Source organism: Plecotus auritus, assembly GCF_963455305.1.
Source record: "Plecotus auritus genome assembly, chromosome: 6".
Classification (NCBI taxonomy): domain Eukaryota; kingdom Metazoa; phylum Chordata; class Mammalia; order Chiroptera; family Vespertilionidae; genus Plecotus; species Plecotus auritus.
The window spans coordinates 82301788-82370429 of record NC_137773.1 but is presented as its reverse complement, the minus strand read 5'-3'; the positions used below and the strand labels follow the sequence as shown (position 1 = coordinate 82370429).

Here is a 68642-nt window from a genome sequence, read left to right as displayed (position 1 = left end):
AGGACAGATACCATCGCAGGGCAGGAAGCAGGGGAGCATGCCGGAAGCTAGGCTGGCGCAGAGAGGTTCTGTGAAGGGAGGAACGGCCAGGGAAGGAGCGAGGAAGCCTGCAATCTGGGCTGGATTCAGCCCAGGGGCTTGAGTGCTTAAACTCACATACTTTTTGTGTGAATTTTTGAACAAAATATTTATGGAGGTGAAATTCACATAACATAGAATTCACCAATTGAAAGTAAACAATTCAGTGCCGTTTAGGACATTCACTATATTGTGCAACCACCACCTCTATCTAATCCTAGAACATTCCATCACCCCTCTCCCTCTACCCCCCTCCACAGCCTCTGGCAAGCCACTAATCCACTTTTTGTGTCTGTGGATTTGCCTGTTCTTGACAGTTTCCATGGAACCACATATTATGTGGCCTTTGTGTCTGGCTTCTCTCACTGAGCACTGTGTGTTCAAGGTCCATCCATGTTGTAGCGAGTGTCAGCACCTCACTCCTTTTCACGGCCGAGTAGTATTCCACCGTGCGGGTAGGGGCATGCCGTGTTCATCTGTGCATCAGCTGACAGACACTCGGTTAGTTTCTAACTTTTGGCTCTTGTGACTCGTGCTGCAGTGAACACATGTGTGCAATTTCACCTATTTTAACATCCTTTGAGTTTTGGACAAGAATTGATTCATTATAATAACTTCCATAAGCAAAATGAAACTGCAGTGAAACAAAGCGGAGAAGGTGGCGGGGCTGGTTTTTATCCCCCAGTTCCTATAAAACACCCAAGAGCAACCAGGATGGTAGATGACACCTCCTTGCAGCCTCCAGGGGCAGAAGGTCTGAGGGGTTTTCGTGTTTTTACATCAAGAGCAGGCCGTGCCTCCCCTGCTCAGAAGCCAACCCCGGCTTCCCTTATTGGTCTCAGGAGAAAAATCCAAACTTCTAGCCTGCCAGGCCCAAAGCCATCTGGCTCATTATCTCCAACTCTTTTGTCCCCATGCACACTTTACTCCACTTATACCAGCCTCCTCACTTCTTCCCACGCCCAGTCCTGCCCACCTGGAGTACCCCTCCTCCAACCTTAGCCTCTCTCAGGCCTACAGCTCTGATCCCCCAAACCAGGCCAACCCAACTGTCATGGTCCTGTGACTGTGCATTTATTTTGGGGTGGCTTCTTCTTGTCTTTCTCCTCTTTCTTCCCACCCAGATGAGAGGCCCCAAGGGCACAATTGGGGTCTTTGGGTACTGGGCAAAGACCCTGGTATACAGCAGGAGCCTACTAATGAAGGGAGGATAGAGCACACTTGGGCTCTTGCACCGCCTGGGTCTGTCCTCATCTGATGTCCCCCTCCCAGCAGCTCCCTGCCCGCCCACTGATAAAAACCCCTCCTCACATTATGGGGCACTGGTGAGGCCCTTCACAGCCGCCCAACCAAGATGACTCAGCACGCAGCCGTTGCCAGGGCCCCAGGTGCTGGGAGTAGCGTCCCTGGGGGCCTCTCAGCCTCCCCCATTCACAGAAACGCCCACAGCTGCTGATGGGAGGGGGTTGGTGGGGCAGAATCCCACAGCCTCCTGTGCCTACTCTGGGATCAGGAAAACTGAAGTGGGCAGAGGGCAACCTGCAACCTGGGTAACCAGGTTCACGCCAACCACCTGCTAAGTGCTCGATCCACCCTTTTCAACGTGCATCAGGGCAGGGAGTCCAGGGCCCAGTGTGCACACTCCTCACCCAACCACAGGAGGCCCAGAGACGGCAAAACTGAGCCCTGAGGCCAGGTCTTGCCCCCTCCCACAGAGACCCCAGAGCAGGGACAAATGAATAGAATCGGAATGGGGCTCAGTGAGGCTGGGGAAGAGGTCATTTGGGGCAGAAGAACCTGGAGTCTGAAACCTTCCCTGCACCTCAGCCCTCAGTTGACCTATCATGAGGGAGGTGCTGAGCTACGTGATCAGGAAGCCGTCAAAGCAGCCTCTCAGCTCCAAGGGGTAGCAGGGCGCCGGCCCTCAGAAGGCCGCCCAGGCGGGCACTGGAGGTTTTGAATTTGAAACTCCCAGGACACCGCATAGAGGAGGTGGAGACTGAGTGAGAGCTGTCAGCCCACTGGGTTTTGACCAGGACAGACCAGCAGCCATTACTGAGTGCCTGTAGGTCAGGCCAATGCGGGATGCTGAGGATGCAGCGTGTTTGAGAGATCCAGATGCCCCTTGGGGCCCAGGCCAGCAGGGAGATGACCAGCAGGCGCGAATCCCGTGGGAGCTGGGTCTTCTGAAGGGGGAAGGGCAGAGTTGATCCCCTGTGCACCTGACCCTGAGGGCACCCCCACCAGCCACTTGGCCCTTTCGCTTCCTGTCAGCACTCCAGGCAGGGCCTCCTCCACGCAGATGCTGCAGGGGCCCCGCCCGGCTTGAAGGGAATTGGGGAAGTGATTCTAGGCAGGGCAGAAACATCTGTCTGCTCGGGCACCCCTCCCCAACTGGCCACATGTCCTTTCTCTGAAAAGAAATAGCACCCGTACCCACCACAGATATTAATAAAAAGCTCTAGAAACAAGTCACAGAATCGAACACACCAAGGCGCATCTTTCTGGATTTCCGGAACGCAAGGTTCTGGAGTAGGGCCCTGACCTCCAAACCCTCGTCTTTTCTCCTCGTCAGCCTTGCCTATGACCCGGACCATCTGTGAATTGGGCAGGGCTGCACCTGGGCGTCCAGGTGAAGATGAGGGACTCATGGGAAGCAGGGTATACAGGGAGGAGGGTCTGGCTTTAGGAAGACGGCTGGGGGGAGGGGCAACAGGAGGAAACACCTTGGTGGCAGGACAAGGCTGGGAGCCCACCAGCCCCATGTCACAGTGGGGAAACTAAGGCCCACAGGGGATACCAGCAGGCCTGGCATCGAGGATACACTCAGGACAGGGGGCACCAGACACTTCTAGGAAGTGGAGCAGAGGGTGGTTGTCCCAGGCTGTCATGCAAACGGCATACAAATCCAGGGAGCGCCCTACCCACAGCCCTGGCCCTAGCTGACCACTATCCAATTTGGACCCCACTTTACAGACAGGGAAACAGAGGTACTTAGAGAAAACCAGGAAGATGGATTCAAACCCAGATGGAGCCCAGACAGCCCCTCAGTGCCTCTGGGATGACTGCAGGGTGCACCAGCCTCACCAAGTGGGGAGGAACCCCTGCCACAAACAGCCTCGCACTCAGGGGCTCTGGGCAAATGCTCAGGGTCAGCAAGCCCCAAATCCAGAGTCTGCCTCCTCCCCTTCAGCAATTAATCGGATGTTCCACGCTGACCCTGGGGCATTTCACAGGGGATCCCAGGCCTGCACAACCCAAACATGACAGTCTTGTGATCCTGCCTGACCGCCGGCTTGGAGATGCCTGGGGTCCAAGCCCTGTGCCCAGGGCCTGGCACCGGGGAATTAAAAATCTTGTCCTGGGTTTCCTCATAAAGGAACCAGCCCTATTTCCCTGCAGTTGGGCCCCCAGGCAGTCCCAGAACACATCAGAGGGACTTTCCCGGTGGTTGGAGCCGTTCAGAAAGCTCTACCTGGCCAGGGAGTGAGGTCCCCGTCACTCCCAGCCCAGGTTCTCTGAACAGAAACCCAGCCAGTGCCAGCAGCTTCAGGAGTGGGAGACCAGGGGACAGATGCCACCGTGCCCCAGCCGAGCTGATCTGGTCCCCACTGTAACGGGACAGCAGCAGACATAGCAGGAAGGAACAAGGCTGCTTCCCACCTCCCACCCAGGAGTCAAGAGGAAGGGGCCCCAGTGGGCTCAGGCCCTGGAGTCCCCACAGGGAACACCCAAGGAAGCTCTGCCAGACCCCAGGCTGAGGGCAAGAAACAGGAACTTCGTGACCCATGTTGGTGCCCAGTAGCCTCAGGGTACCGCAGGAGGGGGACCCCCACTCCTAGAACATCCCCACTTCCTTCAGAAAAGTCTCCGGAGTAGAGAGGAGATGCCAGCTAGGCAGCCTGGCAAGCACTTGACTGGCACCCACCATATTCCGCCCTTCCTCCTCCTCCAGGACACTAGGGAAACGGTAGCAGATGACAATGAAATGCCAGTCGCCAGCCACCTGCATCTCCGTTTGGCAAGGCTCTACCTGCATGGTGACGACCAAGAATTGAATAACCCAGAAGTGACTACAGGCCCTACTTCCCTTCCAAGAATCAGGCACCCATTAGTAGTCGCTGAAGGGGACAGGGAAGGGAAGGTAGGCCAATGGCTGAGCAGGGCGGGGAGAGGGTGGCACCCATGCAACACCCATCCACAAGACACTTGCCAGCCGGCTGGCCCTGGGAAAGTGGCAGTTGGGTAGGAATTATGGGGCAACGGGAAGGCGGGGAGCTAGGGGGGATGGGTGGGCGGGATACCGAGAGGGAAAGAGACAGAAAGACATGGGGGAGAGACAGCAAAACCAGGAGGCTCCACTAACAGACAGACTCCAGTCAGGGTCCCAGTCCCCTGGTTGTCCCCTGGCCACCCAGCCCCCATCAGAGAAGCTGACCCAGCCTGCATCCCAGAGAAGAATTCATGGAGCTGATCACACAAGGGGATTAAATAAAAACAGAAGGAAGGGGCGGCCAGCCCCTGCCTGGTCTGCAATGGGGGGCCCGTTAGTGTTGGGGGCTTGGAGCCTGGGCAGGTACCCTCTTGGGTGGGGGCCTCGCAAGTCCAGAAGATCCACATTTGTAGAGATAAGCTCATACCACTATTCGGGGTGGGGGTTTGAGAGCGCAGCCTAACAGGGCAGAGGCTAGGGTGACCATGGGGCAGACCCTTCATGGGGCAGGAAAAGAATATGGCACAGCACTGAGGCACATGGCCACTCCTGGCCATGCCAGCCTGGACAGAGGTGCCAGACAACCCCCCAGGACACTAGCAGAACTCACGCACACCACTTCCAACAATTCCACCCAGACAGAAACCACCAGACCCAGACCCCACCCAGAGCAGCCACACAGCCCCCCAACCCGGACCTCTATGTGGCCATGGACTCACAGACCCTGCTGATGTGCCCACGGCTCTGCCCACCCTAATGTGGTCTCCCAGTACACACATGGACACGCCCGTCCACCCAGACACAGACACACAAACACAGACACACCCTTGTTTTCTGGCTCGAAGATAATGGTCCCAGACAGCCTGCCCTTGGCCACCGCGCCCACCTGGCCCACTGGGTCCCACACCCCCACCACCACCAGGCCGCCCGAAGGACGACAGCAACTCCTGTTTTCTTTACAGATTCGTCCCCAGTGCCCAGAATGGGGGCTGGTACACAGCAGGTGCTCCACACATACTTGTGGAAGGACCAGGCTCAGCCACGTGTACACAGGTGCACAGCCTTTCTGCCTGAACCCAGTCCCACGACCTCAAGGGTGGGACAGTAAGGGTCTCCTCGACTCAAACCAATTCCCAAAGCAGTCAGCAGCTGGTGGGGGTCGGCCGTCCACATCATGTGCCGAGCAGGTCTTGGCTCCCTGAAAGTGCCCATCCAAGCGCCAAGTCAGGGGTCCAAACCTTCTTCAGGTTCTGAATTATTTCCTGGGGTGGCCGGAAGCAAGCAACAGACTGGGCCTTAAACAGTGGTTCATTCTCTCACGGTTCCCGGGCCAGACATCTGAAATCAAGGTGTCCCACTCCCTCCCAAGGCTCCAGGGAAGGTCCCTCCTACCCCTCCCAGTTTCCTGGGGCTCCAGAGTCCCTGGGCTTGTGGCAACATCACCCTGACCTCTGCCTTCTCTTCCCGTGGCTGTCTGTCTGTCTCCCTGCGTGTGTCTCCTCTGCTTATAAGGATACCTGTCCTTAGACTTGGGGCCCACCCTACTCCAGTCTGACCTCATCTTAACTAACTATATCTGCAAAGACCTTTCTCCTTCGTCTGGGAGGACAGAAGTGTGTCCCAGATTCACTTCTGCAGGGGCCCCTGGGGCCGAGGGGCTTGCGAGGGTGGCGAGCAGTACTGACTGCACCTCCCCTGGCCCCCACTCCTCAGCCCCATGAGACCCCTGACAGCCCCAACCACGGTGCAAGGCCAAGTCCTGAGCTGAGGCCTTCAATAGGCAGACTGGTTACCATTTAACCCTGTGACCCCTAATTGTTCTCTGGCCGAAAGCAGCCAGGCAGTCAGAAAAGGGGCGGTCTGCACTCTGCCCCCACGCATGACCACCCACCGGCCAGTACCCCCAGCTGCTTCCCTGACCAGGCATGGAGTGCAACCTGACACAGTGACAATATCTGTGATGGGGGTGCCGGGCTATCACAAAGGGTGAGAGGGACACCCCACCATATCACTATAGGTGGTGCTGGTTCTGGGAATTAGAAAATTTAGGGGGTTGAAGGGCCTTTGTGTCAAGTGTAAAAACTGAGGCACAGAGTGGGCCAAGCCTTGGGTCAGAGAGGGCACAGCCCTGCCTAACATCACACAGCACATGAGGAGAAGGAATCGAGCAGGGTGGTTGGTGGGAGTCTCCATGGCCCCTGGGGCCCTGTCAGCCCTGCAGTCCGGATCCACGGCAGGCAGGCGAGGGCAGCTGACCTGCTCCTGGGCTGCCAATGGGAACCACTGACCAGGGACTTGACTTTCTGGTTAATAGTTAATGGGCGCCACAGAGACCTCATGCCGCACAGGGCAGGGGGAGCCCAGTGGCGGCAGGCATGCAAGGCTCACATACAGGCACCTGTGGGAGCTGGCCGTGTGTACGTGCTCTCACATGTGTGTGCTTGCAGACCCCCACCTACATGGCCGTGTGCAAACAAAGGCACAGGAGACTGTCACCCCATCACATACAGACGCCAGGAGCACTCAAGGCACTGGAGTCAGCAGCACACTCTGCGACACACAAGCCCGGTCACCCCCAAGTGTGTCCAGACCCCGGGACGGACTCAGCAATATGTCCACCTAAGTTGGAGACACACCACATGGTAAGCACATGCAGACATACACACACAGGCCAGATATCAGACTTGAGCATGTGCCCAAGATGACAGATATACATAAAAGATGCGCCCTGGCCAGTGTGACTGAGTTGGTTGGCGCGTCATCCCGTACACCAAAAAGTGGCAGGTTGGATTCCAGGTCAGGGCACATACCCAGGTATCGGGTTCAATCCTCAGTCGGGGTGCAGTGCGGGAGGCAAACAATTGGTGTTTCTCTCTTACATCCATATTTCTCTCCCTCCCCCCGCCCACTTCCTCTCTATAAAGTTAATAAAAATAAGAAAAAGATGCTGCAGATGGGTCTACATGGCCTCAGAACACACACACACACACACACAACAGCCACGCACAAGCACAGGCGTGTGTTACGCACAACAGGAGGGTTCAAATGTCCCCAGGGCCCAGCCCTGGCAAACACAGACTCTGACACACTCAGGGCCCTGGGAAGACGGGCCACCACAGCCCACGAAACCATATCCACCACCACATCCCCACACCCACGTGCACACTCACACCCAGGCCAGCAGGCGGGCCCCACGTGGCTCACCCACGCTCATTCCCTGATGGGGCGCTCAGTGAGGACACTGCCTGCCAGGCACCGCTCCCTCCGTCAGCCGCGTGTGTTATTAGAGAGCGTGAGGCGTGGCTGGGCACTTGGCAGCGCCACCAGGGTGGGGAGCTGGCAGTGGGCGTGGGGCCAGGCCACAGCGGTGGTGACCCCATGGCAGTGACCCTGTGGCTGGGTGACAGCATACGGGCCAGATAAGGTTCTTCCGGCTGAGTCAGTGTGGTTCCCAGGGCTGGCACGGGCAGGGGCATGGTGCCAGGGGCTGGCGGGCAAGCACCCTCCCCGCACCCGCCATGACCCAGCTGGCTCCGAGCCAACAGCCACAGCAGCTTTGAAGAGGCAGGCACTGCCCTAGGCAGGGAGGGCTGGGCTCCCCAGGGGCTTCCCAATACCCCTCCCCACCCCTTTGAACATGGCCCAGAACTCCCAGTGCCTCAGGAAGACACCTGGTGCCAGAGCTGGCTGGCCCCAGGACCCACGGGGCCTGGCCCCTGGCCCACTCTGTCTCAGGCACACCGGATGAACATGCTGGGCTCAGAACCCAGTGTCTGACCTGGCCTTTGCCCAGGCTGTGTCCTTTCCCTGGAATACCCTCCTCCACTGGGAAAATTCTAACTCATCCTCTCTCCCCGGTCCAAAAGTCTCAGCTGTGACGCTGGCCTCTCACTTCTGCCTGGCCCATGGATTCCTGAGGAGTCCTCCCAGCATCTCTCCCACTTCCCACCTAAATCCTGCCAAGACCCCCCTTTGAGCCTACTTCTGGTTTGCCCTAATATTCTTCCCTTCCCCTTTATGTTCTAGCCACACGATTCCAAGAAGCAAACCCTACCCTTCTCTGTCCATCTGGCAAACGTTTACATGTCCTGCAAAGCCCCCACTCCAATGCCCCTTCCTCTCGGCAGCCTTCCTTCCGATCCTCTTCCTCTGGCCCAGCCCGGACCCCCTTAGGACTGGGGATACCTGTGTCCTGATCTACATTCCCCAGCCTGGGGGGCTGCAAGGCAGGATAAAGAAAATGTCTGCCACCTCCTCCCTGAGCCCCAGCAATTCCAGCTCCCCACCCCCACTCCACCCCACCCCACCCCACCCCACCCCACCCAACGATGCCCCAAGCAACTGCCCCAAGCAACTCCGGTGAGGCCAGAGATGTTCACTGCAGTGTTTACAACAAGAAAACGGAGAAGCAGACCAACGCATTGGTGTCAGCCCCACAAGTGAACTCTGCAGGGAGCTAACAAAAACCAGGCAACTTGGGACATTCTCCTACGACAGTCAGATGCTGAGTGATGATGACATGAAAACACCCACAAAAAGCAGTGTCCAGAGACAAATGGCGGGGAGGGGAGGGGTTAGAGAGCAACCAAAGGACTTGTATGCATGCATATTAGCATAACCAATGGACACAGACACTGGGGCGGTAGGGGCTTGCCCGGGGTGGGAATGGCTGGGGGGGAGGGGGGGTCAAGCGGGGGGGGGGGAGGGGGGAGGGGCCGGGAAAGGAGACATATGTAAAACTTTAGACAATAAATAAATAAATGAAAAAACAAAAGCAGTGTTCAGCCGAGCAATGGGTGGACCACCCATACCTCTGAAAGGTCCCGTTTCTGGGCATACGTGGGTAGATATAGGCCCGGAAAAACCATGGCGGACACCGGCCAGTTTGGGGTGGAGGCTGTCAGCCTCGAGCTTCGGTGGAAGCAGTCCACCTTCTCTCCCCACAAGAACGGTGTCTAGTGTTAATTCTGGAACAAAAAATGAACTTAAAAAATGTCCTCTAGCTGAGGACACTTCTGAGATCCATGGCTTCACCTCCCAGTCCCTAAACCCATATCCAGGGCCAGATGTGTTGGAGAGGAGCAGGACACCCCTGGGAAATGGGCCCCCGGAGGCCCGGGGGAGGCCAAATGGGGTCCTTGGTGAGGATGCAGCAGCCTCTTGGGGCTGCTGGTGGCTATTTCTGCCCAAGTGCCCACTGTGTCCAGGCACTGGGTCCTGATGCCTCAGTGTGAAGCCTTGGACCAGTTGCTGCCATTTCAGATGAAGGAAACGGAGGCTCAGTGAAGCTGCCAGGCTCCCCTTAAACCCCGTAGCCAGTGGCCCCCGGCCCCTTGCTGGTCCATCACTCCTACTCCCCCAGGAATGCTCTGGCAGGTGCTGGGCCAGTTTACCCTGGAATCCAATCCCAGCTCTGACACCTCCCCCAGGGCAAGGGCCTCAGTTTCCCCATTTGCACAACAGGGGCAATGGCAATTCCTCCTCCGTGGCATCAAGAGGATACACATGAGACATACGTGAGCCGTGCAATCTGCTGCCCGTGGCACAGTTAAGCGACATATATTAGGCAAAATTGTCATCTCTACATCTCTGATCTCCTTTACAAGTTATGTGGTGAGCAGACATTACTTTGGAAAGCAGGGAAAAATAGCCCAACATTTAATGCAAATCAAAACCACCGTTGAGATACCACGAGACTCCCACCCACACGGCGGGAACCAGTCATTACAGGTGTTGGTGAGAACTGGGAGAAACTGGAGCCGCGTGCACAGCAGGTGGGATGCAAAATGGGGCAGAGCTGTGGCCAGCGCTCAGCAGCTCCTCAACACGTCAAACACAGAGTTACCATCTGAACCAGAAAGCCCACTCCTAGGTGTACACCCAAGAGAAGTGAAAACCTGTGTTCACACAAAAACCTGCACATGCATGTTCACAGTCGCACGATTCACAACTGCCAAAAGGTGGAAGCCACCCAAGTATCCATCCATGGAGAAACGGACTAGCACAATGGGATCCATCTACCCTCTGGAATATTACTCGGCCATGGAAAGGAGCAAAGCACTGACACTCACTACAGTGTGGATGGGCCTTGAACACAAGGTGCTCAGTGAGAGAAGCCAGACACAAAAGGCCACACAGTGTGTGGTTCCATTCATGTGAAATGCCCAGGACAGGCACATCCACAGAAAATGGGTCAAGGGCTGGGGAAGGGGATGAGGGTAACTGCTAAAGGGGATGCAACTCCTTTTGGGGTGATGAACTGTCCAAAAATTGATTGTGGTGATGGGTGCACAACCCTGTGAATATACTAAAAACCAGTGAATTGCACACTTTAAATGGGTGAATTGTGTACTATGCAACTTTTCTATCAATAAAGCTGTTTAAAAAGTCCAACGTTTGCCGAAACCGGTTTGGCTCAGTGGATAGAGTGTCGGCCTGCGGACTGAGGGGTCCCGGGTTCGGTTCCGGTCAAGGGCATGTACATTGGTTGCGGGCACATCCCCAGTGGGGGGTGTGCAGGAGGCAGCTGATCGATGTTTCTCTCTCATCGATGTTTCTAGCTCTCTATCCCTCTCCCTTCCTCTCTGTGAAATATCAATAAAATATGTTTTTTTTTTTAAAAAAAAAAGTCCAACGTTTATTTGAGTTTTTAAGACAAAGGATTCAAATCCTTTAGCGGCTGAAGATCTGTGAGTGAGAGTTTGCCAATTTAAAATCCCACAGTGGCACTTTCTAAAGCCCGGGCATGGCAGTGTTGGTGACAGGAAGCCACCAGGATGTCACCAGATGCCACATCCGATGCCAGGAGGCTGAGATCCTAATCACTGCCTGTTACACACCCTCATCCCCGCCAGAGGCTGCGGGTGAGCTTCATCAGTACATGTCTTGGGGAGGGGGGGCAAAATGGGAGGTTCCAGGTTTTCTAGGAAAGACGTTTGTGGTCACGAGCCCACTGCTCCTGGCCCCTCCCCAGCCTGGCTGCCCCCAGACCTATAGCCGACAGTGAAATTGCAAGGCTGTCGAGGGTTTTAGGGCAGAAGTCAGGCCCTGCCAAGATCAGGGAGGAAGAGGCAGAGATGATGCCAAGTGGATGGCCGGCCGGCTGGCTGCCACGTGCCAGGAAGGGGGTGGGGCAGTGCCAGAGTCAACACGGCCCCCAACATCTGCCAAGCTGGCCGGGCCCCAGCCACTATTGACACTGGCTGCACAGGTGCCTGGCTAGCTGGGTGGACAGGCAGCACCAGCAGCAGGACCTGCCATAAATGGGCAAAAATAAGCTCCCAGCACCACAGGGAAGACCCCCGGTGGCCCCAAACCTCCCTCAGCCCACCTCATCTCAGAAAATTAGCACAGGCCCATCGCCTCTGGGACCCAGACCAGTAATGTCTGGCCTCTATGCACAAGCCAAGCTGGGTCCCACCGTAGGGCCTTTGCGCGGGCTGTTTCCTCTGCCAGGCGCTCCGTTCCTCCATGTGTGTGCCTGGCTCCTTCTCCTACAAGGCTCAGCCCAAAGGTTACATCCTAAGAGGCTCGCTGCTTCCTCTGTAAAAACTCCGACCACATCCCATGTTATTATCCATTTGCTTGTTTACTGACCTTCTCCACCCACAACAGAAAGAAACCATGAGAGTGACTTTGTAACACTGACGCTCCCTGACCGTCTGGCCGCAGAAACTGTGACCTGACCCTGCGTATCCCCAGACATCACCACCACGTCCCGGACAAGTGGGACAATGGCTCCGGAGGCTCTTTGTTCCTGACATGCGAAAAGGTCTTTGGGGTCAGGGCTTCTAACCCGTCCCCACCTGGCCTGACACCAACATCCCCCCCCCCCGCCCCGCCCCAGAGTTAGGGCCGGGGGAGCAGGGGTTCTGTCAACCTCTGATGCCCCGAGGGCTGCACAACTTCGTCCCTCCCACCTGGCTGTGATGCTGTGAGGCAGGGGAGTCTGTCCAGCTGCAACTCCCAGCCTGAGGGCTGTGTTCAGGGCAGACAGCAAATATTCGGTGGATAAATAAATAGGACTTGCCTACAACATGTCCGTCTGTGTTATGTTGAACCCAGAGGATGCCAGGGGCTCAGAGTCTGCAGAACTTGCTTCCAACACCATGTCTGTTTTCTCATCTACAAAATGGGGTGAGCAGCCACCTAGCAAGATTTTTCTTCCCAAAGGGAGGGAAACTGAGGCACGGAGCAGGGTGGGGCCATCAGTCCTACATGCAGGTTCAGGCTGGTGTCCACATCCAGGGGGTGTTTAACTCTCCCTCCATCCTTAAAGCTGGCCTGGCCAACCCTGCAGTACCAACCCTCCCGCCTTCCCACCTCCTCCATCCCTGTCACTCCCAACACAGCCCCCATGGGTCCAATTTCCAGTTCTTTACTTCATCTGTGAGTTTTCTGATGGCCTGTACGCAAGTCTCTAAGGGCTCCTGAGTCCCAGCATCCTTTTCTCCAAGTGAAGCAGAGAGAGAAGCTACTGGCTTTGAGTCACTAGAGACCAGCACAGGGTAGCCAGGCTTCACCTCCCTCTGGGAGGGTCTCCCAGCCAATCCTGGAGCCAGCATCTGGAAGGGAGCTACCCGGAGGCCACTCTCGGGTGCTGTCATGTTCACAGCCCCGTGGAGCCCAGCAAGGCTGGGCTCTGGGCCAGGGAGGCCAGGTCCCCTCCAGCCACTCCTAGAGGTCAGGGCAGGGCCCAGCTGGCTGAGGATGGAATGCAAGCCCCACTGGCCGCTGAGGCCGCCATCTGGTTTCCATCTGCCCAGCCCAGCTCGGCCCAACTTCAAAGGATGCCCCGCCCGGCCACTTCCTCTGCCCTGGCCGCCCTTGGGAAGGCACCAGAATGGCCTGCTTCCTCCCCGCCCCTCCAGAGCCCCAGGGTGCTTGGCCGTCCACACCAACCACACAACGTGGCCACCGCCTGCTCAACCAACCGCCTGGGCCTCAATATACTGAACTCCACTCAAGAGGCCAGACCGACAAGGCCTCCAACCCCACATCACCGGGCCACACCCACAAACCATGCCCAGCTAGGTCACTGCACAGTCTTTGCCTGGGCCATTCTCTCCACTCTGAACCCGTCTCCCTGCTCTGTCTCCCTGCTTGTCCTTCTGGTGCAGACATCAAGAGCCCCACACTTCTCTCTCCTGGCTTGTGTCCCCCATATTAATGCATTTAACAACCAGCCCACCCATGGGATCCCTAACATCCAGTTGGCACTTGTAGGCGGGAGGTAAAAGCCAGCCATCGGGCCAGTTGGAAGAACCCAAGTAACAGCCAGGTGGGCCCCTGCCTCCACTGTCCCCATTATGGCACATGTCACATGACCTACCTGCTTGAACTGCTCCTCATACGTCCAGTCCCCGTGGTCAGGAGGCTGCAGCTGGGGTACCACGTGGGTAGCCCCTCCAGGGTGGGCTGGGCCAGCTCCTGGGCGCTCCTGGCTGCCCATCACCCGGGGCCCACCGTCACCACCGCGGAAGGCCTGGGGCAGCTGGGTCTTGTGGGTGAACAGGGCTGCAGGGCCCAAGCCAGCAGAGCCCGGGGGCCCGAGCCCCTCCTCATCCTCATAGTCTTCCTCCTCGTCCTCCTCGTCCTCATCCCCCAAGTCTTCCTCCAGCTCTTCCTCCTCCTCTTCCTCCTCTTCCCATTTTGGCTTCCTGGGGCAGGCAGAGTGCAGAGGTCAGGGGAGAAGGCACCAGCTCACCCCTGTCCCAGGGCAAAGCCAGCTCCTCATCCTAGACTGGGTTTCCTCTCTCAACACGGGGAGGGTGGGCCTCACCTGCCCCAGCTGCTGCGAGGGCCCGTAAGCAGAACATGGGCCAGACACCTCTCGGTCCCAGTTAGCTCTGAGCAAACTGTAGCTATTCCTTTGACATGAACCCTCGTCCCTGCCTAGTGCCAACTGGCCCCCCCTCGCCTCTCCCTGCTGTACCAGCTGCCTTGCTGAGCCTTGAAAATGTTACACCGGCTCCTTCCTTAAGGCCTTAGCTCAGGCTGTTCCCTCTACTAGGCATGCTGTTCCAGGCTTCCTGGCCCTTCCTAGGGACTGTTACTACTTTGCCCATCATTCAAGAAAGTTAATCCTGGCCCCAGCCACGCCCCTCCCTAGCAACCTGCTTCATTTTCTTGACAGCCCCAATCACAACCTGCAATTGCCCCACTTCTTTGCTTTTTCAAGTCTTCCCGCCCTAGCTGGTTTGGCTCAGTGGATAAAGCATCAGTCCCGGGTTCAATTCCGGTCAAGGGCACATACTTTGGTTGCAGGCTCTGCCCCGGCCCAGGCCCCCTGATCAGGGCTTGTGCAGGAGGCAACCAATTGTTATCTCTCACATCAGTGTCTCTGTCTTTCCCTCCCTCTTCCACTCTCCCTAAAAATCAATGGAAAAATATCCTTGGGTGAGGATTATCTAGAAAATAAAAAGTTTTCCCAGTGCCCAGGCTGATGGGGCTCAGTTGATTCGAGCATCGTCCCAAACACCAAAAGGTGGCGGGTTTGATTCCCAGTCAGGGTACATACCCAAGTTTTGGATTCAATCCCCAGTTGAGGTGCATATAGGAGACAACCGATTGATCGATGTTTCTCTCTCTCTCTCCCCGCCTTCCTCTTTCTCTTAAATCAATTAAAATTTTTTTTAAGTCTTTCCAGAAAGATCCCACTGGGGTCCCACCAGCACCCAGTTCAGGGTCCACATTGGACTCCTGTGAAACACAGACCCCAATGAGCCAACTAATGCCCACCCTGTGCAGGTCCTACCCAGTCCACCAACTTTGTCTGCCCCTGATGTTGGATCTGCTGTAGCGTCGCTGGGTGATGGGGCCCTGGGCGTGTGTGGCTAGTTCTGTTTAAATTAAGATGAAATAAAGCTACAAACACTAATCCTCAACCACATCTTTGACAATGGCCACATTTCACTTTCAGTAGCCACTTATGACTAGACAGTGCATATGGAGAACATGTCCACTGTCATCCAGAAAATTCTAAAGGGTGGCACTTCCTTAGGGAGTTTTGTCCTGCCCTTACAACTCTGTCACCAAGACCTAGACACCATTCAGTGCACAAAGCCCTCAGACCCTCACTCACAGGTCATCATCAGAGCCCATATCCTCGAAGTGCCCATCGCCTTCAGCATGACCTGGCGCCTCCCTGCCTCGACCAGGTGAGCCTGGTTGCCCCTCCTGGGCAGTGTCCTCGTCCTCTGAGCTGGGGGGCCTGTCCTCGGAGCCACTGGGGCTTGGTGCAGATCCGAGGCCAGCGGCAGCAGCCCGCATGGCGGCCAGGGCAGCCATCTGTGCCTGCTGCATTCGGGTGTTCTCGGGGTCTCTGTCCTCATCCGAGGCAGCCTTGGAGAGGGCTGGGGGGCCAGCAGGGGGCTCAGGCAGCAGTGGCTGCCGGGCCTCCAGCTCCTGGCGTGCCCGCTGCTGCCGCTGCAGGAGTGTCTCCATCACAGCCTGCAGCTTCATGGCCCTGCGGGCTGGGCCGCCCCGGGCACCAGGGGTGGGTGGCAGGGGCGGCCCCTTCGGGGAGGGGGCCCGGCCGCACTGCAGTGTGGGGGCCGCGGGGGAGCCGGGGCAGTGCAGGGTGGCGGAGGGTGGGGGCCACTCGGCTCAGACTGAGGACTGGTGGGGCATGCCAACAGGCAGCACCTCCTTCTCACTCCGGGCACGAAGGAGCAGTGGCTGGCATCCAGATCATTCACGTGTTTGCAGAAACCTGAGGGCAGCAAGAGAGACTGTCAAACCACACTGAGTTCCTTAGCCTCATCCTCCCCACTGAGATTGGACTGCAAAGGCCTCTGGGAAAATCCCTCCCATCCACTCCCATCAGGGAGCAAACCTGGAGGGCTCCTTGGAAGTGGAGAAGCACACTCCCCATCTACCCTTTCTCTGTCCACCCTGGGAAGCACTGTTACCCCGCACTGGACTCCTAAGGATCTCAAGGCAGCCCCACAGAGAAATATGCAGTCGCCAACTGCACCTCCCAAGGACCCGTGTGGATTATTGCTTCATAAACAGAGCAGAGGACAAGGCATTCCTGGCCTCTGATTGGCTACAGCTGCCTGCTGGGCACCAGAGTCCAAATGAGTTCTGGGTTCTGATTCCAGGTTCTAGGTGCTGGTGCTGCCTGGCCCAGGGGGCTCCAGGTACCTTCCTCTCTCTCAGGCTAACGGACAATGGCTGGCCCAGACTGAGTGCTTGCTGTATATGGATCCTGAGCTAAACCTTCCCACTCATGCTCTCAGCCCTAAGTCTCAATCTCTCTGGACCTCAGTTTCCCCATATGCAGAATGGTGCCCTAACTGCATCCACCTCACTGTGCTCAGGCAGAGATGAAGTGAGTTTATGATGGTGAATTTGGGTACAAAATAGGCACCACATCATGTCAGTGTTAGGGAAGGAGGGGCTAGGTTGTCCCAATTTTATGGATGCGGGAAACTGAGGCTCGGAGATGCCCTGCTAACACAGCCACTCATGAGAGCCTCCCACACTGCTCCCATGTGCTCTCTGCAGAGGACTTACCCTGCACTTTGGGACCCCAAGCGGGGTCAACATCCCAGAATGCAATGTGCTGTCCCTAGCCTGGGGTCCCTTCAGATCACCACCAACCCTAATTGCCAGGGCCTGGGGCAGACTCTGGAGAGGGATGTCCCAGAACCTGGCACAACCTGGCTCCACCAGGACAGAGGACGGGATCTCACCCCAGCCCCCCACCCAACCCAGGCCATATCCCCACCCACCCAAGGGGCCATAAAACAAATGGACAGAACTCATCAGGCCTGATGGTGACACCCCAGATGCTACAGCACAGGGACAGTAGGGTCCAGGAGGCGGCCCCTAACCCAGCAAATGAACCTCCTAAGGCACAGCCACTCATGGGGCAGAAGGGTCTCACACAGGTGGGACCAGTGGGCAAAGGCAGAGACTCTGTTTCAGCTGATGCCATGTCACCACTATGGTGACCGGCTAAAAGGAACCTGACACCACCTAGGAGACTTGCAGTGTAGCCCCTTCCCAAACTCTCCAGTCATGCAAGAGGCCCTGCAGAGCCACAGCGAGCCCAGTGGCCCTCCACCTTCTCCTAGACCAGCCACTCATTACTCAGACCCCCTGGGGCCTCCTGGGTAAAAGGACAATGGGGGGCAGGTGAATGGCCCCTGTAAAAAGTGGGAATGGACACCCCCCCCCCAAAAAAAAGACCTCAGTATCCAGCAGGGGCAGTGGTCCCTGAGCACAAATAGCCTCTCAGAGACTACAGTGCTGGAGTGACCAGGACAGCAAAGCAGCACCCAGCAACCCCCTCCCCCACTGGCAGTCATCCCCCACCAGCTCCAAAAGTGCTAAGGGGACATTTCTCACCCAGTGTCTAGGGCCCACTGCCCCTCCCCCACTTTTGACAACTTCAAGACAAGCCCCCTCCCAAGGAAACGCTCCAGGCAATGCCCCCCACCTCTTTGGGGGGGCATAAGGAAGAGGCCAGAGGAAGCCACTCCCCCCCCACGCTGCCCCCGCCTGGCCTGCTGGGTTTAATGACCCTTCCGGGTCACCCCCGGTGGGGGAGGGGAGCAGGGCAGGCCTCCATACCAGGGCTTGAGGGGGCAGGTGGGAACCCCGGAGCCCCTCTGGACCAGGCCTGGGCCCTCTCAAGGCTGCCATTAACCCTAAGCTGGCAGCGCCCATCCCCTCCAGACCCCTCCCCCAAGAGCCCTTTGTCCTCGGCCCCTACCCCCACTTTATGACAGCCCCATGGGAAAGGCATTCCTAGGCAGGGACCTGGCAGGGATGGGGGGTGCTGAGTGGTCCTTAGGAACTGGCTGGGGGTGGGGGGCGAGGAGAAATCGGGCCACGCCCTCCCCCCCCCCCCCCAATGCCTCTGGGAGAGAGAGGTCACCCGCTCCGGCCGGGGCTTGCAAAACACGGTTATTTAAAGAGTTGTGCAAGGCTGGGGCCCGCGGGTGGCGAAAGGGGCCCCTATACTCCACGGAGGGAAGAGAAGGGGGAGGGTGGGGCAGCAGGCTGGGGAGGGGGCTGGAGGAGTGGGGAGGGGGCGGCCCGGAGGAAGTGGGAAAGGAAACACTGAAGAAGAAATAAGACGACAAAAACCCCAGTCCGGTTTCAAACGCTTCTTGGAAAGCGGCGGATTTGCATGGGTGGGGGGGCAAACCCTCGCCTCGGCCCGGGCGAGTAAAAAACGGAAGATTATTGACAAACGCGCTGCCGAGGTCAGACGCTGAACGTTGGAATTGACAAACGCGCGCTCCTCGCGCTTCCTGCGCCCGCTTTGTGTCGGGGGGCACTGAACGGGGGAGGGGGCTTTCCCCGGGGATCCCCGCCAGAGAGCCGGGGGCCCGGGTCGAACCCACCCCCAGCGCCGGCACCTCGGTGTCCCCTCCAGGGGCCGCTTTCGGCCCGGAGACCGACACTTTATAAATATACCGTCCAGGCAGGGGAGGGTCACCAGGGAACTGCCCTCCCCAGCCGGCGCTCCCACTGCTCTCAGGGCTCCCGAATAAAACACCAGATTCCGGGGAGAAAAAAATGAACTAAATCCGGAGCGCAGCCCCCCGCGCGCGCCTAGAGACCATTTCCTTCCGCTAAAGGGGGAGCGCATTTGCGACCCCCGATCCACCCCGAGCGCGAGCACGCCCCTGTGCAACATGGTAGGTGATGAGGTCAACAAGAGGGTGCAGAGAAAACCACCCCAACTCCTACCACTAGGGTCGCCTTCCCGACGCTTGACCCCCATCCACATCCCTGCCCACTTTGGGGACCCCCCTCACCCCGGACCGGAACCCACGATTTAAAAGGCCATCACCCCCACCCCAGCCTCACCACGCCAGGCCCGCTCCCGGGGCGCATGCCCCGCGCCTGGCGTCCGGCCCAGCCCCGGCAGCGCCTGGCCTCCCGCCCGGGCCGCAAGCTGCGAGCTGCTGGCTCTCGGCCGTCGCCGGGTTTGTGCCGCGCGCGGACTCACCTAGCCGCGGGCCCAGTCCGCGTCTACACCCCCGTCCGACCGGATTGGTAAAAGTCACCCTGCGCGCGGCCTCCCCCGCCCCTCCCCTCCCCCCCACCGGCGCGCTCACCGCCGGGAAGACAAATCACCGGGTGACAAATCGCTCTCAGATGCAAATACCTCGCGGGTGATTCAGCGCCGCGGCCTGGGACGCGGGGAGGGGTCTCGCGAGGCCCCCTCCTCCTTCCCGGACGCCTCTCGCCCCCCCCCCCCCCCGCGCTTGGTGCGAACACGCAAGACCAGCCCAGGGGTCTTGGGAGGGAAGGGAGAGTGGATGGAAATTTTCAAGTCGCGGGCCCTTTAAAAGATAATACATAATAAAAGTAAGGGGAACACCGACGCGGAGGCCCCGCCCCCTGCCTAGGGACGGTGGGCAAAGTGTGCGCCTTGGCCCGGAGCGCACAGCGCGCTGAGGACGCGGGCGGGACTGGGAGAGTCCGAGGAGTAGGAGGAGTAGGCTGGGGCGACCCGAGCTGGGTCGGGGGCCTCCTCCCCGTCTTACCGAGCACCTAGGATGGACCTACCAGGCTCGTAGTTGCACCTCTGTCCCTTAGACTGAGGGACCAGGCGCAAGTGACCTGGCCGCCTGCCCCGAGCCGAACCACAGTTTTCACGTCTGTAAAATGGGGATTAGAGACCCGAAGAAGCAATAAGCTACAGTGACCAGAAATGAGAGCGGGGCGGGGCGGGGCGGGGCGGGGCCGGAGGGAGGAGCCAGGGCCCAACCAGGGGACGTCTCTTGGTGGGTCAAACGAGTGGGTGGGGCCGTGCGTCCTGGGGCCGGGGAGGGGTGTGGGAACTCCTCGCGAAATCAAGATGATCCCTACCACCGACTGTCACCACCTCTTGAGAACCTGACAACTCACCTAAGGGGAAAATACAAGATCCTCGTTTTAGTGATAATTTCATAATTTCCATATTCTGAGTGCTTGGGTTCCTGGCCATTTGCCCAAGGCAAGGTTCAACCCTCACATCTCTAGGTAGTGGAGATTCTAAATGTCCCCATTTGGAAGAACCGGAAACTAAGGCACAGAGTAGGGTGGGGCAAGGTCCGGGTGGGGTTTGGTCTCTGCTTGAGGGGGCTAATCGCAGGGGCCCAGGTTTCAGCCCAGATAAGAGCCTTTGGAAGAATGGGGGCAGGCAGGGGCCACACAGAGGGCTCCACTTCTCAAGGGTCCCCACTGGGTGGGACTAGGGTTCCTCATCTTGAGTGTTAGGGTGGGATCTTGTGCAGCCCCTCCCCTCCACTAAAGTACAAAGCATTGCCATCTTCTCGTGGGTCCTGTCCCATATTGCCCACTCCCCCAAAAAATTGTAGGCCCATTGTTGGGGGAGTCCCAAGCCCAGGAGACAGGTCTAGGGCCCAAGACCTGCCCACCCCTGGCAGAATCCCAGCCTCTCTAGCCCCAGGGCTGCCTGCAGTCTAATGGCAGCAGGTGGCAGGGAAGCCTCCACCTTTAGGCTATTAAACACCCAGCCCCAGCTGTTACCCGCCCCCCCCCCCACACCACACACATACTCCTGAGGGAGGAGCCCAGAAGTCTGCTTGGGGAGGGGGAGTTTAGAGACCCAAGTTAGCTGGGGAAGCCATCCTTAAAGGGCCAGGCCCCAGCTCTGTCTCGAAAGTGCAGGGAAGCCCTTTCCATACCCAGAAAGAGCCAAACAGATCAGAATGCACCCCTGCCCCACCCCTCCTGTGCCTTCGTTTCCTCCATCCGTACAATGGATCAATATTAATTCATTCCTTGCACAGCAGGATCCCCTGAGAGCAGGAGGGGTGCTACCCTCCCCCATTTTCCAGGGGAAAGCTGTAGTCCATACCAAGCTAGATGCCACTTCCCAGAGGTGCCCTGCCCAGGAGGGTGAGGGACTGACTGCAAGGCTCCCAGCTGCCTCCCCATGAGGGGGTCCTATTTTTAGCCCAGGGAGGGAGCTGGAAAGGGATACACAGACTTGCTGGCTCTGCTACTCGTGGGCAGCGGGCCCGGGTTCCAGCTGGGTCCTGGCTGTGTGATTTCAAGTTAGTTCAGACACCCCTCTGGTCTCTGTTTTTCAACCTGGAAATTAGGTACAGCAACTCCCGTCTTATAAGGTTTCTTGGCCAAACCATCTTGTGGGGCCCCTGTGTGTTTTGGACAGTCCCTGAAAACAAACAAACAGCCTGGTCCTTACCCAGCCCTCAGCCCATCACTCAACCTGCTCTCCACCCTGAGAGGGGCATTGGCTTAAAAAATTCACCCAGACCGCAAACTGCCTCCCTTCCCACATTATTCCTGCTCAAACAGATTCCATATCCAAGCCTTTGCACTGGCCATGCCCCCCACCTGAAGTGCCCTTCCCACATCACCTAATGACCCTTGCCTTCTCCTGCCTCAACTGGAACTTCAGCTCCTTGGAGGGTTCTTCCCTGACCCACCAGCATCAGGTGAGCCCTATTACCCCATGGTCACATCATTCTGTTTTATCTTCATCCAGGCACTATTTCAAGACAGCTGTATTTTTTAAATTGATTTGAGAGAGAGAGGAAGGGAGAGAGAGAGAGGGAGAGAAAAACATCAGTTGGCTGCCTCCTGCACACCCCCTACTGGGGATTGAGCCCGGAAACCTGGGCATGTGGCCTGACCAGAATGGAACCAGCAAATAAATCTCTGTGCAAGGGAGGAGGCTTAACCAACTGAGCCACACCAGCCAGAACAGAATCGTTGTATTTATTGAACCTATTCAGCCTTGTCTACAACTGTGTCTCCACCCCTGAAGCTGAGTCTGGCACATAGTAGGTGCTCAATAAATGTTGGTTGACTAAATGAATCCATGTTCCCTCTCTTCCTCTCACATCATACACCATTTTTGGTGTCTGTCTACACAGAGGTAGAGGGCAAATTGAACTATTCACCATATATATCTCAATTTTTTTTTAAAAAGCCTGGAGCGAGGGTATGGGGCACAACCAGAAACCCCCACACCTGACCTGCCATCATTCACACCTGGCTTCAGGTTGCCTTGTCCTTGTGAGCCAAGGCCCACGAACATGAACATGTAACCTTTTTAAAATAAGAAGGAAAACCGCCCTAGTCAGTTTGCTCAGTGGTGAGATCGTTGGCCAGTGGACTGAAGGGTTGCTGGTTTGATTCCAGTCAAGGGCATGTAACTTGTAACTCCGGTGCGGACTTGATCCCCAGCACAGTTGGGACACATGCGGGAAGCAACCAATCAATGTGTCTCTCTCACATTCATGTTTCTCTCTCTCTCTTTCTACCCCCTCCCACCCTTTCACTCTTTCTGAAAGCAATGGGAAAAATATCCTCAGGTGAGGATTAACAAACAACAATAACAAGAATTGAATAACTGAATAACAGATCAGAATGCACTCCTGCCCCATCCCAGGCAGGTGCATGAGCCTCCCTGTGCCTCCATTTCCCCCTCTGTAGCAATCAGGAGCACATAATGAATTTTGCCTATATTTGCCTTTATAGTAACACAGTTGTAAAATGTAATTTTTAAGATACAGTATTTTTTCATGGAAGGGGCCCAGGAGACAAAGGTTCCTAAGGCCCTGGAAATGAATTGTGTGGCTCTGCTTGACCCATTTTGCAGCGGGGAAACTTTCAGGCACGGTCCAGTTTGGGATATAGGTAAGCTTTGTGTAGTCCACCCAGGGAAGCTAGGAATTTCCGTGGGGTGCGCGCGCCACCTGCCGGGAACCTGCGGAGCTGCAGTCTCGAGGCAGGACTAGTGCCGTCACGCCGCAGCTCCTGTCTGGGGCCGCTAGATGGCGCTACATCGCCTGAAAACCAGTTTGCTGGGTCAGATGGGGAAACAGGCCCGCTGAGTTTTTTCTCCTATGTAGCGCCTTCTGAATGCTCGCTCCATGGTGGTGTTGCTCGATAAAATGCAGTACTGGGCCCTAACCTATTTGGCTCAGTGGAGCGTCAGCCTGTGGACTGAAGGGTCCCGGGCTCCATCCTCATCAAGGGCACATGGCGGGGTTGCGGGCTTGATACCCAGTAGGAGGATGTGCAGGAGGCAGCTGATCAGTGATTCTCTTTCATTGATATTTCTTTCCCTCTCCCTTACTCTCTGAGATCAGTAAAATATATTTTAAAATAAAATACAGCACTGGTTTTAAATTTGAATATCATATAAAAGACGAATAATTTTAGGTATATCCCTATTGCAGGGGATATACTTATGCTAAAAAAATTTTTCATTGTTTATCTGAACTTGAAATTAACTCCTCTTCCTACCCACTCAGACCCCTGGGGCTACCTTGGCCCTGGGCTCATCCTACCCCTCCCAGATGGTCTGTACTGTCATATGACTGGTTCTGACAGCCCAAAAGATAAGAAGAATAGTCACAATAATTAAATAATACATTGAAAGCCATCACCACTTACCTTGGATCATATTCCTCCCTGCTGAGAAGCTTCCCATAACTCCCATAAACCTGGGGAACAACCCAACTCACCCCTGCTGTTTGCAAGGTTTCCCCCACTTCTCCCCTCCTCTATCTCCCTTCCTCAGGGACTGAAGTCTCTGGTCTCAAATGTTACAATGTTGGGTCTTATGCAGCCCATCTCCTAAAGCACATAGCATTGCTATCTTCTTGGGGGCATTCCCCCAACTTGCCCCCCATTTTTCAGGCCCACTGTCCATGAGAGTCCAAAGCCCAGGAGACAGGTCCAGGGGAGCTGCCCCCTCTCCAGGGCCCAAGTCCTGCTCACCCCTTGCAGAATCCCAGCCTCTAGTCCCAGGGCTGCCTGTAGTCTAATGGCAGCAGGTAGCAAGGAGGCCTCCACCTTTAGGCTATTAAACACCCAGCAGCTGTTACCCCCCAACACACACACACCTGAGGGAGGGGCCCAGAAGTCTGCCTGGGGAGGGGGAGTTTAAAGACCCAGGTTAGCTGGGGAAGGAAGCCATCCATAAAGGGCCAGGCCCCAGCTCAGTCTCCAAAGTGCAGGGAGCCCCCTCCACACCCAGAAAGAGTCCAACAGATCAAAATGCACTCCTGCCCCACCCACCCCAGGCAGGTGAATGAGCCTCCCTGTGCCTCCATTCCCCGCTCTGTACAATGGGTCAATATTAATTCATTCCTTGCACAGTAATTTTGAGGACTATATTTCCCTCTGTTATAAGGTCCCCTCCAGCCCCATCTCCCTCTAGGGATTTCTCAAATCCACCAGACAGACCCTGTATCAGGGCCTTTGCACTGGCTGTGCCCTCCATCTGGTGTGCTCTTCCCCCACCTCTGAGTTCAGTTCACAGTCCTTGGCCTCACCTCTTAGGAAGCTTTCCTGGACTCATTCTAGTTAATCACAATGGGCACACATTTTTCCTTCATGACCCTTTCCACTACTATCACACTGCATCTCTCTAGGTAGTTTGCCACTTACTAACCCTGTTGTCCGCTAGACAGGGGGACCATACCGGTGTAAGCAGGGGCTGTTCGTTGCTACTGCACGGCCCCAGTCCCTACCACAGTGCCTGGCACACAGAAGGGGCTCCAAAAACAGTGTCCACCTGAATGGATGTGAGGATAAGCTCAGGGCACACCCTGAATCTGCAGTTTTAAAATGATTCCCCTTTCTGAATATCCCTTTCAATACTTTCACTTCATTAAAAAATTTTTTTTAAATATGTTTTTATTGAAAAACAAATTTTTTTTTTTGCCCGGGCCAGCATGGCTCAGTGGTTGAGCGTTGACCTATGAACCAGGAGGTCATTGTTCAATTCCTGGTCAGGGCACATGCCCGGGTTGTGGGTTCGATCCACAGTGTGAGGCGTGCAGAAGGCAGTGGCCGATGGGTGAGTCTCTCTCATCATTGACGTTTCTGTCTCTCTGTCTGTCTCCCTTCCCCCTGAAATCAATAAAAATATATTTAAAAATATACTTGGTTAATCCTCACCCGAGGATATTTTCCATTGATTTTTATTTTTTTATATCTGGTTGCTTATTTTTTAATATCCTCCTGCCTGGGGAGAGGGAGAGAGAGATAGAAACATCAGTGATGACAGATGTTGATATCCTGATTGTGATCTTGTACTACAGTTTTCTAAAATGTTACTCTAGGGGAAGCTTGGGTGAGGATGTGGGAGCTCTCTGCATTAGAATTTAGAGTTTACAGTCATCTAGAAACAAAAAATAAAAAAAAAAAAAAAAAAATGAAATTAGCCCAGCAGGTGTGGCTGCCTCCTGCACACCCCCTACTGGGGATCAAGCCCACAACCTGGGCATGTGCCCTGGACTGGAATTGAACCTGGGACCCTTGAGTCTGCAGGCCAACGCTCTATCCACTGGAGCCAAACAAGCTAGGGCTCCATTGATTTTTATTTAATTTTTTAAAAAATATATTTTATTGATTTTTCACAGAGAGGAAGGAAGAGGGAGAGCGAGTTAGAAACGTTGACGAGAGAGAAACATCAATCAGCTGCCTCCTGCACACCCCCTACTGGGGATGTGCCCACAACCAAGGTACATGCCCTTGACTGGAATCGAACCTGGGACCCTTGAGTTTGCAGGCCGACACTGAGCCAAACTGGTTAGGGCCCCATTGATTTTTAGAGAGAGTGAAAGAGAGGGAGAAAGCCAGAGAGAAACATCTATGTGAGAGAGACACATGGATTGGTTGCACTTCGACCAGGGCTAGAGCCTGCAACTGAGGTACATGCCCTTGGGACCAGAATTGAACCCGGGACCCTTCAGTCCTAGAGCCAATGTTCTATTCACTGAGCCAAACCAGCTAGGGTGGGCTATTATTTTTTTTTTAAATATATTTTATTGATTTTTTACAGAGAGGAAGGAAGAGGGATAGATAGTCAGAAACATCGATGAGAGAGAAACATCGATCAGCTGCCTCCTGCACACCTCCTACTGGGGATGTGCCCGCAACCAAGTTACATGCCCTTGACCGGAATCGAACCTGGGACCTTTCAGTCCGCAGGCTGACGCTCTATCCACTGAGCCAAACCGGTTTTGGCTGGGCTATTATTTTTTGAGAGAGAGAGGAAGAGAGAGCAAGAGAGGGGACAGAAACATGGATGGGAAACATCATCCATTAGCTGCCTCCAGCACACCCCCTACTGGGAATTGAGCCTGCAACTTGGGCATGTGCCCTGACTGGGAATAGAACCGGTAACCTCTTGGTTCCTGGGTCTACGCTCAACTGCTGAGCCACACCTGCTGGGCTAACTTTGTTGTTTTTGTTTTGTTTTCGTGTTGTTGTTGTTTTTTTTTAGTTGTTTTTTTTTTTTTTTACTTTTTGTTTCTAGATGATTGTAGGTTCTACATTCTAATGCTGAGAGCTCCCATATCCTCGCCAGGCTTCCCCTAGAGTAACATTTTAGAAATCTGTAGTACAATATCACAATCAGGATATCAACATTGATGCAATCCAGCCATCCTATTTCATTTCCCCATTTTACTTGTACCAGTGTGTGTGTGTGTGTGTATTTTGTTCCCTATAGGTTTTTTTAATCCTCACCTGCGGATATGCTCTTTTATTGATTTTTTAGAGAGAAAGGGAGAGGAAAAGGGGAAGGGAGAGGGAGAGGGAGAGAGAGAAACATTGATTGGTCACCTCCTGCACACATCCTGACCAGGGATCGAACCCACAACCTGGGTATGTGTCCTGAGCTGGAATCAAACCTGCAGCCTTTGGGTGTATGGCATGGGACGATGCTCCAACCAATTTAGCCACCAAATTGTAGTTCCCTACAATTTTACCACCTGTGTAAGTTCATAAATCTACCACCACCGTCCAGGGACAGACCAGTTCCAACAAAAAGGTCCCTCATGACACCCACCCACCTTTCCCCCACCTTTCCTTCCTGCCACCACCCTTCACCCTGACAACCACTAATCTGTTCTCCATTCCATCATTTTGCCACCTCGAGGATCTTAATAGCTGGAACCATACACCATGAACCTCTGGGGATGATCCTTCCCACTCAGCGTCATTCCTGAAGATCCATCCAAGATGTTGCCCTTATCCATAGTATGTCCATAATTTTTTCCTCCTGAGTCATAGCTTCTGGTGTGACTGGCCCACAGTCTGTTTTTCCATCACCTGTTAAAGGACATCTGGTTGGTTCCAGTTTGGGGATTTTGCAAATACAGCTGCTATGAACATATGTACAGGTTTTTGCATGAACAGAGGTTTTCATTTCTCTGAGATAGATGCCCAAGAGTCTGTCTCTCTTAAATGGTTTTTTCAATTCCTTTTTTTCACAGAGAAATGCTGCCATTCGATATGCACACACCTCCTCTTTTAATCCCTACAGCACACCTGGCTATTCATTCCACAAATATCTATTCAGCCTTACTATGCACTGGGCCCTGGAGACACCTGGGGGACTGAGTAAGGCATGCACCCAGAAGGTACAGCACAAGGATGTTAGCGCTGTGATGGGAAGCCAGTTGGGGTGCCTGACCCAGCCTGGTGAGATTTGGGAGGACTTCTTGGAGGAAGAGGCAGCTGACCTGAGGCTTGATGGGTGAGTGAAGGTATGCCTCGCACAACAGAGGGACTGGACCTGCATGTGTAAAGGGCCAGATGCAAGAAGAATAGCAGCAGTTCAGGAAGCCACGGGGAGATAGTGATTTGGGAGATGTGGGAGGAGGAAAGGAAGGTGGGCAGGGCCCATGAGCAAAGAGAATTTCACCCTCACATCCAGCCTGGAGGCCAGGTCTTGAAGACCAGAACAAAAAGGTTCAGGCCAACATCAAAACAGCATGATGGCCCAATCCGGTTTGGTTCAGTGGATAGAGCATCAGCCTGCGGACCAAAGGGTCCCGGGGGTCAATTCCCATCAAGGGCACGTACCTCGGTTGCAGGCTCCTCCCCAGCCCTGGCCCTGGTCAGGGTGCGTGCAGGAGGTAACCAATTGATGTGTTTCTCATATTGATGTTTCTCTCTGTCTTTCCTTCTCTCTTCCTCTCTCTCTAAAAATCAGTGGGAAAATATCCTCGGGTGAGGATTAAAGAACAACAACATGATGTTCTAGCCTCTCAGCCTTATATTAATATCTCCACAAATCTGGGTGCTTTGGAGAGCTATAATGTCCCCACAAAATTGGGGAGGACTGGGGCCTTCCAAGATATGGGCAGCTGTCCCTCAGGGCAATGAAGCCTTCAGCTTGCAGGGCTGTTTGGGAGACTGCACTATGCCCCTCTCTCCCCAGGAAGCACATGCAGCCCCAGCCATCAATAGGTGGGTCATCCCCCCCCGCCCCCCCCCACACACACACTTCCACCCCAGCTGTGGAATCTGGTGGGATTCTGACAGCCCGGTGTGGGAAAGTGAGGCTTTGGGACTCCTGAGCCCAGGCCTCAGGAAGCATGTAGTTTCTGCCTCTTCTCAGAAGTTTCTGCCGAGGAATGTCTGATTTTCCTGAGGGCCATCCAGGAGAAAGCCCAATGGCCTCCTAGGAGCGCACACTGGCCACTAGAGGGAAGCTTTCTCCCAACTTCCTGGCCCAGCCAACACCACATGGTCACAGCATCACCAGGCTGGAGTCCCATCCCCCCACAGAATAATAAGAGATGATGAATGGCTGCTGTTCTGAGACACTCTGTTTGGGCCAGTTTGTTACACAGCAATCAATCCTGCCTCTTGCACAGCAGCTCCATGCACTGTGCCCCAGAGAGGTTTTCCCAGCCTCCAGGTAGCAATAATAACAGCCTGTTCTGCAATTTTAAAATGCACAATGTGTTCACATTTAAACTTTTTTACTTATTGATTTTATTTTTTAAATGGTTTTTAAAAAATTGATTTCAGAGAGAGGAAGGATGAGGGAGAGATAGGAATATCAGTGAGAGAAATATCCATAGGCTGCCTCCTGCAAGACCCCTACTGGGGATTGGTGGGCTTTATTGATTGATCTGAGAGGGGATGGACATTGATTTGTTGTTTCACTTATTTATGCATTCGTTGGTTGATTTTTTTTTTTTATAGCGAAGGTGAAGATTTATTGAAGAATAAGTACAGACTCCCACATGGGGAGAGGGAAAGAGTCCCATAGAATGGACTCCCATGTGGGGAGGGGGAAAGGGTCCCCCGTTGGTTGATTCTTGTATGTGCCCTGACCAGGGATTGAAATCGCAATCTGGACGTATTAGGGTGATCGCTGTAACCAACTCAGCTACCTGGGCAGGGTGTGTTCAAATTTTAATATCACTGACAATGGGATGAATCTTACGATCGTACAGTATACCGAGTAAAAACAAACGTCTATTGATGCTTCCTGGAAAGTTCCAGACGGTGCCAGCATCAAGGTATCTTCAATTTCAGGATATAAAGAAATAATGAGTACAATACCAACAACTGCAAACGTCACGGCCAATTTGTAACAAACGTTACAAGAGGACAAAACATTTTCACTAAGATTATCTTGGACAAAAATAAAGATATTAATAACAGAATAATGGCAACTGCTGTTCAAGCAACACCTATTCCAGAGGGGGGTCCACCTCGATTCCACCAGAGTCGGCTCAGAGAGGGGCAGCGTGTTCCCTCAGGACGCACAGCCTGCACGGCCCTGGCCCGCTGCTTCCCGGCTTCGTCGTCGTGGGGTCGTGAAGGAAGGCGGGGCGGTGCAGCTCCGTGTCGGTAGGGGGCGGAGAGATCCGAGGGTCCAAACCGCGGGGGACGCTGGGGGCGCGTGGAAGCGCAAGAGCAGACGCGGCGCAAGGCCTGACGGAAGTGCGAGCCCAGGAACGCGTAGAGCAGCGGGTTCAGTGCGGAGTTGCTGTAGGACATGCAGTGCGCCCAGATCTTAAGCGCGTAAGCCGCATAGCTGCGAGGGTGCCAGGAGCCCGACGGGCCCAGTGCCTGCAGCACCAGGAACAACTGGATGGGGCCCCAGCAGGTAGCGAAGAGCAGAACCACGGCCGCCACCAGCCTTGACACCTTGGCCCGCACAGCGTCCGCTCGCTCCGCCAGCATCTGCCCCTGAGGGTGCAGGGGGGTGGGAGGAGGAGAGGTTGTGGGACCTTCCCTCAGAGCTGCCCTCCTTGCCCCCTCAGATTCCCCACTGAGTCACCCCCCTCAGATGTGCCTCCCCACCCCCCACTGTGCCCATCCCAGCCTGGCTACTCCTCCCACCCACCCAGCAGCGCACCTGCCGGGTGCTGTCAGCGGGCGCCGGGCTCACGGCGGCCCGGCCCAGGTGGCGAAGCATAGCTCCATAGCAGGCACAGGTGGCGACCAGCGGCAACAGGTAGAGTGCCAACAAGTTGTAGATAGCAAAGGCGCGCTCGAGGGCGCGGCTGGGGAAGGCCTCGCTGCAGTAGGTGCGTGGCCCAGGCGAGAGGCGGTGCAGGGCGAGCACCGGCGCCGACACGGCTGCGGAGCCTGCACACAGGCGCAGCTGAAGACCTTGCCCGGGGACGAGGGCCAGGAGGGGGCCAGGGCCCTGGTCTCCCAGGGGCCTCCCCAGTCTGTGCGCTCAGTGGTTTTTCTCAGGCAGCGCTATTGTGCGCATTTCCCGACGCCCAGAGAGAGATGGCGAGAAGGAAGGCGCCCAGGACACGAGGACTTGTCCCCCCACCCCGTGTGCTCCCGCGCTGCACTCACCCACCCAGATGCCCAAGCTGACTGACAGCGCCAGGCGGGGCGTGCGGCGGTGCAGGGCGCGCAGCGGGAACACTGTCACGTACCAGCGGTCCACACTCATGGCGGTCAGAGTGGCGCACGTAGCCTGTACGGAGACCTGGGAGGGCCGGGAGCTGGGCGTATGCTCCGCCCCCATCCCACTCCCCGCCTGGTCTGGGGTCTGCCTTGTCTGTGAATACACTGCGGGTCCCCCTCCGCTCCCCCTCCCCCACACACAAATGTCCAAACACACAGGGCTTGTCCTGGGAGGGTCTTTGGGGCCACAAATTGAAGGGTCAGGAGAGGGGCGATACCAGAGATACCAGAATAGTGAGGGCTTGAGGGCACCATTGGGGGCTTTCTGAGACCCAGAGACTGAGACAAGGAGAGGCAGAGCCATCCCAGGGGTGAGTGGGGCAAGAATCCGGATCGCTCCAGTGCTCATCTCCAACACCCAGTGCCTCTCTGTAGCCTTGCCCTACCCATTGCTGGGGTCCTCCGCCCCCCACCACTGGGTCCAGGCTACACCTCCTCCCAGCCTATCCACCAGGCTGATTCACCCCCACCCCCCACCCCAGTTCCCACTGGGCCCCATTCTCCCCACTGCACCCACCTGCCCACACCCAGACCTGCCCCTTGGCTCCCCAGCCCCTCTCTCCCAGCCCACAGCCCACCTGCTGAATGTAGTTGACAAACTTGCACATGAAGTCACCCAGCACCCAGGCAGGCAGTGGGTAGAGTAGGGCGGTGAAGGGCACACAGCACAGCAAGAAGGTCATGTCGGTGGCTGCCAGGTTGGCTGCAGGCAGGAGAAGTTCCGGCTCTGGACATGGGGCCTCTGCCACCCAGCACTTCTGGCCCAGCTCCCTAGCACTCACCTTTGTCTGAGTGACCAGCAGGACAGCTCCAGAAGGCCCCCTACATCCTTCAGTCTTCCCCTTTTATATTTCAAACATCCCCCACACCGACTTCACAGCTATTCAAGCTTCAATGGGCTCACCCCTGTCTGGGCTGGGAGAGCCTGAGCAGGCCCCTGTCCCTCTGAGCCTCAGTTTTCTCATCTGCAAATTGGAGACAGTGGTGCTGGCCCAACACCCACCATAGAATGGAGAACACGAACTGAGCACTCACCTGTATGGTAGGTCAACCCATCACACAAGTGTGCAAACTGAGCCACTGTGGCAGAAATTGCAAACTGGGAGCCCAAGGACCAAGCAGTCCCTCCCCTCCACTGCTTTTATTCATCGAATACTGTGTCGTAAGACCACATTTCAATCGGACATCTTCCTCGAATGGCAGGGGCGAGCTCTCCAAGCCACACTCTCCAACCTTTTAACTGCTGCGACCACATGAACCCTCCAACACCAGTTTTTGCGACCTCTAGCCTAAGGCACGGGGCCAATAGGGAAAAGAGCGGAGACCCGGGGGAGACTCCTCTCTGGGAGGGCCCGGGGCACCGCTAGGGGGCGGTCCCGCCACACCGCCCTCGTGGCGACAGGGGGACTGGCAGACACACACCGCGCAGCGCCGAGGTGCTCACCTATATAGAAGTTGGTCACTGTGCGCATCTGCTTGTGGCGGCAGATGACGAAAATGACCAGCGAGTTCCCTGTCAGGCCGAGCAGCATTAGCGCGCCAAAAAAGAGCGGCACAAGCCAGGCGTCCACGGACCACATCGCGGGGACCGGGCCGTCCGAGGCGTTGGCGCCACAGCCTGGACAGCCCGATGCATTGGCCAGCGCCCACCTGGACGCATTGGGCCCAGAGCTGGCCAAGGCGCGCATGACTTTGCCGCCCTCTTCCTATCGATCGCTCTCCGGGACTGCCGGGGATGCACCTGCGGATCCTGGGAAGGATCTTGGCTGGAAGCCACCTGGATTGGAAGGTGGCTCCTCTGGACTCAGTTACGCCTCTGCTCTTGCCGCAGCCGCCTCGCATTTATACCCCATTCCCGCCTTGTCCCCGCCTTCCTGCCCCTCCTGCAGGAGCTCTCCACTCCTTCCCCTGCCAGTGGCCCTCCACCCGCTCAGTAACCTTTCCCCATTCTCTCCTCCCCCTGAATGGTGAGGTGAGAGCACTGGAGAAGAGGGACTGGAGGAAGGGTTGGGGCAGAGCGGGATGGGATGGGGTAGGCTGCTGTGCAGACTGGAAGGACCCACCCTGATCAGGGGACGTGGACTCACTGCCCAGGTTCTGGCGGTTAGAAGATGCCTCTTCTTTAAAGAACACAATCTCCCTGGATTTGGGTTGCTGCAAATCAGATTCCTTAGGTGCGCCCACCTCCCAGCTCATGGGCAGCTATTGGCAGACACCTGTACTGCTGCTGGTAGGTGCCGGGTGGTGGATGCTGTTGTACCTGAAAACCCACACCTAGAAATGGACTCCATAGACTAGCCTATGTACCAGGATGGTCGCCATTGTGGAGTACTTTGCAGCAGAGAATAAGATGCTGCCATTTATATAAAAAGACTAAAATGGGGGGAGAAATGAAGAGCTATGCACAGGCATCAAAGCACATCAACTATCTCCAGGGGGAAGTACAAAGAGCCAGGTGGAGGGGAATGTTTCCTTGTTCACTCTTTTTATACCTTCAAAGTTGTTCTGGACAACTTAGAATAAAAACCAGGGAAGAGAAATCCATGTGGGATGGTAAGAGGAACAGGTTAGATGGAGATAGAGGAACTGTTTGGGGAAAGCTGCTGAGTTGAATGGGCCTGAGGGAGCACTCAGCAGGTGGCTGGACCTTCGAGGTGGGGGCTCTGGGGAACAGCAGCAGCTCACTGACAGGCCAAGGATCCAGGAGGTTGGAAGAAAGTGTGCCGAAAGCCAATTCCAGCATGTCAGCAGGGCTGAATCATCTGGGATGACTGAGGGCATTTCCTCAAACCTGAAAAAGATTTGCATAGATGACTGCTTGCTGCCAGACAGCTGAGGGCATCTTAATCTACATGTTATTGCCTCCTCCTGGCCAAACACCTGAACAGCTGGGGGTAATTCTCCTATCTGACAATGGCTTCTGTATACCAAAACCTGGCCTTTGAAGTGTATATCTACCTTGCCTTAGGACAATTTGTGTTAATAAATAGCCAGGGGTCCTGAGACAAGGAGAACTTAGTTCCTTTAGCTAAGCTCCTCTGGCCTCCCAAATGCCTTCCAAAATTATGTTTCGTCTCTGGACTCTTATTTAATTTACACACAGCACTTCTCCAGATTCCTGAACCCTTCTAGATGCTGGATCAAGACCACTGGCAAAGTGCAGTCCAGACTCTCTGGGAATGAGGCCGTCAGGTCAAGGCTCAGTCTGCATACTCTAGGATTGGCACATTTATTGAGCAGCTACTCATCATGGGCCAGAGCAGGAGAGCAAACATTTGTAGCCCCCAGAGCCCCCTCCTCACTTCTTTCTTCTCTCCTGATGTGCATCACCATTAATTTCTTTTGCATCTTTGCACATTTATCTACATGAAGTAACATGAGTTCTCTACATAAGTTCTTTGGGGAGGGAGGTCTTTTAATTGTTCCTCCTCCTTTTTTTCCTGCCCTTCATTGCTCTTTAAAATATATATATATATATATATATATATATATATATATATATATATATTATTGATTTTTTACAGAGAGGAAGGGAGAGGGATAGAGAGTTAGAAACATCAATGAGAAAGAAACATCGATGAGAAAGAAACATCGATCAGCTGCCTCCTGCACACTCCCTACTGGGTCTGTGCCTGCAACCAAGGTACATGCCCTTGACTGGAATCGAACCTGGGACCCTTGAGTCCGCAGCCGACGCTCTATCCACTGAGCCAAACTGGTTAGGGCTCCATTGCTCTTTAAAAAAAAAAAAAATGTTCCCCATCACCATTTATCCCATCTATGCCCCCTTCCACCTCCACCCACCCCCACGCCTACAATCTCCCCCTTGCTCCTTATTTGTTAAGATAATTGGGTTATTTGTTCTGTACAATTTGCACCCGACTGGGTCTGGCAGGTTGCATCCCTGTGGTGTAGGTTCCCCACTTTCCTTGTAGACTGAAGGGTGGAGTCCGGATGTTAGAGCAGGTTTAATTCTGTGCTGTAAGTCCTCCCATGGCTCCCCAGTGCCTTCGGGACCAAAACCAGATCTGTTATCACCAGACTCAGGGGTCTGCCCCTCCCCTCCACCTCTACTCCCCCTGCCTCCCACTCACCTCCCTGCTCTGGCCACTCTGCATTGGCTATTTGTTCTACCCAGAGGCTTCTCTTCCTCTTCCTGTGGGTGAGGGAGGGGTCTGTCTTGGTCACTGCTGGGTCCACAGAGCCCAGAAGTGGCCCCATGAAATAGGAGGCTTCTATTGAATGAATAAACCCAAAATGCCAAAAGTGGTGGGTGCTGACATCCCAATTTTTTGGTTTTTAGTTCTCACCCAAAGATATGTGTGTGTGTGTTTTTGTTTGTTTGTTTTTTAAATATATTTTATTGATTTTTTACAGAGAGGAAGGAAGAAGGAGAGCGAATTAGAAACATCGATGAGAGAGAAACATCAATCAGCTGCCTCCTGCACACCCCCTTCTGGGGATGTGCCCACAACCAAGGTACATGCCCTTGACCGGAATCGAACCTGGGACCCTTGAGTTCGCAGGCTGACGCTCTATCCACTGAGCCAAACCGGTTAAGGCGATATGTGTGTGTTTTTAATTGATTTTTTTAAAGGCAGGAAGGGAGAGAGAAACATCTGTTGATTGTCTGTGCCCACACTGAGGGTCACCCCCCCACACACACACACAAATGTCCAAACACTCAGGCGCACACAGGGCGTGTCCTGGGAGGGTCTTCAGGACCCACAAATGAAAGGGTCAGGAGAGGGGTGATACCAGAGAGGACCCCAGAATAGTGAGGGATTGGGCGCCTTCTGAGACCCAAAGACTGAGACAGGGAGAGGCAGAGCCATTCTAGGGACCGGTGAGTGGGGCAAGAACCCGGATCACCCTCCAGTGCTCATCTCCAACACCCAGTGCCTCTCTGTAGCCCTGCCCTACCCATTGCTGGGGTCCCCCACCCCCCACCGCTGGATCCAGGCTACACCTCCTCCCTTCCTATCCATCAGGCTGATTCACCCCACCCCCCAACCCAGTTCCCACTGGGCCCCATTCTCCCCACTGCACCCACCTGCCCACACCCAGACCTGCCCCCTGGCTCCCCAGCCCCTCTCTCCCAGCCCACAGCCCACCTGCTGAATGTAGTTGACCTCGGGATTGAACCCGCAACCTGGGTATGTGCCCTGACTCAGCCACTACCCTTGCGTGTACTGGACGACGCTGTAACCAACCGAGACACACTGAGGAGGGCCTGAGTCCTTATTTCAGAGATGAGTAAACTGAGGCATGCAGCTGGTGCTCCAGGGGCTACACTTTCATGAACGACAAGGAGGGAGCTGGTGGAAGAAAAGGCCCGTGGGTGCTTGGGGAGGGGTGGGGAGCATGAGTCATTCATCCTTCCACTGCCTGGGAGAAGGACATCCCTTCCCTCCCCGTTACCCAGGCCTCAGTTTCCCATTCCCCCGGGCTGGCGCCCCGCCATGCCCGCAGCCTGGGTTTGTGGCCGCCGAACCACTACCCCCCCTCATTTTTTCAGTTTCCCCGTCTGGGGCTGGGTGCCCCCTCAAACCGCAGCCCGGGGTTTGGCCCCCTTCCTGGCAGCGACCCCGCCCCGCACGGCCAGCCCCCGAGATCCGCCCCGGCCCGCCTCCGGGCGGCCGTCACTTCCTGCCCGGCCCCGCGGAGGCCTGGCCGGGTGGCGGCGGCGGCGGCGACCTCCGAGCCATGGTCGCCCTGGAGAACCCCGAGGGCGGCTCAGAGGAGGCGGCAGCGACAGCCGGGGTCGTTCCGGGCGGGCGGCGGACGCTGTGAGCGCGATGGGGCGGGCGGGGCGCGCCCCCCCTCCCCGGGCTCTGGGGCTCCCTTCCCTCTACCTCCTCGCCCAGCCACAGCCCCGAGCCCTCCCCGCCCCTTTTCCTCGGTGACACCCCCCAGACGCCGGTGGGAGTGGGGGGCTTATTGTTTCCGTGTGTTTTCCTGGGGAAATCCCATTTCCGACCCGCGGGGTATTTGCTGGGGCGGAGGGCGCACACCGGCGGGGGGTGTAAGGACCCCGGGGCCCTGGACTCCCAGGTACCGAACCGTCTGGGGTCCTGAGCACCTGTTACCGCTCGGGCCAGGCGGCGCTCTGTGGTGTCCCCAGGCTTTTGTCCACACGCGGGGTTCCCCACCCCACAGCCAGGGCTGGATCCCCACCTGGATTATCAGCCTCCTTCCTGGGTGCACAGGGTATGGGTTTATCTCCGGCTACATACCCAGATTAACTGGGGGTGGAGGGGCTTAAAACCCGGTCAACCGGAGTCTGTCTGTCCTCGGAGGGAGCCTGGAAGCCAGTGGAGCGAACCCATATGGGTGTAGACACCTCTCCTCCATATGAGTGTGGATCCTGTGGGTCCCAGATTTCCTTTGAACCATGGAGTTTAGGCAGAAAGACCAGGGTTCAAAGGGTGTGGTCCACCCGTCCTGTGCCTCAGTTTCCCCACTTGTAAAATGAGATAACAGTGGCCTCTTCTCAGAGTGGCTGGGGGTCAGTGACCCTGTGCCCCCTGAGGTGCCCAGCACAGGAGTGTCCATTCTTTTATTATTTTAAACATCTTATTATTGTAGTTTTATTATTATTTTTAAAGGATTTTATTGTCTTATTATAGTTGTTATTACTTTATTGTTATTTATTATTAGCTTACGTTATCTCATCTGGGCATTTACCTGAGGCCCTACTGGTCTCTACATATATCGGTATTTACTGGAATGAGAGATAATACCTCTTTTAAGAGGCCTTAACCACAAAAGTGGGTATTTACCTGCCAGGTGTGTTACTCTGACCTGCACAGAGTGCTCCTCACCTCTGTGTTTTGGGGTGTGTGGCCACTGCTGGGTGGCCCCAGCTGGCCCCACCCAGTCTGAGTCATCTCTACCCTGAACCCTCTTGGTTTCCTGCTAAGGAAGTAGGTTCCTGTCTTGCCTGTCCCTGAGGGAGGGGACAGGTCAGAGGAGGTGATTTTTGCCCAGGGCAACAGTGTCAAAATTCCCCATTTCAGGGAGCAGAAGTGGGGGCAATAGGGCCTGCCCTCCCAAACCCAACCATTGGGCCTGTCCACTGTGCACACATTTCCTGAGGACTGCTGGTCCAGGAAGCCTCAGGTGCCCTCTCTGGATCCTCAGTTTCCCCATCTGTAGAGTGGTCTTTTTGGGTGGCACAGAGAGCAGATGAACAGCTATTGAGCACCCGCTGTGGGCCCGCTGTTGGGGACACAGCAGCGACCAAAACGACCTCGTCCTGTGTTTGCACAGGTTTAGCAAGAAAGGTGAGGCTTAAGGAGTAAACACATACATAGACCAGCTGATCTTGGATGCCAATTGGTGAAGCATGCAAACAGGGCTGATTGGGCTAGTGGGGGCTGAGGCGGTTTCTGGGGAGGTGCCATTTGAGCAGAGGCCAGAAAGAGCTGAGAAAGGGTGCTTCAGGCATAGGGCTCAGCACATGCAAAGATCCTGAGGTGGGTTGTTTCTGGCTGTTTGAGGTACATGGAGGGAATCCCTGTGGCTGGAGCAGAGGAAGCCCCCAGAGGAGAGATGGGGTTGGGCACTGATGTTTTGCCATGTAGAGATAATTTTATATAAAGTTTACACTGATAGTCAACACCCCTCCCCCCAGCCTTTATAACAAATATGAATTACTGGGAAACTGTGCCCTGCCCCCTTTTGCCTTGTCCTCTCTGTGTCTTGAGTGGGGGGACCCAGGCCCTCCATAGCCATGTGTTTCTTATCTCCTGCTGGAATCTGGGTGAAGTCAGGAGGCTTGAATTGATGGTGGACTCATTTTACAGTGCTCAGCTCAGCACTTGAGGCCCATAGAGGGTAGTAAGCCCCCTAAATGCCTGGGAACAAGACAGACAGGGTCTCCAACATCAGGTCAAGGAAGAGCTGGGCCTTTCTCTGACAGTGCTAGGGAGCCACGGGTGGTGGTGGAACAGGGGAGGGACCTGTTGGGTCTTAGTTAGGTGGGCTTTCGTCTGAGGTACCCACCACCGATCTCTGTGAACTCACAAGTGAAGCAAGAGGCTTCCTTTTGTTGTATGTGGGAGTTCTGTTCAGACTGAGGTTCAAATCTTAGCTCTGCTCCTACTCTGGAGGTGCCAGGAAGCCCTTTTTCTCAAAGAGCCCATGCCATAAGGGCTGGAGCTCTCTCACTGAGTCCTGCCCTGCTCTGATGTCTGATAGCTCCCCCAGGATGTGGCTTCTGTTATCTCCCCAACCAGGCTACCATCCTGGACTCTGTCCAGCTCCTGGAGTGGAGACCGAGGCACTGGAGCCCCAGGAAGGCCATGGGTGAATCTGGAGGTTGGGGTGGGCGTGCTTGAGCCTCAGGAGTCAATTCTCAGGTCGGAGCCTGTGCTGACTTGATATGTGAAAGCTCACCCCAGGGATGTTGCTATGATCATTGGTGTGGCTGAGGGGGTGAACTCCCCATCACAGGAGGAAACCAAGCATATGGGGGTTGGGATGCCAGGGGAGGGTGCCTGTCCCAGCTTCTCTTGGCTTTGAGTGTCCTCTCCCAGACTCACATCTGATCCAGCAGTTCTTTTGTGTGTGTGTGTGTGTGTGTGTGTGTGTGTGTGTGTGTGTGTGTCTGTGTGTGTGTTTGAGCACCTACTGTGTGCCAGGTATAGCTGTGAGTGCCCCAGGAGAGGTTATGGTCTATTGGGAGGGGTGAGGAGTCATCAGTGGAGTAGAATGTACGGTGATCCAAAAACCAAAGCAATGAAGTATTACACGGAAGAGGTTGCGGTCTTACTAAGGAAGTTTCAACAGAAGCCAAAAGGAAGTGAACCAGTGAGCCATTTGGAGTCTAGGGGCCTGTGTACCAGGCAGAGGGCACAGCCAGCGCAAAGGCCCAGAGGTGAGACTGTGCCTGGCTTATTGGAGGAGCAACAGGAGATCATAGGAGTGAATGAGGGAAGGTACATGGGGAGGGGGGTCCTGGCACCCCAGACATTCAAGAGCCAAAATCCACTATTGCCCCACATCGTGAGGGTTTCTGAGCCCAGCAGGGACCATCCACACTCTATGTGAGTCCGGTGGGGACCATCCTGTGGTTTGGTGTTGTCAGGGACTGACCAGAAAGCCCTAGCAACTTCTTGCCTTGAGGTTTCTATCCAAGAGCCCCCTGCTGCTCCTATGCACCTGGCCTTCTGGTCCCCAGCAGGAGGCTTGGCCCTGCTAATCCATCTCCATAGTTACTGCCATTTGCTCTGAGGAGGGCAGATTAGCTGGAGGGGGGCACTCCAGCCCCCTCCCTGGTCCTGGTCCCTGGGCACATTGGGGAAGCTGGGCTCAGGCAAATCAAGTCTTTGAGAAACTCCCAGAGGATGGTGGTGTTCAAATCCATACACTCTGGGCCTCATCAGCTTACAGCTAAAATCTGGAAACCTGGGGGAGAGGGGAGCAGCTTTTCTCAGCCACCCACCTGATGTGTGAATTCAGGCAAGTGTCTTCTCTGAGCTTCAGTTGACTAATCTGTCATCACAATTATGCCTGCATTTCGGGTGATGTGACGATGAAACAAAATTAAATGTTAAGGGTCCAGGGCTACATACATGGCAGGGGGTGAGCTGCCGTTGCTGAGGGAAACCAAGCAGGTGAGGACTATGGTAGAATGGCAGTGGTAGGGTTCTGCCTGGGCGTCCTGGCCTGTCTTGGCCCTGAGGACGGCTCCCCGCCCTAAACCCTGGCCCACAGGCACCTTTCGGGATGCCTGCCTGCTCTAGCTGGCTCCCAAGTGAAGAGGTTCTCGGCCTCCAAGCGGAAGCAGCACTTCATCAACCAGGCCGTGCGGAACTCAGACCTTGTGCCCAAGGCCAAAGGGCGGAAGAGCCTCCAGCGCCTAGAGAACAGTGAGCAGGGGTCAGGGGTACCTCCTGGGGGTTCCTAGGTCTCAGATGAGAATGGTATGCATGTTGGAATTATCTGCTGCCCTTACCGTGAGCCTGGCCCTGAGCTGGGCAATCCTAGGGCTGGGCCAGAGAGAACTTGAGGCATTGGAGCCGGGGCTTTAAAGGGTGTGTAGGAGTTCAACAAGGCAGGAAGAGGTAGGAGGAGTTCTGGAGGCTGGATGGTTTCTGTACCTTCTGGGAGAGACAGTTGGAATGCGGAGGTGGGGGTGCTGGTACAATCCAGAGAATAAAAGCTATAAATATAGAGAAGTTAGAGTGTCAGCCAGAGTACTGAAGGGTCTCGGGTTTGATTCCCGGTCAAGGGCACATACCTGGGTTGCAGGTTCAATTCCTGACCCCAGTCAGGGTGTGTGTTGAAAGCAACCAATAGATGTGTCTCTCTCACATCAACTTTTCTCTCTCTCCCCCCTCCCTCCCTCCCATTCTCTAAAAATCAATGGGAAAAATATCCCCATGAGAATTAACAAAAAATATAAATATAGAGAGAGGGAGGAAGCCTGGAGGGCCCCAAATGCCACACCCCAGCTCAGAGACCATCTGTTTCCATCTAGCTCAATACCTCCTGACCCTGCTGGAGACAGACGGGGACACACTTGGTCCGGAGGATGGGGACCTGACACCCCCCGCAGCACCTGGCATCTTTGCGGAGGCCTGCAGCAATGAGACCTATGTAGAGGTGGGGCTCCCTACACTCTCGCTCACTCCCTCTGCTCCAGCCACACTGTGTTTCTGTTCTGGCTCCCACCACCAGGCATTGCCTGTGCTACTGCCTCCACCAGGAGTCCCCATCTACCTCTGGTCCCTTGATGAATGCCCCTTCAGTCTCCCTCTGGGTTCTTCAGATCAGGCTAGAACCCCCCCACCCCACCCTAGAACCTCCTAGCACCCATGACTCATCTACTCATCCATATAGATACCCCTCCCCAGAGAAGCAGGTCTTCAGGTATCCCATGACCTCCTGGAGGGTCCAGTGGGCAAAGGTGTCCACAAGGAGTATTTCTATACACTTTGTGGCCCGCTGTGTGCATTGGCCAGGTGGGGAAACTGATGCCCAGAGATGCACCATCATTAGCCCAGTGCCCGCCTGCCTCTGTTTCAGGTCTGGAATGACTTCATGAACCGCTCCGGGGAGGAGCAGGAGCGGGTCCTCCAATACCTGGAGGATGAGGGCAAGAGCAAGGCCCGGAGAAGGGGACCTAGCCGGGGGGTGGACCGGAGGAAAGGTGCGGCCTGCATGGGAGGTGGGGAGTCCAGACTTGTGGATAGGGGCCTGGCCTAGTGTGTGGGGTGGGACTAGGGACAGGTGGGGAGGAGCCCAATGGGGCGGGCAGGCAATTTGCTTCAGCTGCTGCCCAAAGCCTTGGACTCTTGCAGAGGACCCAGCCTACACCCCCCGAGAGTGCTTCCAGCGCATCAGCCGGCGTCTGCGAGCCGTTCTCAAGAGGAGCCGCATCCCCATGGTGAGTATCGGGCTGGGCCCATCTTTCCCCACCTGCCTGTCTCAACTTTCCAATTGGGGGTGGCATGAGGGCACCAGTTACATAGTGCATGTCCTGCAGTGGAAACAGGGTGGGATACACACCAGTGTGATCAGAATGCAGGGCCCAGGGCTGGTCAAGGGTGGGTGGGTCAGGGGCAATGAAGGTGGGCACTGCAGGATGTGTAGGAGTTCACCAGGCAGAAGGTGCAGGCATTCAAAGATATGAAGATTTCTAAGTGCCTGGAATTCTTGGAACTCGTTAAGTAGCCTCATGTTGCCAGTCAGAGGCCACATTTGAACCCAAGGCTTTGAGCTCTGGAGACTGTTCTGGGCATGGGGGTACTTGGACAGCCTGGCCAAGATCTCAATGTCAGCCTGACCTTGGGCCTGTATCTCCTGCAGGAAACGCTGGAGACCTGGGAGGAGCGGCTGCTGAGGTTTTTCTCAGTATCTCCCCAAGCCGTGTACACGGCCATGCTGGACAACAGGTGACTGGTGGGGGCAGGTGCAGCAAGCCCTCCATGTGTGCCTTGACCCCAGCCTGTGGCCACTCACCACCCAATTCCTCCACAGCTTTGAGAGGCTCCTACTCCATGCTATCTGCCAGTACATGGACCTCATTTCAGCCAGTAAGTGCCTGGAAGCTCTGGGACCCTCCCAGTGAATCAATTCTGCCCACAGAAACCGAGGCTACACGGGATCTATTTACTCAGTGGGAGGCTTCTGGAGGCGGCGGCGGGGGGGGGGGGGGGGGGTGGAGGGAGGGGGGTGGGGAGACAGCCTGAACAAAGCAGTGGTAGTGGAACTCTACGTTAATTCATCAGAGTACCTGTGGTCCTGGCCTCACACAGGGCTATGCTGTGGACACAGACCCCACCTCCATCCACATCTTCAGAGCCAGCGGGAGAGAAGGGCCTATGTGAGGGTGATGAAGCTGAGCCTCGAGGGGACCCCAGTGTCTGCAGGGCCCTCATTTAGCCATACTCCCCTCTGCTGTGCCACACATGACTTCTGGCAAGTGCCCCTTCTTGGGGCCTGTGTCCCTAGTTACAAAGGGTGGTTTTGGGACACAGCTCTCTAGGGAGGGTGCTTGTAAGCCTTTGCTGCCTGTCTGGCTGTTTCCTGCCCAGAGTTGCTTAGGAGACAGTTCCCATGGCAACCCAAGATGTTTCATCCACATGCTTGTCTTTGTTCTCATAGATCAGGATGGATGGGGGGCTTGGCTGGGGGGTGCTTTTCTGCTGGAGTCCAGCTGTTGCCTGAACACAGCGGAGAAGGGGCCCTGGTAAGATGGGGAGCAGGAGAGAGGCAGAAGTCTCCAGGTGGGACTGAGCTTCAGAGTCACCGCTAGGGTAGGGATGGAAGCAGGCGAACTGGGAGGAGGCAGGACATTTGTTCCAGGCTGTGAGTGTGCCCTTGGCCTCCGGCCTGTGTATCTCAGTGCATCAGTTTGAACATGGATAAGGAACAGAAAGAATGAATCAGGTTGCAGATGGAAGTTCTCATGGATTTGGAGCTGCTATTGTGAGCCTGTCACGGTCAGCCAGACCCCAAGTGCCAGCTTGCCATGCCTCTTGCATTCTTTTCATTCTTGCCCTACTTGTCTCCTCTTGCAGGTGCCAACCTGGAGGGCAAGAGACAGATGAAGGTCAGCAATCGGCATCTGGACTTCCTGCCTCCTGGGCTGCTCCTGTCCGCTTACCTGGAGCAACGCAGCTGATGCCAGCCTGCCTGCCCCCCCCCCCCATTCCCTTCAAGATTTCCTATACCTCCACTAAAATGTTTGTTAATTTTAGAATTTGTCATGCTGTCCCCTTGGGATGGCACTCTCACCCTAGCCCCATCCCATCCCAGCTCTTCCAGGGAAATGCTGGCAGCTGGAGCTGCCTTAGACTATACTGGGCCATTACTCCCTGCTCTGGTACTCGTATTTGGGTGGAGAGACCTTCAGTCAGCTTTCTCAGCCCAGTGTGAAGCTTACGTGAGGAGGGAGAGGCTAGGTTTTTATCATTTTTAATGAATTCGGGATGATGTGTTGTAGATTTTAAAATTTTCCTTTTGGGAAGAAAAACCAAAAATGCCAACTGATAAATTGGGGGCTTTGTTCTAGTCCCTGCTTGACTTCCCTCCCAGTTTTTGGCTAGAATTGGGGGGTCTCTGGGGTGCTGCCCCTCACCCCAGGAGCATTATGTGTTGTGTGTGTGTGCGCGTGTTAATATGCATGCTGGTGTCCTGCTACCCAGGACAGCAGCTGTGTTTTAAAGGCTGGTTTTACCCTCTTTGGAATGTGTGTTTCCTCCCCAGGTGCCTTTTGGTGGCTTTTGGGGCCCTGCCTGCTCTACAACCCCTCCCTCCATCTTTTCTCCTCTCTTCATACTGGGAGTCTGGGACTTCCAGCCAGAAGCCTCCACTCTCCCACTGCCAACTTCCCCGCTCCGTGTTCTCTCACCACCACCACCCACCCACCCCGCCCCCCAGCCTGACTCTGGTCTATAGCTTTGGGGTGTCACCCTGACCCGGGCCACAGAAGCAGGGCTGGGGGACACCCCTCCACACACTGCCGTATGTGTGGCTAGTTGCGCTTTGGGAAAAGTGAATAATTCAATAAATTTCTGGTGCTCTGGTCTCCAGATGTGGGATTTTCTTTTGGGGCCAGGCGGGAGGCACAATAGGTGCTCAGGATGTGCATGGGTCCTGATCAAATAGGTTCTCTGGATGTGCATGGGTCCTGATCACTGAGGGCGGTGAGTCTGGGGGAAGAGCTGAGTTGCTCCTGGAGGGTGGGGCAGGTGGTGGGGAGACTGCTGGGAGCATCTGGGCATTGGCTCTGCCATCCTGGCCCTTCCTGGATGTCCAGGCTTAAACCCCAGCTCTGCCACTTCCCAGTTGTGTGACCTCCAAAAGGTCACTAGAGTGAGGTTCCTGGTGTAGCCACACACTGCAATAAAATAACCCACATTGAGGCTGAAAACAAGGGTTTATTGTCTCCCAGTTCTGAAGACCAGCAGTCCAAACTCAAATGTGTCCCAAGACCTTGCTTCCTCTGGAGGCTCCAGGGAGGGTCCTTCCTACCTGTCCCAACTCCCAGTGGCTCTGGTGTCCCTTAGTTCCACCTCCCTGAAGACAGAGAATCTACATTAATCATGGGGATTTCTGCCCAGGAGGTTTGTCTCTTTTCCCCCATGTATGGATTTATTCAATCATTTTATAGCAATGTGGAGGCATGGGTATTCTACTTTGGATTATAATGCAGTATTGCTTAACTTTGTTATAGAAATGATTCCAAGTTTGGCTCCTGTGTCTATCTGTCTCTCTTTTGTTATTGATTTCCGAGAGGAAGGGAGAGGGAGAGAGAAAGAGAGAGAAAAACATCAATGATGACAGAGAATCATTGATTGGCTGCCTCCTGCATGTCCCCCACTGCGGATTGAGCCTGCAACCTGGAAATTGAGCCTGAAACCCAGGCATGTGCCCTGACTGGGAATTGAACCATGACCTTCTGGTTTCATAGGTTGACACTCAACCACTGAGCCACACTGGTGGGGCTCCTGTCTCTTTTTTTTCTTTATTGTTGAGAGTATTACATATGTTCCCTTTTTCCCACACTAACCCCCTACAGCCTCCCCACTCCCTGCCCCACCTCCCGCCTCAGGCCTTCACTACCCTATTGTCTGTGTCCATGGGTTATGCATATATGCATATAAATTCTTTGGTTAATTACCTCCCACCCACTCCTGTGGGGTTTTTATTTCTTGAGCATGATTCTGACTTTCTACCATTACATGATGCTCAGGCTGGGCTGGTGTGTTTCTCCAAGGAGTCCAGTTCCTTTTATCGGGGCACCGTGCTAGAAATCAGTGGACCCTGGGTGCATTGTATTCCATTTTAACATACATTTAAATAGTTTTAAAGTTAGACACTAAATAAGGGAAATCCAAATGGCCAGTATGGAGGATGGACAAACAGATATTTGATTAACAAGCTCAGAGGCTCCCACCTGCAAATGGGACCCATCCCCAGGTTCCCAGAGGACTGGATTGGGTCTCAGGGAGTGGGGCTGTGGGGGTTCTTCTTGCCCCTCTGCCCCAACTCGGTTCCCAAGCTGCCTGGCCTCCAAGCCTTTGTCCAGGGTTTGCCTTCAGCCTGGTGCACCCTTCCCTGCAATCTCAGGAGGTAAGACCTTCCAAACTGGCTAGAGTCTAGCAGGAATAGAAGCAGCTTGTTGGAGGAGGAATTGGGGATGGAGTTTGAATCCAGAAGGGTCCTCAATTGGATAAATCACCTCACTTTCCACACCTATGAACAATACAAAAGTAAAGAAAATACAGAATGAAACTTAACTAGCTTTGGAAGGAGTTAGAGATGACGTCTGAAGTTGGGAGGGCCCTCAATTGAGTAAGGCACTTTCTTATCCAGCCTCAGTTTCCCCACCCACGAATATTAGAAAAGCAAAATACTGAACGCTTCACGAGTTTGTGTGGCATTCTTGTGCAAGGGCCATGCTAACCTTTTCTGTATCGTCCCAATTTATTATAGTACTGCCGAAGCCAGCATTAGCTAGGGGCCGAACCTAGGGCTATTTACAGGGCATATAAATACTTTCCACTAAGGGCAACCCATCTTGATATATTAGTGCAGCACATAATGGGATCTTTCACTGGAGTTGAAAGTGTTCGTTATTCTAACAAAACTCAGGTAGCTGCTGGGAGTCTATTATGCCTCACATACAAACAAGCCCGGAAGTGGGGCGGAGCCAGAGCCGCCGCCGTCCCAGAAATCTCTGGGAAGCGGCCGCGCTGCGCGGGCGACTCGTTGGTCCCAGGGAAGATGGCGGCACCGGAGCCGGGGAGGTAGGAGGAGTGCGGGCTGCGGCCGCAGCGCCCTGACTGGCCCGGTGAGCAAGAAGCACGGAGGTCCAGAGGGGTCGGCCGGCCTCTGGGCGCCCCCCTGGAGCGCGTCCCGGAGGAGGCGGGGACTCAAGGGCCTGGGGCGGGGCCTGTGGGGTCAGAGGGCGGGTCGGAAAAGCAAAGGGTGCTGGGTATGCGGCCTGGGCGTGGTCTGGGGTTGTTGCAGGAGTGGGGTTCTCAGCCGGGGGAAAATCGCAGCGGGGCCTGGGGATTGTTTCTCTCTGGGGAGGGTCCTGGGCGAGTTGGGGGCGGAGTTTAAAGGTTTTTTTGGGGGTGGGGGTTTGGGGGTGGGACCTAGTGGTTGCGTGTGGTCCCTGGTTGGGCCTGGAGTTGTAGCGGAGAATTGGAGGCGGAACCTGGAGGGCCCCCGTTGTGGGGATGGGGTCTGGAAAGCAAAAGGTGTTAGGGCGGGGCTTGAGGACTTTGGGAACGGACCTAAGGATTATTCGGGAGTCCCTGCGGTGAAGCCTATGAGTTCAGGCGGGGCCTGGAGGTTCTAGAGGCAAATTGGGTGCGGGGTCTGGAAAGCAAAGATTGAAGGGGAAGGGGGAAAGAGGGCTTTGGGGGCGGGGTCTGAAGAATTCGGACGTGGGGTTGTGATTGAAAAAAGCGTTTATCATAACTAACTTCACGGGGCTTTTGTAATGGTGAAAGGAAATAATCCGTAATCGATGCCAGGCACATAGCACTGAGGAGAAGTTCACCGTTATTGTTATTCTTACAATCCATAAGTCCACACCAAAAACACAGCAAAATCAAACTACTGACTTCCCCCAACCTGTCTCCCCAACTCTGCCGAAGGTAGCCCCACCGGTGCCCTTCCTTATGGATAGACCAGGGTCTGACCTCTTCTCAGTTTCCACTGCTCACCTGGACCAGTGCAGTCACCTCACCCCATTCCCCAGCTGCATCCTCCAGACAGCAGAGGGTCCTGCTGAAATAGAAATAAATCACTGCCTTCCTGGGACTTGTGTGCCACACAAGGGGAAAGCCAGGACGCTGCACTGTCACTTCCCACCCTTACTCCAATAACCAGGCCGCTTCTTTTTTTTTTTTTTTAATTTTTTTTTTATTTTATTGATTTTTTACAGAGAGGAAGGAAGAGGGATAGAGAGTTAGAAACATCGATGAGAGAGAAACATCGATCAGCTGCCTCCTGCACACCTCCTACTGGGGATGTGCCCGCAACCAAGTTACGTGCCCTTGACCGGAATCGAACCCGGGACCCCTCGGTCCACAGGCTGACGCTCTATCCACTGAGCCAAACCAGTTTTGGCACCAGGCCGCTTCTTAAACACCCCGGGCTCCATCCACCCTCTGTGCCTTTGCACTGGCTGTTCCCTCCACCTGCAGTTCTCTTCTCCAGATAGCTGCATGCCTCTGTGTGCTCCCTTGCACCTATGCTCACATGTCTTCTCCTCGGTGAGACCTCCTTTGCCCTCTGTTTAAAATGCAGCCTTCTCCCCTGACACACACGTAAGACCCAAGGGCGGGGATTGGGTCCTTTTCATTCCTCATGGTGACCCAGCATCCAGCATGGCATTCAGCACCCTGCAGGCACTTGGCAAAGGCAAGCCAGTCCTCCCTGTCACTTCCTCCTTCAGGTGGTCATTCTTTTCCTCAGGTGACTATTCTCAGTGTGTGACCTGTGGCAGGTGGGCACAATGGATCTGGCTTATGTCTGCGAGTGGGAGAAGTGGCCCAAGAGCACCCACTGTCCGTCAGTGCCCCTGGCCTGCGCCTGGTCCTGCCGCAACCTCATCGCTTTCACCACGGACCTTCGGAATGACGACCAGGGTACACCCCTTCACCTCCAGCCCGGCTCCCATTTCCTCTTCTTCCCTCCCCACACATTGTTATACCCCTGGCTCCCATGGTGCCTGGCATGGGTGACTCCATGTCTCTAGCTTGCCTGGTAGCCACCTCCAACCTGTCCAGCCCCTTTCAGTCCTTTCTCATTCACAATTGGGGGGTGGTGAGGGCCCCAGCCTCTCAGGTGTGCAAAAGGCAGATGCATTTAACGGATGGCTGCAACCGTAAGTGAGCCTTCTATTTAACTGATGCTTGCTCTCCTCGGTGAACCACCTCCCATTTAACTGGTGGCTGCTTTCCTTAGTGAGCCACCCAATTTAACTGATGGCTCTGTGATGGTGCTCTCCTACATCTGGTGCCTGGGGGACACTGGGATCACCCCTGCAGGATAGAAGGGGGGAAAAGTGAGCATTTTACTCAGGCTTGTTGGAGATTTGAGTCTCACTTTCCATACCTTACATGTCACTTTTTATTTTTTTATTTTTCCCCCCCTTATTTTTTTTTTAAATAAATCTTTATTATTCAGATTATTACAGGTGTTCCTCTTTCCCCCCCCCCCATAGCTCCCCTCCACCTGATTCCCCACCCCACCCCACCCCATGCCCTTACCCCCCCCCCCCCCGCCACTGTCTTCATCCATAGGTGTAAGATTTTTGTCCAATCTCTTCCCGCACCACTCACACCCCCTTCCCTCCTGAGAATTGTCAGTCCACTCCCTTTCTATGTCCCTGATTCTATTATATTCACCAGTCCATTCTGTTCTTCAGATTTTTTATTCACTTGATTTTTAGATTCACTTTTTGGTAGGTATGTATTTGATGTCATTTTGTTGTTCATAATTTTTATCTTTACCTTTTTCTTCTTCTTCTTCTTCTTAAAGAACACCCTTCAGCATTTCATGTAATCCTGGTTTGGTGGTGATGAACTCCTTTAGCTTTTTCTTGTCTGTGAAGCTCTTTATCTGACCTTCAACTCTGAATGATAGCTTTGCTGGGTAGAGTAATCTTGGTTGTAGGTTCTTGCTGTTCATCACTTTGAATATTTCTTGCCACTCCCTTCTGGCCTGCATAGTTTCTGTTGAGAAATCAGCTGACAGTCGTATGGGTGCTCCCTTGTAGGTAACTAACCGTTTTTCTCTTGCTGCTTTCAAGATTCTCTCTTTGTCTTTTGCCCTTGGCATTTTAATTATGATGTGTCTTGGTGTGGTCCTCTTTGGATTCCTCTTGTATGGGGTTCTGTGTGCTTCCTGGACTTGTAAGTCTATTTCTTTCACCAGGTAGGGAAAGTTTTCTGTCACTATTTCTTCTAATAGGTTTTCAATACTTTGCTCTCTTTCTTCTTCTGGCACCCCAAAAATTCGGATGTTGGTACGCTTAAAGTTGTCCCAGAGGCTCCTTACACTATCTTCATATTTTTGGATTCTTTTTTCTTTTTGTTTTTCTGGTTGGGTGTTTTTTGTTTCCTCATATTTCAGATCCTTGGTTTGATTCTTGGGGTACTTTGATCTACAGTTGAATTTCTGTATATTCTTTATTTCAGACAGTGTATGCTTAATTTCTGACTGGTCCTTTTCCATTTTTTTGGCATTCTCATTAAGATCCTTAAAGGTCTCACTAAGTTCCTCAGCGGTTTTTAGAAGATTCTTGAGTAACCTTATAAATATGGTTCTGAACTCTATGTCGTCCAGTATTTGCTTCCTCCATTTCTTTCATTCGTGACATGTTTTTTGTCTCCGCATTTTGGCTGCTTCCCTGTGTTGATGGAGTGGCTTTGTGTGGTAGGTGACCTATAGGGGCCAGTAGCTCAGCCTCCCCAATCACCTGAGGTGGACGCTCTTGGTACACCCCCTTGTGGGCTGAGTGCAAAGTCTTGGTGTAGTTAAGCCTTGATTGCTGTTGGTACACTGGGAGGAATTGACCTCCAGGCCAATTGGCTGTGAGGACCCGCTGTGTCTATAATGGAAGAACTGCTGCGCTGGAGACACGCTTATGGTGCAGGACTTGTTTCAGTGGGGCTTTGGTGCTCACTGAGTCTGCCTCTTGAATGTGTCACTTATGGCTGTGAGGAGTTGAAATCTGATGTCTCACACTGACCACTAGGTACACTGGCTTCTGGATCTCCAATGGGGTGCAGGTCAGCTACTGTCTGAGGCCACCCAGCAGGAGCTACAGCGAGAACTACAGTTTTCTCCTCTTTGCTTGGGGTTTGGAGGTTTTGGAGCTGTCTGACCCGGGATGCAAGTTTGCTAGGTTAAGCTGCGATAGGGCAGGCCATTCATATGCTAAAGCCGCTGCTTGGAGCTTGGGTGGGTTTGTAGATTGTGCAGGGCGGGGTCTCAGGGCGTCACTAGGCTAGGGCGTGGCAAACAGCGATGGCTGCCAGTTGGCTGGCTCTGTGTCTCTGACCGTGTCCCTGCGCCTCGCGACCCAGCGCAATAAACAATTATTCCTGCGCGCAGCCCTGCAAGCAAGCCACCCTCACTTTCCGACCCGACAGCAGACAGTCCAGCTTCTCCCCATAGGAGTTTGGGTCCCCCGCGTCTCCCCAGAAACTGGAGTTTGGAGTAATCGGGAGCTTGTCTCCTTTCAGGTTGAAAAAAGCAGCGCTCCCAGTCGCCCGCTGCCCCCAGCCCGATACGCGCGCCTCTGTACCTCAGCTTTTCAGCACTTGTGCACGTCTCACTGCTCTTTTCTCTTTCCTTCTAGTTGTAGAACTTCCACTCAGCCAGCTTTCCTGTGGTTCTGGGTGATAGACGTTTTGTCTTTTAGTTGTAGTTTTGAAATTGTTGTGTGAGGCAGCAGTTTAGGTGTTTACCTACGCTGCCATCTTGGATCCTCCTCTACATATCACTTTTTAAAAAATGTATGTTTTTATTGATTTTGAGGAAGGGAGCAGGAAAGAGAGAAATATTGATGTGAGAGCAAAGCATTGATCGCTGCCTCCTGCATGCCCTCCACTGAGGATTAAGCCCACAACCCGGGCATGTGCCCTGATTGGGAATTGAAGCAGCAACCTTTTGGTGCATGCCCAACAACTGAGCCACACTGGCCAGGGCACATGTCACTTGTGACTTTTGAAAGCCTCTAAGGTGCATGCCCACCGCAGTCTTCTCTCCATCATTTGAGTAATGTGCACCTGTTAGAGAAAATTAGAAAAGCACAGAAATGAGGATAAAGAGAATCACCTATTATCTTCCATGGAGAAGCACACTGTTAGAATTTGGGGGTCATTCTCTTCCCGTTCTGTTTCTGGGTCTCTAAAACACGTAGTTGTAGGCACACTGGTGGCAAACTCACAGGCCTGCTCTTTTTTCCGAGGGAGCACAAGCCTGTTCCTCATTAGTTCCCAGGCTGTATATATGGTCAGCAGCATCTCCATGACTTCCCTTTGGGTGAGACTTTTTGCTGGGTTCCTTCATGACTTCAGAGCCACATTATTGTCACTGAACTGACCATACCCCGTCCCATCTCTTGCAGACCTGACCCGCCTGATCCACATTCTGGACACGGAGCACCCCTGGGACGTGCACTCCATCAGCTCTGAGCATAGCGAGGCCATCACCTGCCTCGAGTGGGACCAGTCAGGTGAGGGCGGGGCTGGTAAGGTTGGTAGGGTCCTGTGTGGCTGAAGGAGACTATGGTGATGCTCACACTTGATCTCGAATCCCAGGGAGATGTGTTGTGTATTTCTTTGGTCCTGTCCCCAGAGTCAGAGCTTGGACTGGAACCTTCGATTTATGGCTTTGCAGCTACTGCTTTTCCTGTTCCTGTGTTCAGAGCCATTTCCGCATCATGCCTTGTGCCACTCCCCTGCTCCATCTCCACTGGGCTGGCTTCTCCCAGGTCCTTGAAGTACTGCGGGTAATAGTCCTTGGTGGGGATTTGTGATGCAGGTTTGCTTCACACAGGCTCCCGGCTCCTGTCAGCTGATGCCAATGGACAAATCAAGTGTTGGAGCATGGCGGACCACCTGGCCAACAGCTGGGAGAGCCCTATGGGAAGCCTGGTGGAGGGGGACCCCATCGTGGCCCTGTCTTGGCTGCACAATGGTGTGAAGTTGGCACTGCACGTAGAAAAGGTAGGTGTCTGCCTGAGTAAATGTGGTAGACGAGACCACTTATTTTATCCATCCTTCAACTTGGCTCCTCCTCCCCCACCACCAGCATCTTCTGTTGTTCTTTTTTATTTATTTCAGAGAGGAAGGGAGAGGGGAGGGTGAGAGAGAAACATCAATGATGAGAGAGAATCATTGATCAGCTGCCTCCTGCACACCCCCTACTGGGGACTGAGCCCACAACCTGGGCATGTGCCCTTGACCGGAATCAAACCCAGGACCCTTCAGTCCGCAGGCTGACACTCTATCCACTGAGCCAAACCGGCTAGGGCCGTGGTCGGCAAACTGCGGCTCGCGAGCCACATGCGGCTCTTTGGCCCCTTGAGTGTGGCTCTTCCACAAAATACCACGGCCTGGGCGGGTCTATTTTGAAGAAGTGGCATTAGAAGAAGTTCAAGTTTAAAAAATTTGGCTCTCAAAAGAAATTTCAATCGTTGTACTATTGATATTTGGCTCTGTTGACTAATGAGTTTGCCGACCACTGGTAGGGCATCTTCTGGTTTTTTGAACCTGGGGCCTGGCTCATACCTTTTATCAAGCTGTCAGTTGGCACTTGTGTTTTCAGTGGGCTACCTATTTAACTGATGGCTGCTGTCCTCAGTGAGTCTTCCATTACACTGTACTGAGAACCCAGTCCACACTTTGATTCAGTAATATTCCAGAATTCCTCTCTCCATGCCCTGGTTCAGCCCAGTGTCATAGTTAACACATTGTGGACCAGTAGTTTTATTGCTAGCTTTACCCAATGGCCAGATAAGTTTCTATTGAACGAGTACAAAAAACGTTTTACATAAATGTTAAAGGCACGCTTTAAAATTAAATACCCATTGCATTTTAAAGTTACTTATTACATGTTCTTACAAGCTAATATCTTTTTAAAGTATGATACTTTGTAAAACACTGTGTAATATGAAGCGAGAATTCTCGTATTCTGTCCGCAGTGTGTTAAGACTGAAGCCTCCTAGATCAAGGGAAACCCGAGTTAAAATTCTGACTTCATGCCTATATGCACCACTTTGCTTATTACCAAATGGGGTTGGTGGTGGGTCCTGGGGAGGATTAATTGAGAGAATGCATGAGAGGAATCAGCCTGGGGCCTGGCACAGGTCAGAGGCCCAGGAACCTGCATTCTGTTCCAGCTCAGAGGAGAGGGGTGTACCAATGCTCTCAGACCACTTAGAGAAACCCTGTGTAGCCTTTCAGTGATTAAACAGCACAGACAAAGCTCACAAGTGTCATGCTGAGGGAAAGAAACCAGGCCTAAAGGCTGCACACTGATTCCACTCAGGTAAAATTCAAAACTAACGACACAACCAGGACCCAGGGTAGGGGGCATGGGGACTGACTGCTAAGGGCCATGAGGGCCCTTTTGAGGGAAGTGGATTCTGGTCATGATTTTAGTGGTTTTCCATGACAATACGTTTGTCAAGACCCATGGAACCATATGCTTAAAAAAGAGTGAATTTTGTTGCACATAAATTGTAGCTTAAAACTAATTTGACATAAAATAGTAATAAAATAGCAGCAGCCAGTACTTTTATGGTACCTCCTGAATTCTTAATGCAGAGTCTGCACAGTACAGCCAGCGGGCCACATGCAACCCCACCTGTTTCTGTGAACAGTCTTATTGGCAGCTGCTTCTACAAACTCAGAGAAAGAGCAAGTAGTCCACCAGCAGAGGCCACCTGGCCTGCAAACCTAAAAATACTGAGTGTCTGGCCCCTTACAGGAGAAGATTGCTGACTCCTGTCCTTCACGTATTCAGTCATTTGACTCTTAGCAGGGTCCTCTGAAGTACAGATGAGGAAACTGAGGGTCAGAGAGGCCCATATGACAGTGCTCAAGTGGCCGAGGCAGGATTTGAATTCAAGTCCACGCTTTTGTAGCTTCTACTTCATTGTTCCTCTGTTTCTGTGGGTGTGACTCCCAGAAGGGGGTCGTCGGGTCACAAGAGGCAGACCCCTAACAGCTCAATGGGGCATCTTTCCTCATGCCCTAGGTGGGTGTGGAACCAATACTAAGAACCCTCGCTCACTCCCCTGCAGTCAGGTGCCTCCAGCTTCGGGGAGAAGTTCTCCCGAGTCAAGTTCTCACCGTCGCTCACTCTGTTTGGGGGCAAGCCCATGGAGGGCTGGATTGCAGTGACAGTCAGCGGTCTGGTCACTGTGTCCCTACTGAAGCCCAGCGGGCAGGTGCTGACATCGACGGAGAGCCTGTGCCGGCTGCGTGGCCGTGTTGCCCTGGCTGACATTGCCTTCACGGGTGGCGGCAACATTGTGGTGGCCACGGCGGATGGCAGCAGCGCCTCCCCCGTGCAGTTCTACAAGGTGTGCGTGAGTGTGGTTAGTGAGAAGTGTCGCATCGACACCGAGATCCTGCCCTCGCTCTTCATGCGCTGTACCACCGACCTCAACCGCAAGGACAAGTTCCCCGCCATCACCCATCTCAAATTCCTGGCCCGAGACATGTCTGAGCAGGTGAGGCCACCTGGGATGCGGCTACAGTGCCACACATTTCTTATTTCCAGTCCTGGATTGGGAGTCCAACATGGGTCTCACGGGGCTAAACCCAGGTGTAGGCAGGGCTGGTCCTTCCAGAAGCTCCAAGGAAAACCATTTCCAGCCTTTTCCAGCTTCTAGAGGTGCTGTATCCCTGGTTCTTGGCACCTTCCTCCATCTTCACAGCCAGCAGCACAGCCTCTACCATCTCTGACCCTTCTGCTTCTTTCGTGAGGACTCTGTGATGACAATGGGCTCCTCAGGGACTCCAGAATCGTCCCTATCTCAGAGTCCTTGACTTAATTCCACCCGCAAAGCCCCTTTATCATGTGAGGTGACATGTCCACAGGTCCTGAGACCAGGACAGGAATATCTTTGAGGCTGTTGTTCAGTTGACCCCACTAAGTCACTATGTTCCCATCGTAACAATGCAGCAGTAAGGCCTAAAGTAGCAGGGAGGGCACCATGGGGGTGATGTGTACTGTTCCAGCAGAGCGGTGGATAGGTAGGCCTGGGGTTTGAGTCCACAGCGGCTGTGAGGCCAAGTCCAGTGTGAGCGACTGAGGAGACACGGGCCTAGGGAGGGGAGGTAGCTAGATAAGGCAGGCCAGCATCTGAGCCTGGGTTAGAGCCAGCCCTCCCATAAGGTGTGAATGCCCAAGGTGCCGCCTCCTCCTCCAGTCACCCATTGTCCTCCCAGGTGCTCCTGTGCGCTTCCAGCCAGACAAGCAGCATTGTGGAGTGCTGGTCCCTGCGGAAGGAGGGGCTCCCCGTGAACAACATCTTCCAGCAAATCTCTCCTGTGGGTGAGTCTCCTTGGTGGGGCTGGGCATTTGACTTTTAAATGGGGAAACTTGGGCTCAGAGAGGTGAAGTCTTTACTTAGAGTCACCCAGCAGGCAGTCCAACCACCTCAACCTGAAACCTGTAGGGCGTGTAGGGTTGGTGGAGGAAGAGCAGGGCAAAAGTCCTGGGCACAAAGCCAGGAGCTGAACCAGCTCAGCAGGGGGGATTGGCAGCACGGAGGCACTTAATCCTAAAAGCCACGGAATCTTGCAGAAACCCTGGTTTAGAGTGAAGAAACTGAGGCTGGAGGGCTTAACTGAGTTTACCAAGAACAAGCCTACAGTCTCACCTCCCTCTCCCCCATCCTTTCACCCATGGGGAGACCATGGCTCAGGATGGCCCCAAGACTGGCAACCCCGCCTCAGTACAGACCCTGGAACACACTGGCCTGGCCTGGCCTGAAGCCAGTGGGAAGCTGGAAAAGCTACTGGTTTTCAGCCCCTGATGGTGGGGCTGTAGGGGGTAAACCCTGCCCTGAGACACAGATGTAGATGTTTTCCTGGCAAAAGAAAGCTCTGCTTTTTGCTGATTAGTGCTAATGGACTCTGGGGTAGTTGGATGTTGGGGGCGGGTTGCTGCTAAACAAAAGCTGCTAATGAACTGTGTCAAGAGGCCCCTTGAGGCTCCATTCACTGCTCAAGGTGGTTACATAAGCTGTCTATTGTGGCTGCAGAGTAATTAACTTGAAGAGGGCCACATTGCCCTGTCCCTGGACGAGCATCCCAGGGAGCTTTTAGACATGGCTGGTGGCCCCACAGGGGGCAGGCAGGGCTGCATTAGTGCCTCCATGTGCAGCAGGGGCGGGCAGGAAGGGTTTAAATGCTGGGCACAGTTCCCAGCCCACAAACCCTCCCTGGAAGTCTGCTGTGGTTGTTACCTTGACACTCTAGTGTCTTCCATGCCATATACTGAAATCCACTCTAATCTCTCTGGGCTGCAGTGTCCCTGAGGGGGCAGCATTTGCCAAGAGTCCCTTACTGGGTTTATAAACTGTGAGGAGCCACCTGGGGCACAAATCTGGACATAGATGGTGGCAGAGATGAGCCCTCTGACAGTAACAAACCACAGCCCAGCCCTGGCCTGTTTGGCTCAGTGTTTGTAGTGTTGGCCCACAGATGGAAGCATCGTGGGTTCGATTCCTGGTCAAGGGCACTTACCTGGGTTGCATGTTCGATCCTCTGCCCCAGTTGGGGTGTGTGCTGGAGTCAACCAATCGATGTATCTCTCTCATGTCAATATTTCTCTCTCTTTCTCTTTCTTCCTCTTTCTCCCCTCTCCTCCCTCCCTTTCACTCTCTCTAAAAATCAATGGAAAAAATAGCTTCAGGTGAGGATTAAAAAAAAACCTCAACAACAACAAAAAAACACAGCCCATATTATTCTAGACTGGGTCACCTGGCTGTATCTACTTGCTTCCATGTGCTTGCCATTAGCCTCCGGGCTCAGGCTGCTGACCACCACTGGGCCCATCCTCCCATGACGCACATCCCCGCAGCCCAGTCTGCTAACTCAGTGTCCTGGGTACAAGCACTGTTTGACCCTTTACTTATATCACGTTCACCAGCGCCCACTGGCCAAGCCCAGATTCACAGAAATCAGTCCACTTCTTGTTGGGGGCAGGGGCTTCATAATCACACTGAGGGTGTGGGTACAGGAAGGGGATGCATCTTATCTTATTGGGATGGGATGGGGTCCTACCTAGGATCTCTTAGATCATAAGGGACGAAATCAAACCTAAGCTGGCTATGAGGGGAATTTGGAGGTTGTGTGGTGGCAGGATATGGAGGGTGGTGTCCCCCTTCTCAGTGTGTTGGGTCCATCAAGTGGGCACCCACTACCACCAGCTGACAGCTTCCTGAAGGATATCTCCTCCCCGTCCACAGGAAGTCCCAGGATTGAGTTCTATTGGCCACCTTGGGTCATATACCGGACCTGTACCAACCACCTGGCTGGGGCATGATATACTGGGTAGCCAGGGCTGGGGTAGGGCCCCTGTGGGGGACAGGCACTGGGATCAGAGAAGGGGACTTGACCACTGTCGGGGGCCCCCCATTGTGGTGTTTGTCTTGTCTTCATTCCATTGCTGTCTTATGTCCCTCCTCCCTTTTCAGTTGGCGACAAGCAGCCCATGATTCTCAAATGGCGGATCCTGTCAGCCACCAACGACTTGGATCGAGTGTCTGCTGTGGCATTACCCAAGCTGCCCATCTCGCTCACCAACACTGACCTGAAGGTGGCCAGCGACACGCAGTTCTACCCTGGCCTTGGTACGGTGGTCTTGGAGCTGCCACTGGCCTCAAGTCAGTTCCCAGCGAGGAGGTGGCCCCACTTTCAGGATCAGACAAGCTCAAAGGGCTTTGAGGCTGGCTGATGAAAAGCTGCCTCTTTAGCTTATAAAGGGCAGTTAGAAATCAATCAGGCAGAGGTTGGAAACTTGGGGGCAAACTTTCCAGATAAGCAGCTGAGACGTTGATCCTGGGTTCAGTCCCTGGAGCCTGTGACCATGAGTGAATCAGGCGGGAAGCACTGGGATGGCTAACAGTCAGCCCCAACCCTGTTATACATTCGTTACAAGCTTTGGGCTTGAGGAGCCCCTGACCTTACTGACCTCTGTTCCTGCGATGAGGCTCTTCGTGTGCTCCTGTCCCCTCCACTTTGTCCCCTGGGAGTTGTGTGTTTGCTCACATACAGGGGTCCTCAAACTACGGCCCACGGGCCACATGCGGCCCACCGAGGACATTTATCCGGTCCACCGGGTGCCGCTGCTTGTCCTGCTTAGCAGCCGACTCGTCCCGGGCCTGCAATGCGCATAGGAATTTGTTCATAGTTTTTTTTTTTAACTATAGTCCGGCCCTCCAACGGTCTGAGGGACAGTGAACTGGCCCCCTGTTTAAAAAGTTTGAGGACCCCTGAATAGTGCCAGCCACAAGGGGGCCGGGGATATGCAGCCTGAGCTGGCAGTGGCTTGCTCCACTGACTCTCATAGGCTGGTAGCAAAGGAAGAGGGGGTAACGGCTATGGGGGCAGCCAGCCAGACATGGGGTGGTGAGCCCTTTGTGGCTTGGGGCTCACCCATCCCCAGAGTAGTCACTTCCCATTGTTCAGAACTGGGCAGCCCCACAGCTGCCCTTGGGCCTGTTCTAGGCCCTTTCTGCCCTGACCCTACATGTGCCCCGCCCCTAGGGCTGGCCCTGGCCTTCCATGACGGTAGCGTCCACATCGTGCACCGGCTGTCACTGCAGACCATGGCCATCTTCTACAGCTCCACCGCTCCGCGCTCCATGGATGAGCCAGCTATCAAGCGCCCTCGGACCACGGGCCCCACCGTCCACTTCAAGGCCATGCAGCTGTCCTGGACCTCCCTGGCCCTCGTGGGCATTGACAACCATGGGAAGGTAAGCACTGTCCCAGGTGCTCCAAAGCTGCCCACTTAGTGGGGTGGGGGGAGCATCCTCCCCCTCCCCCCCCCCCCCCCCCCGCGGCTGTCCTGGAGGAAATGGTCTCTGTCTGGTCACTGTCGGGCGCCTGCCACTTGTTTTGGTGTCTACCTGAATCCTGGTTTATTTCCTCAGCACCTGCATTTAGGGGCCATCTGCCGTCCACAGGCCTGTCTTGCATGAGGTGCTCAGCTTCCCTGGGGAACTATGTCTGTGTCTGGAGGTCCCCACGCCCTCTCCCACATGCGTTTGTGTCCATCATGTGTTCATTTGTGTCCTAAATGAAGGCTCCAGTAACTCCAAATGTGCCTGTGGGTATAGGGTGGCTACTCTTGGGCCGTTTTTGGGAAGCACTGCACAGCTCCCTCAAACCCATTAACACTTCCACACACCAGACTCTGACTGCCCACACAGCAACAGGACCTTAAGCCCTTGGAGGGACATGGTGCCCAGAGCCTTAGGTGGCCTCACCTGCCATTTCCTCTCCCACAGCTGAGCATGCTGCGCATCTCGCCCTCCATGGGCCACACGCTGGATGTGAACCTGGCCCTACGGCATTTGCTTTTCCTGCTGGAGTACTGCATGGTAACCGGCTATGACTGGTGGGACATCCTGCTGCACGTGCAGCCCACCATGGTGCAGAGCCTGGTGGAGCGGCTGCACGAGGAGTACACGCGCCAGAAAGCTGCCCTTCAGCAGGTAGTCTGGGGCCACGTGCCATCACCTGACAGAGGATGCCCCCTCCCTTCTTACCTAGTCCTTCATCTGGAGAGATTTCTGTAGGAAGTCAGAGCCCTGTAGGTGACACGTGAACCCCTGGGGCCACCGCCTCTGCTGCCCGTGCGGGCTTTCTTCTCAAACAGCTTGGAGTGCACGCATGTGCGTGCATGCGGAGCTGGGGGTTCCTCATGAGACAGGAGCAATAAACAGGCTTAGAAATCAGAAAGGAAGAGAGAACAATGACAAGGAGACATGATTGTGTGCCTGTGAGACCACAGTCACCTCGAGGGGCCCTGAACTCCAGTGCAAGTTCAGCATGGAGGCTGCAGAGAGCAGTTCCAGAAGTCGGTAGCTTTCCTCTGTGCCAGCAATGACCAGTAAGACAGTAAAGTGGGGAAAGGTTCCCTTCATCAGAGCAGCCTGATAGGGCATGAGTGGATTATTAGGGTGGATGTGAGGATGCAGCAGAGGTTCAGGGCTGATCGCGGTGGAAATAAAATCACTGCTGCCTTTTCCGGCGGTGACGACCTCCCCACGACAATATGCCGCTCGCTAAGGATCTCCTCCGTCCCTCTCCAGAAGAGGAGAAGAGGAGACACGAGAATAAGCGCCTGGTGCAGAGCCCCAGTTCCTACTTCATGGCTGTGAAATGCCCAGGATGCTATAAAGTCACCACCGCCTTTAGCCAGGCACAAACGGTAGTTTTGTGTGTCGGTCGCTCCATTGTTCTCTGTCAGCCAACAGCAGGAAAAGCAAGGATGCTCCTTCAGAAGGAAGCAGCACTAAAAGCACCTCAAATCAAGATGAGTGGGAAACCATCCCAATAAACACATTTTGGATTAAAAAAAAATATCACTGCTTATGGGCAGTAACTTAAAGCATTTTAATTCTTTCGTGCATTCACCCATCCCATGAGACCAGGTCTCCCCTCGGCACCGCTGACATCTGGGCCAGGTCAGTGGTGGGGGAGCTGTCCTGGGCACAGTGGGATGTTGAGCAGCCCCCACCCACTCAATGCCATGAACACCCCCGTGTGACAACTACAGATGTCTCCAGAGGAGGCCCTAGTGTCCCCTTGGGGCAGGGCCACTCCCAGGTTGACCCCCTCCCCATTCTGTGAGATAGGTTCTCTTTTCTGATTCTGCCATAAGGAGGTAAGGCACAGAGACATGAAGCAGGTTGTCTCAGTTTGCCCCACCCAGTTACACACTGTGGCAAAGTGACTTCCTCACGCTGTACACTCCCCAGGTCCTCTCCACCCGGATCCTGGCCATGAAGGCTTCGCTCTGCAAGCTCTCGCCCTGCACCGTGACCCTCGTGTGTGACTACCACGCCAAGCTCTTTCTCATTGCCATCAGCTCCACTCTCAAGTCCCTGCTGCGCCCACACATCCTCAACACCCCCGACAAAAGTCCCGGCGACCGGCTGACCGAGATCTGCGCCAAGATCACAGACGTTGGTGGGTCCTGCCCCCACCCAGCAGGCCACCCTGAGAGCTGTTGCACATGCACAGTTGTGTGCGGGAATGTCCTAAATCCCACCCACACACTGTCCGCTGGGAGCTGACTGTGCCAAGCATGGGGGTGGTAACTGAAGGGAGTGGAGGCCTTGGCCCCCAGGGCTGGCCTGGATCTGGGGACAGATGTTAACCAGCAGGGAACCAAAGATGAGTCATGCTGGGGAGGAGCTGCAAGGGGCCCAGTGCAGGTTGGCCCGAGGGACATTTTGGTTGTCCTGAGAGCTGGCAGTGGACACTGTTGCTTTAGGTCCAGCCCTTTCCTCCAAGCTCCTCAGCTCAGCCATCTTTTCCACTTGCTTGTTCACAGTGTTGGTTTGACCTCGTCAGGCCCAGCTCACATTGGGTGCTGGTGGGTAATAAGAGGCCCAGGGTGAAAAGCAGAGTTGGTCCCTGTGCATGGTGGGGCCCAGTCACCTGACCACCCTCCCCTTCCAGATATCGACAAGGTCATGATCAACCTCAAAACAGAGGAGTTTGTCCTGGACATGAACACACTTCAGGCCCTGCAGCAGCTCCTGCAATGGGTGGGCGACTTCGTGCTCTACCTGCTGGCGAGCCTGCCCAACCAGGTGTGCCCCCTCCCCCAGGACCCATGGAGGTGGTAGGATGTGGCACACATTTAAATACCCAGCCTGAATGCCTTTTCCTACAGGGCGCCCCACTGCGGCCTGGACATAGCTTCCTGCGGGACGGCACCTCGCTCGGCATGCTGCGGGAGCTGATGGTCGTCATCCGCATCTGGGGCCTGCTGAAGCCCAGCTGCCTGCCCGTGTACACAGCCACCTCTGACACTCAGGACAGCATGTCCCTGCTCTTCCGCCTGCTCACCAAGCTCTGGATTTGCTGTGAGATTCCCAGCCCCCCACCAGCATAAAACCCTAGCTGAGTCCCCCCCACCAGCATATAAACTTCCACAAATCAAACCAGCTCTGTCTTAGTCTCTACTGTTTACCCAGCACCCAGCACAGGTCCAAGCACGGGATGGGTGCTCATTAAACATTAGCTGTTATTAGGCACCTAGTGGCTTGTCTCGAGTCACCAGATTACATTTCTGTTGTCCTTGCAGCCCTGTTCCTAGGAAGGCACCCAGTGCTCACTGAATGTTTTTCAAATGAGTGATCGTGTTCCCGTTTTATAGAGAAGGCCAGAGAGAGGGAGGAGCTTCCAGGGCAACTCTGAAAGTCAGGTCAGAGCTGGGCCCAAACCTGGTCCCTGAGCGCTAAGCTGACCACGACATCCCCATGGTCCCTCTCTGCAGGCCGTGATGAGGGCCCCACAAGTGAGCCAGACGAGGCACTCGTTGATGAGTGCTGCCTGCTGCCCAGCCAGCTGCTCATTCCCAGCTTGGACTGGCTGCCCGTCAGTGACGGCCTGGTCAGCCGCCTGCAGCCCAAGCAGCCGCTGCGTCTGCACTTTGGCAAGGCTCCCATTCTCCCCGGCAGTGCCACCACCTTGCAGCTGGATGGCCTTATCAGGTGCGTGCCCTCTGCCTCGGGCCCTTTGCATATTCTTTCCGGAGGGTTCCCCCCACTGACCCTACCTGACTTCTTCATGCTTCTGCCTCAGGGCTGCTGTGCTGTGCCTGCTGCTTCCTTCTGACCTTGACCTAAATGCTGTCCCTGGGAGAGGTCCCTAGCTTGGGCAGTGAATTCCCCCCCACACCACCACCTCCTAGTATCTGTCACTTCCCTCCACCATCACCTCAGTCTTTTTTTTTTTTCTTTATCTTTAAATTTTTAAAAAATTTTATTGATTTCAGAGAGGAAGGGAGAGAGAAAAAGGATAGAAACATCAGTGATGAGAGAGAATCATTGATCTGCTGCCTCCTGCACACCCCCTACTGGGGATTGAGTCCACAATCCTGGCATGTGCCTTTGACCGGAATTGAACCCAGGACCCTTCAGTCCACAGGCCGACGCTCTATCCACTGAGCCAAACTGGCTACGGCCATCACCTCAGTCGTCACTGATTTGTGCACTCGGGTATCCCTGTAACACCGAGTCCTCCCCCTGGTCTGTCACCTCTTGGATGCAGTGCCCACATGGCTGGCCGTGGTTACTTGGGCTCCAGCCTCTGCAGAGGTCAGGCTGATACGTGGCCTGAGCCCCCAACTATAAAGCACATCCGGCCTGGCCCCCGGCCCCAGTAGACACTAAGTCAGGCAGGACCGTCACAGGGCTGAGGGGAACTCAGGCAGTCAAGGGCCGGCCCTGTCTTTGGAAACGGGTCTGGATAGCTGAAGCCTGCTAAGTTAATCCTTCACTGCCCACAGTACTGTAGCAGGGGGGCGGGGAGGGGTTGTCCCCATCTTACAGAGGAGTCAACAGCTCGAAAAGGTTCAGTCACGCCCTGGCTGGTGTGGCTCAGTTGGTTAGGCATCGTCCCATGCACCAAAAGATTGCTGGTTCGATCCCTGGTAGGGGCGTGCAGGAGGCAGCCAAGCAATGTTACATTCTCACATCAATGTTTCTCCCTCTCCCTTTCCTATCCTCTCTATAAAAGTCAATTAAACAAAAACAAAAATAAAAGGTGCAATCACTGAGCCAGGGTTACAACCAGGAACCCTGTAACCCTGGGCCACAAACTGCACTGGGACCCATCAGGCTCCCACCCCTGCTCAGTGTTCATTGGATGGAGAAACGCACATGACCTCCCCAAGTACCCTGTTACTTTGGAAGTTTCAGAAAACATGAGTAAGCCCTGGCTGGGAGGCTCGGTTGGCTGGAGTGCCCTCCTGTACACCAAAAGGTTGCGGGTTCAATTCTCGGTCAGGGCACATAACCTAGGTTGTGTGCTCAATCCCTGGTTGGAGGCAACCGATTGATGTTTCTCTTTCTCTCTCTCTCTCTCTCTCCCTTCCTCTCTAAAAATAATCAATAAACATATCCTTGGGTGAAGGTAAAAAAAGTAAATAAAACAGGTGAATAAAAGAAATAACCATTCACACCCTGGGGTCCCACCTCTGGGACCTCCCTGCATTTCCTTTCTTGTGTCACGCCCTGATGAATCACAGGCTTCCCTCTTTTTGGGGGTTCAGAAAAGACTTTATGAATGAGTATGCTGGTTACAGAGAGGTTTTAAACTCTTTGTTCTGGAAACTTCCAAACATGTTTTAAACGAATATAACCAACTGTCCTGCCCCAGCCACCAGGTCCACTCCTGCAGAAGCTCCTACTGCCAGGTTCTCTGGTGTCATCCAGGGTGTCCGGCACCATCCCTGCAGGGTGTCTGTGTGTAGAGGGAGTGTAGATGCACACCTACATGCACACACTCCCTTGTGTTTTGCCACAGTGGGTGTGTCACGTGTGCATGCATCTGTGTTCTCATGTATGCACATGTGCGTGCATCTCTCTGTGTGTTGTGGGGTTGGAGGCCTGATCCCCTTTGCTCTCCCCTCTCATTGGCCAGGGCAACGGGCCAACCCAAGATCGACCACCTGCGGAGGCTGCACCTGGGAGCCCACCCCACGGAGGAGTGCAAGGCCTGTACGAGGTGAGCCACCCACTGTTGACCCTTTGTCAGTCCTGTGGCAAACACTGTCCCCACCCTGCCACCAAGTGACCACAGGGTGAGAGGTTTCTATCTGTGAACTTCACTTTCCCCACTTGTGGAGCTGCCGAGAGGGCACACCAGGCAGTTCCTCTAACAGACAAACTGCCTCGGGAGGTCCTGGGCTTCCTTTCCTGGGGCACGATGGTGATCAGGTGACCACACAGCCCTTGCAGGGCTCCTAGTGCAGGAATGAAGGTACAGCCACAGCTGTATGGGCCCTGTGCTGGCCCTTTGCAAACGTGGCCCTGATTGCTGCCACACGATCCCAGATGCAGGTTCTGACTCGCAGGTCACACCACTAGGGAGTGTCTAAGCCAGGACTGGAATCCCTACCCCTTGCCTCGTTCACTGAGGGAGGTGAAGGGGCAATGCCTAAACTTGGACGGGAGGATGTGGAAGAGTTAGCTCAGTGTGGCCGGTAGTGCATGGAATAGTATTCCTGGTGGGGGAACAGCATATGCAAGGGCCCAGTGGCAGGTGAGAGAGGGCCCTGCCAGCACGTGCTACCACCCAGGTCTGTCTGCAGGTGTGGCTGTGTTACCATGCTCAAGTCGCCCAACAAGACAACAGCCGTCAAACAATGGGAACAGCGCTGGATCAAGAACTGCCTGTGTGGGGGGCTCTGGCGGCGGATGCCCCTCAGCTGCCCTTGACTGGGGCCCCCAAGCCCTGTAAATAGATTCCTGATGGATTTTAGAGGAAGGTGATTCTGTCCCTTCACCAGTGACAGCTTTCCACACACTCAGGACCTTCATTAGTGCATTGAAAAATGGTCATCCTTGACCTGGCCAGGCAGCTCAGTTGGTTAGAGCATGGTCCCCACACACCAAGGTTGGGGGTTGAATTCCTAGTCAGGGCACATACAAGAAATAGCCAAGGAATGCGTACACAAGTGGAATAACAATCGATGTTTCTTCCCTCTAAAAATAAATAAAAATTTTTTAAAAATAGTCATTCTTCAAGTGTGGCTTTTGGAGCCTCATCAGCCAAGGCCTGATGAGGGGGGCGGGGCGGTGAAGACATGGCCTGAAGCCTCAGGTTGGTGCCCAGGGGCTCCACTTTTCCTCTCTTGGAGCCTAACGGTGCATCCCAGGAAGTGGGGCCCAGTTTCACAGCTGCCTCTATCCATGCTGTGTGCTGAGACAGACCTAGGTCTGCTCACACGTCTTATGGCTCAGGTGCCGACTTCCCCGAACCTCCAGACTCCCGGGCTTCCCAACTCCCAGATGCCCCTGGTCATAGTTCAGAGGGTCCAGGACATTCTGAATGTTGGTCCTTTAAAATGTCCTATGTGAGCCCTGGCTGTTGTGGCTCAGTTGGTTGAGTGTCATCCCATGGACCAAAAGGTAACACCAGCCAGGCATTTTCCTCACCTGTATCTACCAATGCTGTACCTGCTCATACAAGTGGCTCTGACCCAGGTGGCCCAGTAAATGTTCAGCTGTATAGGGTGGCAGGTGCTTGGCCATGTGGTGGGCATCATCCCAGCAGCACCCCCCTGACTTCCCCTCCCCCATCGTGTTTCCGGGCAGTTCTGTCTCTATGTGCCCATATGTGTGCTCTCTTGCTCTCTCAGCATTTATGGAGTGCCTAGTGTATGCCAGACACGGGTCCCGAAGGGAGCAGTGGGCTGGTGAGGGTGGGGACTGTGCCTGGCCTGGCCTGTTTCTCTGTAGGTGGGTGGGTGTCTGCCTCATCTGTCTTTGAGTGTGTGTCTGTCTTCTTGCTCTCTGTATTTGTCTCTCCCACCCAGCCCCAACCCAGAGCTGCTCAGGTTCCCACCCCCTGCCACCAGCAGGCACTTCCTCTGATTATGCCCCCCGCTCCTTCCGAGGAAGGAATATGAAGTGGCCTGCCTTAGTGGTAATTGGTTCTAATGTTTTTCTTCTGGAAGCTCAAGGCTAGCAGGCCAGGTGGGCACCCTGCAGAAGGTAATGCCTTCACCACTGTACAGGTGCTTTTTGGCCTCTCAGGATGGCGGGAGCTCAGGGAGCCTCTTACCGGGGCTGGGGACATGTTTAAAGCCCGCCTCCCCATGGCTACAGGACTCAGACAGTGTCTAGTCCTAAGTATGACCAGTGTGTCTAGCTGGTGCTTCCCACAGGGACTTGGAGCTCTGAGCCAGCAGTGGAAAGGGAAGGGGAAGCTGGCCCTTGGCCAGGTGGCTGGGCTGTTGGCCATCACTACCCGCTGCCCCTTAGTGAAATGGGGATCCCCAGGGCAGTTCCCTGGAGGAGGCACACCTGGATGAGGGGTCACTGCCCGAGGGACGGAGCCATCATGAGCCAATGAGGAAATGTCTGTAAATCACTTGTTCTGACTCAGAATTAGGAGCAGATTCGTGGCTGTTTGGGGAGTAGGAACAATTGGCCTTCCCTCCACCAAGGGGTTTCCCTGTCTGTCCCACCCAAACCTCACCCGTGACTCCACTTCAGTGCCATCTGCGTGTTGAGGTGGGTGGACGTTAGAGGCTCGTCCTTTTACTGTCATGTCATCTGCACCTCATTTGGCCATGTACCTGCTCAGAGTCTTCCCAGCTGGGACCCAAGGGGAGTGAAGATGCCTGCACGTGACCGCAGGTCACCTGGACATGGTGAAGAAGGGGCAAGCCACCTGCCTCCCGATTCCCAACCCGCAGAAGCTGAGAGTAAGTGACATAGAGGCTCTATGTCTGTAAGTTCAGGGGGTTTGTTTCGCAGTAGGCCACCAGAACATCTCATAAACTGCTCTGTGGGCCTAGTAGGCAACACGTGCCAGGCTGCCTGGGAGCATTGGCTAATGGGGGGCACATGGGGTAGCCTGCCTGCTATGGGCCCCCTAGAAAGAACGTTGGAAGG

At 54.6% G+C, this 68642-nt stretch overlaps 4 protein-coding genes and 1 pseudogene across 10 annotated transcripts in view; 3 read left to right on the top strand and 2 right to left on the bottom strand.

Moving 5' to 3' along the window:
• The window catches only part of ARID3A (AT-rich interaction domain 3A), a 37128-nt gene extending 17166 nt beyond the window's left edge, over nt 1-19962 (bottom strand). Inside the window, exons 1-3 of one of the 3 annotated variants that reach the window (XM_080675268.1) lie at nt 19826-19962; nt 15375-16004; nt 13623-13950 (exon numbers count right to left, since the gene is read on the bottom strand). In XM_080675268.1, coding sequence (XP_080531394.1) covers nt 13623-13950; nt 15375-15754 — 708 coding nt within the window. In that variant the 5' untranslated portion in view covers nt 15755-16004; nt 19826-19962. The other 2 variants (XM_080675266.1, XM_080675267.1) reach the window with 2 other exon arrangements.
• Nucleotides 19963-29050: 9088 nt separating this feature from the next.
• Nucleotides 29051-32716, bottom strand: KISS1R (KISS1 receptor). Its single transcript, XM_080672802.1, has 5 exons — nt 32433-32716; nt 31567-31691; nt 30875-31010; nt 30420-30652; nt 29051-30250 (listed from the first exon to the last, which is right to left on the bottom strand). The coding sequence occupies exons 1-5, from the start codon at nt 32674-32676 to the stop codon at nt 29738-29740; spliced, it is 1251 nt and encodes a 416-aa protein (XP_080528928.1). The 5' UTR covers nt 32677-32716; the 3' UTR covers nt 29051-29737.
• A 3923-nt stretch (nt 32717-36639) lies between these two features.
• Nucleotides 36640-45033, top strand: R3HDM4 (R3H domain containing 4). Of its 2 annotated transcripts, XM_080675358.1 has the most exons (9): nt 36640-36777; nt 40709-40863; nt 41475-41599; nt 42023-42146; nt 42298-42383; nt 42806-42891; nt 42977-43032; nt 44020-44051; nt 44708-45033. In XM_080675358.1, the coding sequence occupies exons 1-9, from the start codon at nt 36695-36697 to the stop codon at nt 44897-44899; spliced, it is 939 nt and encodes a 312-aa protein (XP_080531484.1). In that variant the 5' UTR covers nt 36640-36694; the 3' UTR covers nt 44900-45033. The 2 variants fall into 2 exon arrangements, with proteins under 2 accessions (XP_080531484.1, XP_080531485.1); XM_080675359.1 differs by lacking the exon at nt 44708-45033 and having other exon boundaries at nt 44020-44262.
• Nucleotides 45034-47161: 2128 nt separating this feature from the next.
• On the top strand, nt 47162-66748 carry MED16 (mediator complex subunit 16). 3 transcript variants are annotated; one of them, XM_080672515.1, is made up of 15 exons: nt 47162-47297; nt 48935-49107; nt 52599-52706; nt 53030-53199; nt 55281-55712; nt 56434-56539; nt 58689-58844; nt 59761-59972; nt 60507-60713; nt 61983-62193; nt 62689-62822; nt 62906-63098; nt 63512-63728; nt 65662-65745; nt 66332-66748. In XM_080672515.1, exons 2-15 carry the CDS (start codon nt 48975-48977, stop codon nt 66456-66458), a joined length of 2490 nt encoding a protein of 829 aa, XP_080528641.1. In that variant the 5' UTR covers nt 47162-47297; nt 48935-48974; the 3' UTR covers nt 66459-66748. The 3 variants fall into 3 exon arrangements, with proteins under 3 accessions (XP_080528641.1, XP_080528643.1, XP_080528642.1); XM_080672517.1 differs by having other exon boundaries at nt 47215-47297; nt 55235-55712; XM_080672516.1 differs by lacking the exon at nt 47162-47297 and adding an exon at nt 48025-48346 and having other exon boundaries at nt 48593-49107.
• On the top strand, nt 61277-61520 carry LOC308250168 (small ribosomal subunit protein eS27-like; annotated as a pseudogene). Its single transcript has one exon. The product of its transcript is annotated as a small ribosomal subunit protein eS27-like (transcript).
• Nucleotides 66749-68642: the final 1894 nt, after the last annotated feature.

Coding starts and splice junctions, on each gene's coding strand:
- R3HDM4 (XM_080675358.1), top strand. CDS start 36,695: ATGGTCGCCCTGGAGAACCCCGAGGGCGGCTCAGAGGAGGCGGCAGCG. Junction 40,864..41,474: donor CCTCCAGCGCCTAGAGAACA/GTGAGCAGGGGT, acceptor GTTTCCATCTAG/CTCAATACCTCCTGACCCTG. Junction 42,147..42,297: donor GGGGGTGGACCGGAGGAAAG/GTGCGGCCTGCA, acceptor GGACTCTTGCAG/AGGACCCAGCCTACACCCCC.
- KISS1R (XM_080672802.1), bottom strand. CDS start 32,676: ATGCGCGCCTTGGCCAGCTCTGGGCCCAATGCGTCCAGGTGGGCGCTG. Junction 30,653..30,874: donor CAGCTTGGGCATCTGGGTGG/GTGAGTGCAGCG, acceptor GCCTGTGTGCAG/GCTCCGCAGCCGTGTCGGCG. Junction 30,251..30,419: donor CCGCTGACAGCACCCGGCAG/GTGCGCTGCTGG, acceptor CTGCACCCTCAG/GGGCAGATGCTGGCGGAGCG.
- MED16 (XM_080672515.1), top strand. CDS start 48,975: ATGGATCTGGCTTATGTCTGCGAGTGGGAGAAGTGGCCCAAGAGCACC. Junction 56,540..58,688: donor CCAGCAAATCTCTCCTGTGG/GTGAGTCTCCTT, acceptor CTCCCTTTTCAG/TTGGCGACAAGCAGCCCATG. Junction 63,729..65,661: donor CAGCTGGATGGCCTTATCAG/GTGCGTGCCCTC, acceptor CTCATTGGCCAG/GGCAACGGGCCAACCCAAGA.